General features: G+C 39.1%; 2 protein-coding genes across 2 annotated transcripts; both read right to left on the bottom strand.

Annotated features, from left to right (window-relative positions):
• Positions 1-13,124: 13,124 nt before the first annotated feature.
• On the bottom strand, positions 13,125-57,592 carry TMEM161B (transmembrane protein 161B). Its single transcript, XM_031612398.2, has 12 exons — positions 57,507-57,592; positions 51,026-51,129; positions 47,104-47,184; positions 42,805-42,902; positions 41,245-41,401; positions 36,638-36,789; positions 36,044-36,104; positions 34,162-34,302; positions 30,251-30,364; positions 28,435-28,609; positions 26,278-26,374; positions 13,125-25,433 (listed from the first exon to the last, which is right to left on the bottom strand). The coding sequence occupies exons 1-12, from the start codon at positions 57,507-57,509 to the stop codon at positions 25,156-25,158; spliced, it is 1,461 nt and encodes a 486-aa protein (XP_031468258.1). The 5' UTR covers positions 57,510-57,592; the 3' UTR covers positions 13,125-25,155.
• Positions 57,593-58,205: 613 nt separating this feature from the next.
• Positions 58,206-59,532, bottom strand: LOC116242285 (uncharacterized). The gene is made up of 2 exons (XM_031613014.2): positions 59,444-59,532; positions 58,206-59,277 (listed from the first exon to the last, which is right to left on the bottom strand). The coding sequence occupies exon 2, from the start codon at positions 59,193-59,195 to the stop codon at positions 58,206-58,208; it is 990 nt and encodes a 329-aa protein (XP_031468874.2). The 5' UTR covers positions 59,196-59,277; positions 59,444-59,532.
• Between the last annotated feature and the right edge of the window lie 12,557 nt (positions 59,533-72,089).

Below are 72,089 nucleotides of genomic sequence, written 5' to 3'. Positions count from 1 at the left end.
GTATTTCAGCACTTCCCAAAACAAAACACATATTCTAATGCCTGTCAATCCTTAAAGCCCATTAGATTTTCCTCATATTTGAATTTCATCATATTCTTCAGAAGGTGGTATGAACTTATAATTCCTATCTAATTTACAGCAGACAGAAAGACATGTTTATTCTTCCCTCTCTTCAACTACTTTTTGGTATATATAAAGAAGATTATCAGATTCCTCTTAGTCATCTCTTCATTAATTCTCAGTGAATTCTCATATCTTTTTACTTCTCTTAACACTCGTTTCCTAGAGCTCTTCAAGCCTCACTACTACCCTATGCATTTACACCTCTCCCATCCTCTCTTTCTTTCTCTCATGAATCTTTGCAACTTACTGTTTCCAGCCAGCCTGTAAATACCAACAGAAGGTCCACTTGCTACACAAATGGAATCCAGATGACTTAAGCCAACAGTTATTGTCATTAAAGTGGTTATGTATATGCTTGACAAGTACTTGAAATGCATGGGTAAGAAAGCACTACAAAAGCAAAACTTGCTACACTTTTTCTGCTGTTGCTAATCATCACTCATTATTCTCTATTTCTACAATAATGAAGCAAAATTATCACTATCACTATTTATATAGTGATATATATATATAAAAAATATATATATATATATAAATATATTTATATTTATATATAATTATCACTATCACTTTAGAAGAAAAATGAACATGAGAGTATGTCTTTGTACTTGGCCTTCATTTGGATTATGTTTCCTTGGCACCTTATTTCTCAGCTCACTTGAAGCTGTGTTCTGCAGTATTGGCCATGCATTCATATTAGACAATGCTTTATGCACCTTTTCTCTTGAGAATGTCAGATTCCCATCAGCACTAGTATTGAGGACAAAAAATCTGCTTAGGTAATTAGGGATTGAGTGCAAGACTTGAGAAATCATCTACTGTGCTCACCTTGAAGTGGTGGTGATGCTGATGCAGGGTGCATGCGAAGAGCTGCACACTATGTCTTGGTCTATAAACCACTGTGTGCTCACCACAGAATCACAGAATCACAGAATGGCCAGGGTTGGAAGGGACCTCAAGGATCATGAATCTCCAACCCCCCTCCCACGGGCAGGGACACCAACCTCTCCATTTAATACTAGACCAGGCTGCCCAGGGCCCCATCCAATCTGGTCTTGAACACCTACAGGAACAGTGCATCCACAACCTCTCTGGGCAGCCTGTTCCAGCACCTCACCACTCTCTCTGTAAAGATCTTCCCCCTGACATCCAACCTAAATCTTCCCTCCCTCAATGTAAAACCATTTCCCCTTGTCCTGCTGTTATCTATCCTTTGAAAGAGTTGACTCCCCTCCTGTTTGTAGGCTCCCTTTAGGTACTGAAATGCTGCAAAGAGGTCACCCCACAGCCTTCTTTTCTCCAGGCTGAACAAGCCCAGCTCCCTCAGCCTGTCTTTGTAGGGTAGGTGCTCCAGTCCCCTGATCATCTTTGTGGCCCTCACGGGGGCATGGCAGAAGGAACTTCCCTGTGATAGAGACGAGGATTGTCATGAGGGGTCACAGCAGTGCAAAGCATAGTAAGACAAGTTAGAGTTGCATTACTTTACTGTATCTTCCCCTGTAACAGCAATATTGTTATAAATACCTCCTACTTCATGGAAATATTGACTGTCTAGTCAATTCATATCATGTAATTCTGGGACACTAACCCAAAAGAGACAAACAATAAAAACATCTATTTTTTAATCCCTTGATACAATGTCTTTCTCCAGTACTGTCTTAATCTTTCTATTTATCAGATAAAAGGTAACTTGAAAATATTTTCCAACATACTGAACACCAAATTATAGACTGGAGTTCTATATAGATTTTTAATTTTATAATAATTTTAATTAAAATCCCAAATTATCATGCAAAATTCAATTTTCAGTAAGATTGTAGAAAAAAAAAAACTTCAAGTTTTAACAGAAAATGGGATTTGTATTGCTTGACAGCCTTTTTTTTTAATTATTTAATAGTTTAAACATACCTTTCTACTCTGAGAAGTGTAAAGTGTTTCCATTCAGTGCATATTTTTTAACTCTCAATGATTTCCAAATCCAAATCTGATAACTTCAAAAGCAGAGATTTCTTTGTAACTGCTGCTATACTCCTGTTACGGTCCTTGCCCGCAAAGTGCTTCACTTGTCCTTTGCAAGAAAGACATTGTTCAAGACAGCTGAAATAAAAGCAAAATCTCTCACAGTATGTTTACTGTTCACTCTTCTGTCTTTTATTTGCTCTGAGCAAAGTAGGAAAGCAGAGCCTGGGGGAACACCTGGATGTGTTGGGAAAGCTCCATCTTTCTCTCCTGCTAGGTCCCAGCACTCATTGCCCACCAGCCACCTGCAACATTGAGTAATGTGGTGCTGTGCTTGTTCTACTGCCAGACCCTATCTCTGTCTGGGACAGCAATGGCCAGTCTGGGCTTTCACACATGGAAATCTACAGCAAGGGCCAAAACATCATGAACAAGATGTTTCATCTTCAATCTTTGGCTCCAGACTCGCAAACAGAAAACGTATGGAGGCACATATGAGCCTCCTAATGAGGGGAGTGGAGGGCAGTGCTGAGCTCTGCTCTGTGTGACAGCAGCAGGGACCGAGGGAGCTGCATGGAGCTGTGTCATAGGAGGGGCAGCTGGGAGTCAGGGAAAGGGTCTGCACCAGAGGGTGGTGGGCATGGAATGGGATGCACAGGGCGGTAGGCACAGCCCCAGTGCTGGAGCTGAAGGAGTATTTGCACAATGCTCTCAGACACAGAGTTTGGATTTTGGGTGGTGCTGTGTGGAGTCAGGAGTTTGACTCAAATGATCTCTATGTGTCCCTTCCAGCTCCGGATATTCTATGATTCTATTTTTCCCTTATGGTACTTAACTCCCTACATTCTCCTTGCCAAAACATCTACAAGCTTACCTAGCAACAACAACATGCTGTGAATGCTCAACAAGCAACCAAATTCAGTATTTCTGAGGTAAAGAATTACAACATTTCAACTATTAGAATGTGTCACACACACACACTCAGCATGAGTGCCCTACAGAGGAGAGCTGAAATACTTGCCTGCATACATCTGGCTGCACAAGGTGTCCATTAAGAATTTGCTCTTTCATTTCTGAAAGAGTGTTTCATAATGCTATTCATCTGCTCCTGAAGATTTCTATTTCCTTTGCTTTTTGGAGTGTGCACATTGTTCCTCCATTTAAGAGACATATGTTAGCACCACAACTGTGCCAGCATTGCAGTAATACGAGATCCTGTGAAATAGTTTTAAAAATGGAAACTCAGAAAATGAAGGAAAAAAATATGCATTAAGATACACAGTGCAGATCTCCTGCAGTGAGTTTTTTATTTTTTTTCCAAAAGCAATAGAAGATACAGAGTAATAGGTGGCCCAACAGTCACTAAAAGGCAGTAATTGATGTGAAGGGTTCTGCTCATGTTATTAACAATGAAAATGCTGCTCCAGAGCTAAGGATGAATTCAGCTGCATGGCTCAAATCCAAGGATTAGTTCCCCTCTTGAATTACACTTGATTATGTTTCCCCATTCTATCCCACAGGAAAACAGAAACATGAAAAAAATAAACACAATATCATGATATAAAATAAAACAATAAGAAAAAGATTGTTCTGTTGCCCTCTCCAGCTTTGTTATTTGTGAATCTTATTTATGGTCCACTTATTTGTAAGTGAAGGAAAATACTTCAGTACATCCTGCAGCAAGACAGAGAACGTGATTCATTTCATTGACTTCATGCACCCATAACAGCTGGTAGAAATCAAGTCTCCACATCCTTAAGCATTCTCTGTTTGTGTAGGTACTGTAGTTACCAGGAAGTATGATTTAATGGTGAACAGTGTATTTAAGAGAAGCAGGAAAGGAAAGTGCACTATATCAAAATGGAGAAGTAGCAATGGTTTCTTGCTGATGGGGAAATCTCTCCTCTGCCTGAGGACTTGCAGGGGAAGCTTCCCAGGCCCGGTTATTGTTACAGCCTGGCTTTTGTTCAGGCTTCAACCTTTATAATGCACTTTTTTGAGCTAGCAACCTACTTGGAGAATAAGAGTGGCTAACAAACCTATAAATCAGCATTAACTCTTGATTTCTGAACTCTCCTCGTCCCACAGCTGAGCAAAAGTATGAGCACATGGAGCTACAGCTTCTCAAAAATAATTTGGGCAAATTTTATTCAAACAGCAGAAAACATATATCAACAGTGTGTTGAAACCCTCAACCTACTGTTACAACTTTGTGCCCAGATGAGCACAATTGGAAGGTCATTATATGACACCTATAAAGCATTCTTTAATGTACGGAAAAACAAGGTTTGTAGTTAAAGGTAAAATCTATTCTGTGTCCATGAAGAAAAAAGGAATATTTTGGGATCTGATACAATAAAAAAGAGGCATATTTTCTGTTGGACTTTTTTCAACAGTCAAGTTCGCCAAGACAAAGCACTAAAATGTACAACGGTTGAAACTTGAAAAGTTATGCTAAAAAAAGAATAAGCTTAAGGATCATCAATCCTATATACAGTGGCAAAGTCAGAGTCACATTCCAACAATATGCATTTTGCATCCAACTTGTAAAATGAAATAAAATCTATTATCTATTTAAAAAAAACAGTAATCCTGGTATGGATAAGATAAAAGTAAACAGAAAGAGGGATTAAAAATTTCAAAGTAAGACAATGAAGAAGAAGACGAAGGCCACATTTTTCTGTTTGTCTTGAAAGTCATGAAAACTAAGAAAATTACAGAAGTGATCTCTGCTGTCAGACTGGAGGAGAAGGCAGGAGAAAGACACCTCCAAAGTATGCTAAGTGACGGTGGCCTACATGGACATTTTTTGTAGAAAGGAAATACTTAAAATTCCGGCATAGAGGTATTAGAGGAGCGATCAGGAAGGAAGAAGATGGGATATTGAAACTGAGCAACTGTATCAGTGACCCTGGAAAGAAAACAAAGGTAATGACAATGAAAGAGAAGTGAGAGAGAGTTGATAGACATTCATCATTCTTTTCCTCTCAGTTCACCATTCATTCCATGTAATCCGCTGCAGGGAACCTGCTTTAACAGGAGCTTAGACTTGATCTCCAGATGTCCCTTCCAACTCCTATGATCATGCGATTCTGTGATTTCATGCAAAAAAAAAATCAGAAATCTTAGAGGATTTTTACAGATTGGAAACCTCCGAGCAGATAAGGGAGGAGAGATATGAGGGTCTGGTCAGGGAGAAGTCGGGTCTGAGAAGATAAAATATCCATCTTACAGTGCAACCAAAGTTTGTTCATTCAGAAGATAACACAAAAGGGCATATTTTTAACAACTACTGAAATTGTTTAAATCCTGAAAAGATTAACATGTAGACATTGATATCCATATACTTGAACTGATATTAAAGAGAAGAATTTAATTTTTTTTAAGTTATTCCACTGGGATGCTCGTTCACATTCAACAATGCAAACCAGAGTTCTATTTAAATAAATTACTCAAACATTAAAATTAAAAGCTAGTCTACTTCTTTTCCAAGTACCCTTTTCAAATGGCACAGAGAACTTTACAAAATCTGACAGAGCCTTGACACTTAATTCCTAATGGCAGTGATATTTCCACAGTTCAGCCAGCAGTCTGGTCAGGTACTTCTGAGTCAAACTACTTCTGGGACTTTCTCTGCCTGTTCATGCCCCTCATAAGCCTGGAGATGTCATTATTTTGCTGCTGTGAAATTGCAGAGGAAAAAAAAAAAAAGCTTGCAGGCTTGCTGCAGCTTAGAAGTAAATGCTTAAAAATCCTTGGCATCATTTTTACTTTCTTTAAACCCAAACCTGAAATGCCAGTTCACCCTTTCATGATGTGGTATTATTTATCCCTCACTCAGGTACTCTCACTGTTATTTGAGAACTCAAGGACACTGATTTTCATTAAACTTTGAAATCTATTTATTTTCTATTTCTGCGGAGCCGTCAAGCTTGCCATACAAAGGCTTGCACAGATTTTTAAAAGTCTGAAAGATCTGCTGTGCACATATTTTACAGAGATGTTCTACCATTGCTGTCAGTTGTCTCATGCTCCTCACAGAAGTGATAAGCGTACAGATTTCAGAGGGAAGGTCTCCAAATGGACCTTGTGGCTTTCCAAAAGCTTTACCATGGGAGAATGTTGTTGCCCTCTGGGAATACATGGCAAGGTTGGGAAAAATAAATGAAAAAAACTGTGCAAGAGAAAGGAAATATTTGGCACCCAGTAGATAATGAATACAAACCAAGCATGAAAAAATTTAGAAGAGAAATTTGAAAATAATCGCAGACGTTGTCTTCTCAAAGGGCTGTCCTATGAGAATTGAAGAAAAGTTGACCTGTGGCTTGATGTACTCAAGGAATTACATCACCTTACATGTGATTCAATTCCAGGGCACCGACCTTAGTAATTCAATTGGTATTCTCCATTCCCATCCTGTGTTTCCCTGAGGACAATTGTGCACTGCAGACTTAAAAATATATTGTCCGTTATTAAGTATTGCCAAAGTTCTGACATAAAGAAAAAAGTCCAGACTCAATAGAATTGTAGTAATAATCATACACCAAAAACATTCCCATCGGTCCAAGAAAATCATTTCATGCAGTCATTTCTGTTTGAGAAAAAGGCAGTGTATCCCTAACCCAAATCTATAAAAAATGCATTGATATGTGATATTTTGAGATCTCTAACACAATTCAGCACCTTTTCTTAGCACTGAACCTTTTCTGATAGGTGTTGATAACTTTTTAAAAAAGCCAATGACAGCATCTCCACAATTCCAACAATATCTGCGCGTTATTGGAAGATTACATTATTGATAAAATGACCTGTTATCTCCCTCAACTCATGATATGATCTTTTAAAAACAATAGCTCACTTGGAAATTGAAGATAATTTCTTCTCTCAGATAGTTTCTCATTCAAAATCTTTTTTCCGTTAATTTTTCCAAAGCATAATGTTAATTTTTGCATAAAATTTATGTCTCTCTGAAGAAGTTGCTGGAGAAATGGCAGAATAATCACAGTTTTCAAAAGATCCAAAAGATAGCTCAACTCTCATTCCTCCTTTGAGCTCAAGACTGATTTTTATGCAATGCTCAAAAAAAAACCCTTGTAAGACATGGTCACCTCTGTGTTCATGTAGCCATTGGAAGCGGAGTTCCAACTCAAACAGTCATATTTCACTGCTGTAAAGTAAAATTAATATTTCTAATCTGTAAAATCATCTTCATGAAGACAAAAGCTGGGCAAGGTTGGTGAAACCAAGGTAGAAGAAACGTGGTCACTGTTCTCTGCCTCATGGAGAAAAAAAACGTGCTGATTTCTTTCAAAGAAAATCCTCATCTGACTGCAGAGTGAGTAAGCAGAATCTGTTTGGGCATGACCCTCTACCTCCCTGAAACATGCTCATTTGTTCCCTTTTGACATCATACACTGTCCACATACACTTAAGTGCACTGGAATACAGCAGTGGGGAAGTCAAGCAGGAAGGCAACTCAGCTGTGGTGTATGGAGCAGAGCCCACAGGTTCCGTAGAGCAGGTGCAAGGTGATGCTTCAGTTGTAGGCTCTTTCATTCTTTTCCACGAGGTTTCATTTTCTTTGCTATAGTTCATGTTAAATATCATTACTATTTATTAACATTTTTGAACTTAACAACCATGTGGATGAAAATCTTTTAAAAAGTCAGCTCTGTAAAGAAAAAGACAACAAAAGACAACAAAACTATAGTAATTGTTTTTATTCTTTTTTTATTATTACTTATTCATTGTTCATATTAAACTTGTTTTCTTCTATTATTTAATCAGTTGTGACTTTGAAATTTAGAAATGTATTGATACATCACTTACTTTTGCCATTACAAGATCTTCCTTTACCAACCTCAAAGAAATTCAGAGAAAGCCTGATAAAATGTCTACCCTTCTTCAGTTCTGCACAAATCACACATACCGTTTGGAAATATACGTTCACATAGAGAAAAGAGACTGAGAATATTGCCACAAAGGAAGGCTTCTCCAATAGCGATGCTCCAAAACTCTGCTGCAGCTCTGTAGGATACTGTTGAACCAAAATGACGTGGACAGAGAGAATATCTCCTGCTACAAGTCAAGTAAAACATCGAGATGATTGCTGAGAGTCCTACGGCAATTTGGGATGATTTCAGGAAAATTCCAACAATAAGAATGGGTTCTTCTGGCCCACAGCCCACCTTGCTCACTGTCCCCAGCAGCCCAAGGCGTGTGGCAATGCTGCTTCTCTCATTGCTTGCACTACAAAGTATTTTGCTAGGAAACTGATTTTACTAAAACAAAATGTTCATACAATTATTGAGGGCCAGATCCTTTCTATTTCATTTGCAAATGCTTTGCCATCCTTAATTGTGCCATATGGAACCCTGGAAACCGGGAACATCTCCATAAAATGATTATACGAACACTTACAGAACTTGAGTTATTACTATTTACATCTATTTATAAACAAAATTCTGTGTTTCCCAAATCCACACTTTCCTAAAAAGCCAATAAGTTTTCAGCCCTCCCACAGGCCATTCAGGAAAGGGAAAAAAATACACCATAAAATTTTGTAGGATGCTTTTACTTAATTACTGAATATGTATTACTATATTTTTCTTTTTCTTTGTTCTCAAAGGACTCTTTGGTTTTATGCAGCAGTGTTAACTAATGGTAAACCACTATAAGCTGGCTTATGTACTCTTCTATTTATTTTATTTCTGATGTACTTGCTTTGTTCAGAGCTCACATAGAGCTTAGGGATCTAATTTCTCAAAAAGGGTCCAATAGACTGAAATTATACTATTTAGAATGTTCTCCAGAATTTCTATTGTAGCAAGTCAGACCTTGTGTGAAATGACTTGGCTATAAGTGTTACTATAGGCACAGAAATATAAGGATATTAATTATCTCCTTCTTGAAAAACACTTCAGTCTGATGAAAAGCATCTTCAGTTTAGTAATGGAGCACACTTAATTATGTTTAATTAAAGATATTTCAATTAAGCATAGTTAATTATGCTTAATGTAAAGCACATGAGAAATACCATCACCTTCACCTGTGCATAGGCTGCAGGAGCTTATTGGCATAAAGGTAGCACTGCCACACCTCAGCTAGCTAGTTAGTTGGATAGTTAATTAATTAGTTAGCTAGTTGGATAATTTATTAGCTTACGCACCAGTGTGCAGTCTTTAAAACCAGTCTTGGTAGAGGCCATTTGGTTGAAACCAAAATGGTTTCAAACTAAAAGAGGGGACATTTAGATTGGATTTAAGGAAGAAGTTTTTACAGTGAGGTGGTGAGGCCCTGGAACAAGTTTTCCCAGAGGTGATGGATGCCCCATCCCTGGAGACACTCAAGGTCAGGCTGGAGGGAGCACCTGTTCTAGCTGTAGGTGTTCCTGTTCATTGCAAGGGAGTTTGCTTGTTAGATTATATTATGCTATGAAAAATGACAGTACCCAGGAGACTGCAACACATAAAGCCCATAAGCTTGTGTTTATTAGAGCAACCCAGAAGAGGGGTGGCTCTGGCTTGTTGCAAAGCAGACTCTTGAGTCAGTCTGGAATAGCCAGAGCAGGAGCCTTCACCATTTATCCTCAACAAGTAGACCTCATTGATTTCAAGTCACTTTTTCTCTCTTCTTCTCTGCAGGTTCTGCACCTCCACCAGGGGGTCATGTAAATGCCAAGTGTTGAGGGTGCAGGAAGAAAAAAGGTGAAAAAGAGTACACATCCCCAAAGAGATAAACAGAAAACTCATTTCCATTGGAATTCAGACCAGCATGCTCATCCAGAAGACAAAAAGCAATTTATTCCCAATCATAACCAAGCAGACAATGGATTTCAGAAGTCAGAAGTGTGTGAGAAGGAGTTCACAGGTCATTCCAAGTATGTAGTACCAAAAAAAGATCAAGCTTTTAAAAAAACATAGTGTAAATGTGTACTGAAGTGAAATGTAATATTAATGGAATTTGTGGATATAATGGAATATGTTCATCATTATTTTAAGACAGAACCTCTATATTGTAAAATGACCGCTTTCCTGCATTCCTGCCTGACTGGGATGAGTAATTGCAATTGTTAAGCAAACTGAACTATCTTCATGCTGCTCTGCAAAATAAGAAGGAAGAAAATAATGAGAGAAAGCTGTGACTTATGTTCAAAATAACCAAATCATGCCATCATGTAAGGAGACAGTTTAGAATACTTAGGATCACTTTGAATAACAAACTAATTTCATGTCCATAAGCATTAGTAAGAAAGTGACAACTTAACAGGGAATTATTATTATTTTTTTTCTAAATATGCTAGGATGCTTTTTTTCCGATAGCAAGCCTTTTTTCTGATGTCAGTTTTGCAAACTGTACAGTCTATGAGCATGTGATGATGCAGTACACCCTTTTTACACAGCAAAGTGGCTCCATGAATTCCATACCTGCTCTGTGACAGTGCTCTAAGGATCCCTCGCTGTGCATTCAGGGCTATGCAAGCATCTCCTGATAAGCAGAAGTGTTGGCACAAGCATGGCATCTCACAGGTGGCAGCATCAACACCTGGAGAGGTGGGAACCACCAGGTAAGATCACAGGGAGTTTTATGACCTGTGCAAACTTTCAGTGCAGCTGAAAGCCTCACAGGACTCATGGCAGTGATGCTCAAGTCACTAATAAATTGAAGCACTGTACAAAATTTGTAGATCTGCAGTAATTTTGAAGTGCTATGAAATGCTCCACATGATCAAGTCTTTCTTAACCACTGCACATGAATAAAAGGAGCATCATCAAAATGACAGCAGTCAACTTCCTTGAGCTCGGGAGATTGTTCTGTATTTTTCTGTTGTCCATTGTGTTATTCACTAAGTGCAAAATAAACAAATAAAATAAAAAGATCACGAGGACTCAAGGGTAAATAAAATTATTGTGCATTTCTTTGCAATCAAAATTCAGAAAACTGCTTGGATTGAAATAATTTCAGTTTTCTTTTGCAAGGCTGACTGAGATATTATATTTAACTACCCACTCCCTGAACACAAATAAATCCCAGAAGAGCTCCATAATCTCCAGAGATCTCTCCCATACCATGAAAGTGTTTGCTGGTCAGAAAAGGGAGAAGATGCACACATTGAAGCATGCTGTGTTGAGTAATGAAAGTAACAGAGGAAGTGTGTTACGTTTAGTATTTTTTCCAATAACTCTTACCACACAGCAGAGAGCAGTATTGAATTGTCTAGGTCAGATGTTCATAACCACCAGTTGTGTGAGTAATGGGTGTCGCAATTTAGCTGTTAAACCAAAAGAACATCAGTGCACAGGGGGAAATTTCACTGAGTCAAATATTAGTGTAACTGACAAATATTTTAGTTTCCTCAACAGCGTGCTATTTTGGCTTTTCCTTGGATCTGAACACATTTCCTCTCATGCTGCTCATCGCTGCAGCTAGCAAGTATGTGCACTTCTGCTCCTATTGCAAAAAAAATCCTCTTGCCCTTGTCCATATAAACAGGCCTGCAGAGAGATGGCCCGTTGAAGCTTGTTATAGCATAGCAGCATGGTATGGGATATAAGCACCCTTCCAGTTAAAAGGCACAAAACAACAAAGATGTCTGCAAGGACAAGAACCTAGTTCTAAACAGGACTGGAGCAGTGCTGTGCTCATCAGTGAGGGATGTGCGCACTTGTAGCTTTCCACATGAGCTTAAAGCCAGTATTTCACTCATTTTGGGACTGTATTTTGTGTCAAATGACACAATACAGATATCACTTAATCAAAGATACTTCAATTAAAGTTTCTTTGGTTTTTAAAATTAACCAAAATCCATTTGTTTTGATTCAGGAGGAACTAAAAAAGCACTGGTGCTCACAAACTTCCCACGTGCATAGAGTGTAGAACACTGATATTTATCACAGAAATACACGTAAAAAGGAGGATGGTGCCAGGGCAAGCCATCAGTACTAACTCACACAAAGGGCAAAAAAAGCCATGGGAAGAAGCAGGACCAGAACAGGACTCCTGCAGGGGCTTGCCTAAGGGAAAAACACAGGCACAATTGAGCAAGTATTTGTCAGGGTGTCCCCTTTCAGCTGTAGCAGTCCATGTCCCAGCAGGCATCTGTCAGCATTCAGCTTACACCCTTCCCTCGCATCTGATTTTCCACTGGAAGGACACAGACTTAAAGATACTGTAGGATCTCAGGTAATTTTAACATAGGGTGTAAAGGAGAGTTGGAATGTTTGTGCTGAAGTATTCTATTGCCTATACATTTGTGCTTGCTCTCAAATGACTTCAGGGAACTTCTCCAAAATAGGCTTGCCATGGAACAGAGGGGAGGATTTTGGGGGGAGAAAGTCTATGAACAGCCTGCTTCTGTAGTGCCAGACCAGATACTGTCAACATTCTTAGCAAGGCAAATGCTGGCTCATGTTCAACTTACTGCATCCATCAGCATCCCAAGGCCTTCCATGGAGAGCTGCTTCCAGGCGGGTACCCCAAGGAGCCCTGCCACCTGGGGTTGTTCCTCCCCAGGGTCAAGGCTCCGCACTCGGCCTCCGAGACAAGAGGCTGCCTACAGGCACAGAGTTAAACCAGAGTATCAGTACTTCCAATTTTTCATTTTTTTTCTCAGAGACCACACTTTCTTGGTGCTGCCACATGGCCTTTTTATTTGGATACAGAATGGCAAAACCGTCAGTCAATAAATATGTTTGGTCTCTACGAGTTGCACCGTCTCCTACAGCCAAACATGCTTTGAAACACACAAGCACTGGCAGACAAAATTTCTTTCAGTGTTTTGACAATTTTATTTTTTATTAAGTATACAAAATGTTTTTATGTGAAGGGCTTACTGCAGTCATTTTCTCAGACATAATACTCCTCTCACAGCAAAGAGCTTGCAAAAAAAAAAACATTTTTGTGCAGTTAAATCAAAAGAAGCAGAAAGTGGAAGTAAAAACAGAATTAGAAAGAATAAAATAGAATTAGAAAGAATAAAATTTGAAGAAAGATTATTTTATGTAAGCAGTACATGCCTGGTCAGTTCAAATTTCTTTATTATTATTTTTTTTTTTTTTTTTTTTTTTTTTGAGGGATCTTAACATTACCTGATGTTTTAAAAAGCAGAAGCAATACTAAGTCAGTTAAGCAAATATGCAGCTTTCAGGACAGGTGTTCTGACCTGCGCTATCAGGAAAATATAGAAAACTTTGGGCATATTTGTTCCTGCTCAGCCTTCCACAAAAGGCTGCTTTCTTCTCTGGTACAGGTCTGCAATGGAGAGAATACCTACAGCTCTTTCTGTCTTCAACAAGTTTGGAGCACACAGATTGAAATATTAATCAAAACCTTGTTAAAAAAAAGTATCGCACTAAAGGCAACTATTGGTCCTGCAATACCAATTTTTTTTCGGTATAGCTGTTTTGTGCATATAAAATCAGGAGTGCTAAGGGCTGCAGACTGCAGGGTTTTACAGAAGACAGCTGCATGATGTCATGTGTTTTGTCCAGGGGCAGCTTGGGACGAAAGCAGAGCTAAGGATATCCGAGGGATGAGGGAAGTCAGATGGAGGAATGAAAAGCTGTCTGATGCTTCAATGGGAAATTAAGCAAGCTGCCAGGCTGTGCTATAATCTTTCTGTTTACTAAGGCCTGTGAGGAAATGTGGCATAAATTTTTTTTAAGCAAACCACAATATATGGATTAAGAGTACAAAGCAGGTACACACCAGTCAGAGCATGATGTGAAAGAGCTATGGTGAGCATTTTGATGTTAAGGCAGGAGTATGGAGCAGGATGGTGTCTATATGTAAAAACATATACCTGTATACAAATACTAGTCATATATATATGTATGTTTGTGTGCATGTTCCTATAAGGACAAAATACTTCAGCATTCCCATTACTGTTAGCATATTTGAACAGAAAACACAACCTGTATTTAATGGACCCAAGTTACTGTTACTCTGAATAACAGATTTGGAGAAAGGATCTGAGCAAAGAAGTAACCACTAAATAAATGAGACAAAGTGCCAACTAAACTCACGGACAAAAGAGAAATACATAAATAGAAAACCAGGAAATATTTGTCTTGCAACAGCTCAGGAGAAAAGCATCTCAGAACCATCCTCAGAACTATACCAAATGACATCTGATATTGAGAAGTATTCTTTTGCTGAAAAGCTTGTGTCATAAATGTGGAACCTAGGAACAAAAAGTTCAAGTGAAGGCTTCCAGTGCTGTAAGAGCAATGTTCTGCTCTGCTCTCAGCACCCAGGAAGATTCAGCACCTTTTAGAAAAAGAATCCCCAAGAATGTTTTCTATTCAAAGACATTCATTATCCTACTAGAAAGACAGCATGTAATATACACATGGCAACATGTAGACCAGATTTCAGTTGTGGTAAAGAAATGCATATCCCCATCTCAGCCACGTGGCATCCAGTTATACCAGTGCCAATGCAGAAGTCTCCAAATCCCAGTCTTGAGCAGAAAACCAAGTCATTTGTCCTCTGATCTGTTACCTTTCACTGATATTCCTTGCATGAAGAGCAATTACTTGCTTACCTAAAGCAGCTTATAAAGAGAATGTCTGAAGACAACCCAATGGAGAACTGACCCTTTCAGGTTGTGACGTAATTAGTGACTGCTACAACTACATTGTTTACTGCTCTAATTTACCTAACATGAGGCTCTGGATCGTGTCCTGCTCTAAGATGAAAGAGCCCTCCCCCATGCAGCTTTTATTCTGCCTTCGGGTATTTTAGCCTCTGATTTCTCCTGGCACTGCAGAGTTCTCACCTTTCCCACTGGACATTTTTTTTGCCCTGAAGTCCTCAGCAGCATTTGTACGCTTTTCACAGGCAGACCAAAACGCCCATTTTCTATTGCATCCTTCTGACTGAGTTGATAGCAGGAAGATCGTAAGGGTACAACAGTATGGGCTTAAATGGGGAAGAAATGGATTTCAGGCCCAAAACTTGCAGTTAACTTCTTCTACCAACACAACCCAAATGAATGGGAAGAAACAGGGCACCCGTGCTCATTAAAGAGCAGCTACATCTGTCACCAAACAACAACCCGTTTGCTTTTAATTTATGATAAATGGAGGACTATTCATGCTATACATCCACAAAAACATAAATCACACTAGTTCTGCACTCAGTAAAAAAGCACGCTCAAGTCTGACAGGTGGAAAGAAATGCTAGGCATGAGCCACTTATCTGTCCAGGTCACAGAAAGAAGCCTGTGAGATTCATATTTCAGAAAGAAGGATGTTTTGTTTCCCTGTCAGCTTTCAAGAGCAACAAAATTGACCTGTGGCCCCATATACCATGAACAAAGCAGCCTTGCCCCTAGACCCGTTAAAGCTGCACCATGGGGAAAGCAAAATGCTGACCCTCAGCAAAGTGTTCCACAGATGTCTTTGAGCACTCAGATCTTACAAGCAGCATAAAATATTGCAGAACTCACCCACTTCCAGAGCTGGGATGATGAATTACTTCCTACTAACATAAAATAGCCCCTACGTGAGATCTGGGAGAGGAAAGGGCCCTTTTCATTCCCTAGGAAGGTTGGTTACATCATAGAAATACCATTTTGTCCACCATTCTTCCAAGTGGCTGGAATCTTCAAGCACTGCACTATGCTTGCGCAGAACATTCCTCCACAAAAGCCATCTCCCTGCTTCTGCTGAGTTCCAGTTGCTGTTGGTCAGACAACAGTCTGACAGTAATTGTAACTTCTTTGCAAATTCTTCATAACATGACTCAGAGCAGAAGCATCCTCATTGCGTCCCTAGTCCTACCCAAAGCGAGCAGCACCAGACAGGAACTACATGCTTGTACACCTGTCTAGGGTATGCTTCCACAGAATACTGCTAGAAGTTTTAAGGAGCTGGGCAGTCCTTCAGCTGTTACAGCGAGCAGCAGACAATGCATTGTTTGCAATTTACAGCAGAGGACAGCTCTGCTTGCCTTCCTCACTGAAGTCCTTTTGGATCAGTTATGCTTTGGGCAATGTGACCCTTTTGGGTTCAGAAACAGGCCTTCATTACACTCATGAAAGCACAGGTTCACATCTGCTGCAGAGAGACCTACAGCAGCCTTCTGCTGCAGTGCAGGCAAAGAGCTGGAAGAGCAGAGCACACACAGGTCTTGTCCTCTTGAAGGATAAATGGACAGATCTTCCAGGCAGCTGCTTGGCTGTCTGTGCCCTGCAATACTACAGCATTTATCTGTGGTGCACGCAGTTAAGATGCTCTGGAGTTAACAGACTAAAATACCCATTTGGGCTCCAGCCAAAGGCATTTTGAAGGTTGAACACCACAAACTTCATAAGGCATAGACACCTAGCCTACAGTAAACCTCGGGGATCATCTACACTGCATTGGTGCTCACTGATAACTTCAAGCAGCACATAAGAATCAACACATTATGTGAACTGGAATTATGGATGATAAAAACAATTAAGAGTTTATATATGCCAGACATCTATTCTGCTGCAGTTTCAGGGACTGAAACTGATGCTTCAGGCTGCATGGAGAAACCAAATTGCTAAGAATGCTGTTCTTAGTTTGTACAAATAAAAGCAAACCAAACATACACAAAAATACCACACAACTCATTATGTTCCTCCTAACCTTGATTTTAACTCATCCTGCAATGTGTTGATTCTTTCCAGGAGGAGGTCTCATAGCTCAGATAACTTGTGTATTTTCAAATGCATCCAACCCCATTCCATTTTTTCCAATTACTCTCTTTTCCAAAGTTGCAGTTAATATGGCTTTCGGAAGCTTTCAAGGCCAGTCTGCACAATGCATTTTGAGGTATGCAGAAAAATGTTCTTGCTCAAAAACTGTCCTTGGGACCACGGGGTATTTCTCTGTAGCAATACTTCCTCTTATAATTGAAGCTTTTGTTTTTTTTTTTGTTTTGTTTTGTTTTGTTTTTGTTTTTGTTTTTTTTTTTTTGGTACAACTTTGCTACGAGATCAAAGGAGACTGTTTTCTCAAGAATGTTTTCCTGCTGAAGAACTACCTAAACAGCTTGGAATCATTCAATTCATTTAGTGTGTAGCAATGTGTGCATGAATGGAACAAAAATTCATGTGTAATCAAGTTCAATATTCCAAAAATATTTTCAAAAACCCATAAGGGTTACAAAACACCACTTCAGACCTACTGCTTCTTGGTGCTACTATGATGACACAATTAGAAGAGACCACGGTGGTTTTAGCAAAATCTAAAAAGTGATTCTTCATGGGTAAATAACTACTCACATGATTAAGACAGTTTGCATTTATGCTGGTTGGGGAGGAATGGAGGGAAATTATTCTGCTGCACCCCAAGCAAGGAAGAGGGAAACCATATATAAAAGTATTTCTAAAGACGACAATTTAGGCTAGTACAGAAACAGTTAAGTTTGGTTACCATACTTGGAAAGTCTAGAGATATTGTACATTTAAACAAGTGGAATGTACAAAATAGGAAAAAAACCCACACTGATAGACAATAAACATTTATTGATCTTTGGCTTCAGAAACTGTCCTATTTTGGATATGGGAAATACTATATAAAATAATGTAAGCTTTTTTAAACCTAGAGTAAGTACTGAAAAACAATTCATCCTTCTACAGTGCACAAATGCAAAGACATGCAGAGTACATGTAGGGATACTAAATATTGTATTAGCATAACTGTAGTAGACATTAAATGTCTCACACGGACCAATGCTTTACAAAGACAAGTTGATGGGGCATTCAATACACAGCAGATATCACAGTTTTTCTTATTTGCTGTGATATTACTACTAGTACCTAACAAACACAAATTTAACTTCAGTAATGTGTGCATTATAAAAACAAATATAAATTATAGCATTTCACCAGAATTACTAGCGGAATAATAAAGCATAATCTTGCTTCAATTCACAGCATTTATTGATGTTAAAGGTTTTAGGTTTCTAGACGACAAACCAATTTTCACTATTTTTACATTAAAAAAATGCTGCCTGGTATACACTAACACTTACAAACAAGACAAAACCAGCTTCTTAGTGCTCTGCAATAAAATAACAAGCAACCATCTCTTACACACAGTGTAAGGAAACGTTTAGCGCACTTACTGGAGCAAGTGTTCCCCAACAGTGTACTACATACAGCGTAGGTTACTAAAGCCACTTCTCAGAGCTAAAAGCTCAAAATGGTTTTATAAGGCTTCCTTGGAGGAAGGCTTCCTTTGGTAGATTTAAACCTATTACAACATTTCAGCTTACCAGCACATCACATTTAGAGATAATTTACTCAAAGGCAAGCTTCTCAGCTCGCCCGTCAGACCAGATGATTACCACTGCTCACCATTTTCAGAGGCAAGGAAGTAGCTGACAGCTACAGATGAGTTTGCTACTCGGTTACTCTACAAGCATTCTAAAAACTGGCCAGTATAACTGGAGCCTCTTCCTTGCTCAGTCCCAAACAGTCATGCTACAATTCACCTCTGCTGTAGTCCAATTCCATACAGGTGTGGTGAACTTCAGTGCGGTCTTTCTGATCTCAAGCAGAGCTACTTATCCAAGTCAAAGCTAGCTGCAGATGTAGGGCATAAGCAGAATCCAGGGTGTCACTAGAAAACTTTGCTAAAGTCAATTGTTTCCAAGTTGTGCCAGTTCTTTCCTTGAATCACAAAAAAGGATGAAAACCGAATGTACATATGGCAGTGGGGTGTCACATTATATCCCTAAAGTAATAAAAATGGAAAAAATTCTCCAAAATCTTATTTGCCTCCAGTGTATAATGACCTGTAAATATACAGGCATTCTATATACCAAAAGCCGTATGGAAAGAATGTTTTTATCATATCCCCTTTTTTAGGACTAGCTGTCTGTGCATTTTCTTTCCAAACACTGACTTGTTATTTAGCAAAACAAAGATACATGCAAGAAGTTTAATGCATGTCTTCTACAGACCACCCATGTTAGGCACTTTAATCTACGGTGCACAAAAAGAATACAACATTTCTTTACATTGTTTATTATCTGTAGTAATTGCACCTAAGTATTATCCCCACTGACTTAAAAAAAAAAAAAAATTAAAGTGCCAGCAATCCCCCAAACACAACATCTCCTCAGCCCTTTCAACTTGCCATGCACTCTCCTGTTTCTAAGTCCTGATGAACTCCAAAAGCACACAGTAAATGAGAATTTGTTTTTAACAGCAGGTGATGCAACACTGGTCAGGAGAGGTCTATTTAATGCAACCTCCATTAGATAACACCTTTGCTACGAAGCACGCTAATTGTACTACTTAGCAAAACTCTAACTATAAAATCACTGTTCAGAAGTAATTTAGCAGTAATAGGAAACTAAAATTTACATTAAAAATATAAGAGTTTTTTCCATTTGGCAAATACTGAAATGGCAGATGAGGAGTCCCTCTATTCTCAGATTTGTTCAGTAACATACAGTACTATGTGCTTTTCTCTTAAAAGGACAGGAAAATATCTAAGACAGAACAGCAACACAATTTATGCACAAACCCAGCAACAGAGACATTGAAGTCAAGTATTTACAACTCGGAGGGTGTTTCCTGTGTAATTTGTAACAAGTCTATCTTGTAGGAATTTTTAGGCTTAAATCATTTAGTAGCATGTTTACATTAGTATTTAGTGACATAAATGGAACAGTTGTAACATTAAACAAAGTGCCATAGCATTGCTTATACAGACTTTTTCCCCACGTGGATTTTTCCTAGGAAACCATATGTACTAACAACACATAAGAAAGATAACAATGGGACAAGAGAATTATTAAAGACAACAAAGAACTGTTTGTTGGCACATCATGACACAGGTATGAACTGCAGTTACAAAATAATTTTGTGTGTATTTATTTTTTTTCTGGTTTTTAATCTAAAATGCAATAAATATGAATTCTTGAAAATTAGGGCTATAAGGGAAGCAAAGATCCCTTTGTGAACAGATAAAGTGAAAAGAGAGGAAAAAAGTTAACTTTACGACGATATCTTAAGCCAAGCTTTAAAAAATACTTTGCACATCACTAAAATAAAAACTATTAAGGAGTTTATAAAAAGCTACTTCTAAAATCTACTTTCTTGTTTTTCTGTGCTTTTGTGTCTGCTTGTTTTAACAGCAGAGTCATAAGGGTACAATGCTGCTGAATACTGCAAATCCAAACCTTCTCCTTTAGTCTTGCTTGATGTTTTGACAGCAAGTGAAAAAAGTTTGATATTTACAGGTGGATTACACAAATCAATATAAAACTGCATACTTGCTAGCACTCCAGTCTGGAAATCAAGTTTTAAAAAATGTTGAGTGTAGAAGTATTTGACTTCTAGTTGCAGGCACTGATATTAATAAAAAATTAAAATATGATTGATGGTAACAGGATTAAAAATAATTTCCATTAAAAATGCCACTAAAATCAAAGTTATAAAAATACATGTACACTGGCATGAAGTGGCCAGTGTAGCATTACTCTCCTGGCAACCCACAGTGAGACACTTGAAAAAGTTAAGTGCAGCATATACAGATTTCAGTAAAAGCAGCCTTGGAATAACATCTTGGCCTCATAATTTCTCTCCCACAGAGCAGAAAACCTTTCAGTACTGAGAATGAAGGCTAGACACACCATCAATTCAGGACTTGCACTGCCCGCACTATAAAGCATGGCAGTCCTTTCTAAAGAAAAAGAAATCACTCTGCAGTAGACTACCTGCCCTGCATCAGCGCTCTTAACTAGATCAGGCATTTGGTATGTGTTGCCTAGATACTCTTTAGAACAACTACCAGACTGCTCTTAACTTATCATCTGGGATTTCGGATTTGGAATTCAGATGCTGAAAATAACAGTCTTACTTACTCATTATGGTAAGCATTCACCGCCAGTATACGATTTATGATCCAAGGGACCTGCTACTGACTTCCTCTGTTAGAACTTGCTTAGCCACAGTGCAAAGACTTCTCCAAGAGAACACTCTATTTTGTGTGGCCTTGTTTTCATTCAAGATTGCCCATTTGCACTATGAACTTAATTCTTGTTAGGGACAACATTAACTGTAGGGTGAATTTTTGTGGCACAGATTGTCATATACCAAAACAATCTGTAATATTTCAAAACTACTCAAAGTCTCTTTGGGGAAAAAAAAAAAACCAAAAAAAACAAGACAATAACCAAAACAATCCTTTGAGAATAAAAACACACATGGCATTTTACCTTGTAGAGCCTTCAAAAAGATTTATACATTTTCACATAAGATACTTTTAAATCTTCTATTCAATCCAAGACCTCTATTAGAATTTAGCTGTACTTCAGTACAGCATAATAAAAATAATTTCAATTGCTCCTTTGACGTTAGTTGAAAACTCTGCACTAACTACCTATCTACACATTAAAGTTATGCTACCTACTTGCATAGATGATGTATCTTGATGGCATCTTTTGTAGTGAGTATGACTTTACAATTCAGGTAAGTACGCATTTCTATTTGCTTATCTTCCAGTATTTGTGGGTAGAAGAAGATGAAGAACAATTGCCACAGAAATGAGTTTTCTAAAGCATATCCCCCTGTAAAGGATCTTCTCTTGTACTGATTTAATGCTTATTTCTCATGTTTGCTTCTTGTGCAAGAGAAGACAGGAAGAGAAAAAAACTGCCACAGTTCCTTCAACACCTGGAAAATCCTAGAGCCTGAAATGATCAACAAAGGTCAAGTACTGCCTGAGAATACTGCTTGCAAAGTAGAAAAGCAGGCTTGTTCAAGTCCCACTTCCTTTTCCCATTCAACTTCTTTAGTCCAAATGTTACACTTGGACTATCCTGAATCTTGCTGGAAGACGTGGATTTAGTACTATCTTAACTTTCTATCTAAAAGGACAACTGTAATAGAAAAAGAGTTTTTAACCTACTAGTAATTCTGTTCAAATTCCAGCTGGACTTATTTAAAGAACTAATCCAGCAATGACCAGTTAATTTAAACCCATAACAAAACAATAATCAAAATACAAATACTAACTAATCTAGCCAGGTCAGTTCTTCATAGGTACTGAAAGGAAAAAGTTGTGGACAGAAAAAAAGAAAAAAACATCAGGCCAACAAGTCATGTTACCAGAGTGATAAAGGTAGAACGGAACTTCATCAAAGGCATCTTTCCTTCTGAACTCTTCCAAAAATGAAGTAGGCAGTGCAGAAAAAAGCAAGAATCCTGAATAAAAATTACTAGCAATTCAGTCTTATTTTACCTGTTTTTCCATTTCCGTAAGCTGCTTTTTCCCACAGAGTGCCAATAAGGCTCTCTGGGGATGGTGGTGTAGGGGGAAAGCATTTGCCAGCTGCTGTTTTAAAAGAACTTCCTGAACAAGTGAGCAGATACTACTTAGTTTACATAATATACATGGAGGTCAGAACTATCAAAGCTGCTATTTTATTTTAAAAGTCACTTCTGAGCATATCATATAAGGTAGTTATAAAATGCATTGCTCACAAGTATAGCAACATACTTCCTCCCATTTCACTGTCACCTAAAAGTTCAAAGATGTTTATTGCTATATTATAGTTTTCAGTAAGTCTCATGTAAGGATTAAATAAAACCAAAGAAAACTGCCTCCTACTCAGATCAAACTGCTGATCAGAAGGTCATCCTTCCCATCCCATGGAACAACAAAACAGCAACAACCAGAAGCACTGATCTTAATTCTAGCATCATCCAGTGCATACTTCACTGTGAACAGTATGATATCTGAAACATAAGATAGTGTGATTCCTCATCAAAAGCTGAGCTACACACAATCCTTTGCCAAAGTCAGTATTATATAACCATAGTTCACTTCTACCTATGAGCTTCCAAGAACATGCATTATGCTAAAGGAAACAGTTATTCAGCATTATTTTGAAGTCATCTTATTCCTATCCTTCAACTGCAACAATCTCTTCCAGTGAGCTTTTTGGTCAAGTTCACAATCAGAACCAATTTGTACTTCCTTGTTTTACTAGTTTAATGACTGAAACATTAAAGGTGGATACCCATCTATGACTTAAATGCTTGCATCATTCTTATATTAACGAAATATCTTGAACTAACAGAAGAAACTGGATCCAGTACTGGACCTGTGATAATTTCTCATTCTATTCCTCTGGAATACAAATCCTAGAAATATTTCAAGACCTGAATCTGCGAAGTAAAATACTTTAGTCCATTTTACACAGATGAATCTTTGTCCTTGTTAATCACGGAAAGCTGGTGTAAAAAAAAACAAAGCTTGCAGCACCAGTAGCACTGAAATATTACACTGCAATGAAACCAGTCAAGTCATGCAAGGTGTTCTCAAGATATCCCAAACACATGCAGTAGGTACTAGCTGGTGTACACGGATCTTTTCCTAGTATTAGTAAATGTTTAAATGGCATTTGATATAGCAAGACAGTTTATCACCAGTGTAAACCCTGAATTTTCTGCATTCACTGGAAGTTCGCTTTCCCATATGGTAAGTTTGCAACTTTTTGTTAAACTCTTTCATTTAGAAATGCTGATTATATGTTAGAGTGGTACACAAAGTAAAGAGAAAAAAAGAACATAAAAATAGCCAATATTAGTCAAAGAAGCACTGAACTCTGCACAGTGAAATATTAACTTTTTTTTTTTAAAAAAAAAGCTACTGCATACGAATCATCCTGTTATCCCATTACACAAAATATCCAAAACTTCATCAATCATTGTTTCACAATGCTTGATATGTAGGCTCTATCCCTCCAGTTAAGCAAAACTTGTGAAGTTAAAGCTTGTTCTTCCTTACAACAACTGTTTTACTACAAAGAAAATTTATTTCTGAAGCCAAGAGATACTAGTTGTTACTGCGTGGCCAAGTTAACACAAACTAGACTGGTTAAAGGAAATGATCTGACAGAGCAGAAATTTCAAGACTAAGAGATGAAGCAGATCTCTTCTTTCAGAACAGTGTAAGTTCTTTAGTAGAGCTAAGTACCTGTGAGGCACCAAAAACAAATAGCCCTTTCAACTGAACTTTCAAAAAAATTTAATTTTCATTTCAAATGGGTTCTTGAAATTACTAGATACATATATATCCCTCTCCCATGGCCCTATAATATACATTCAGTAATTTAAAATAAAGATTCCATACTTTATAACTCCATATATATTATATATTTCATATATAATATATATATATATGTACATCACAGATACATACACTCTCAGTCAGCAGGATTAAACTGTATTGTTTTGAAATGTTTAATTGGCATCACTAGTCTAATTCTATTATTTTGTGAATTCAGTGGAATTTTATCTATTATCTAAAAAGAAAAATTTTAAAAGATCCGAATGGAATCTGTGGATCAAAATTAGCACCAATACAAATGGCCATTACTTCAAAATGACTTAGGGACTGAAATTATATATTTTTATTTATTTATTTATTTTTCTATAACTCTCCTTTCACTGTGCAAGCATTCCTGCATAATATTTAGGCAGCAATACCTGCCAGGTCCATACATTTTTCTTATGCTAAATTGAAATTTTATACAACTTTCCTTACTGTAATATACAGCATTGCTTTTGTCCTGTTGGATTATTTCATTTTTCATGGTGAAAAGTGATCAAAAACTATCCAACAGAACTTTTTAAAATCCCCTTTTTCTGTCCATTGTATGGCTCAGTTTCAATATTTTACTCAACAAGTAGCCACCATCAGCATGACCAGTAGCTACTCACACAGTTCAGTTACTGACTGCTGATTCTTTAAGTGTTGAAGGCGACTTCCTCTTTATGGAAACCAAGATACTCTGAAGTTGTAACATTTCAAGATGCGCAGCAATGCTTGCCACATAATAATATCAATCTTACCACTATAATTGAATTAGTTACCTACCATTTGGGTAACAAAACTAACAAACCCAGTTGTGATTTTAAGCATTTTAAGAATATTCACCCTGAGAACACAGAGGAAGAGTTTAAGAAATATGATATGCTTTCTCTTCATAAATATCTTTCTTCTTTTTTTCTTCACCTCCTCTTGGGTACCTGGGTTTGTATCTAGAATTTGACTTCATACTTATCAGTTGATCTGTTCATGCCACAGTCAGGTACTGGTGATAGAAAAGCCCAAAAAGGCTTGTAGAAAAGAGGCAAGCAGCAACCCACCAGGTAAGGAACGACAGGAGTCCCCGAAACAGGAGAGGAGTGAAAATATTCTTTAGGCTTCCCAAAGCCATTGTTATTTGTACTACAGTTACTTTCATCTTTCCATCAACAGGTACAGATTCAGAATAAGCTGAATTGGGAAGCAAACTGTTTTCTACAGGAGCGCTGGAACTCAGTTCTGGGTAGATGCCCCAAGAATAATTACCTGTTGAAATAAAGAATTAACAAATTTTTATGAAATTAAATTTTCTTCATTCTATACACTGTATTTTTTTTTATATTTTTTAAACACACACGCAAATAGTTGTAACTTAGTAAGAGCTACCTATTTTCCTCCTCATGGCTTCCTGGTCACACTAGTAACCCATCACGGTAGGATTCATCCTCCTTTTTGACATACTAACATCTACATGTGAAACGGTTGCCTTGGGACTCATCAGTACCTGGTATGATTAATCTCACTAGATATAGATGTCTGCTTCAGGATGAGATGAATCACAGCCTAATGAAGCCTCTCTCTGTCGGCTGACATTTTGCAAAAAGAATGCCATGATTGCATGGCAGCCTGAGAAAGACATCCCTCATAAGGAAGAAAAAAAAACAGTGATATCAAGTCTCCTATAAGTGAAATGAATCTTCTATTTCCATTTCTTTTCAATAACCCACTGAAAATTGAAGAACTGGGGAAAAAAATCAAATAATAGATAAAAGATTGTATCTTTTATCTAAACATATAACTATATATAAACAGTGCTTTATACAGCTCACTTAAAATATTGAAAAATATGAATATTTAAATAGAAATAAAAAGCTTCATTTGTTGTACTATGCAATTTCTCAGAAATAAAGCAATCAAATTAGCATATCATTGATAGGTGTCAAAAGCAGCAAGAGAAGAAGATAACTTACAAACTATAGATCAGTATGTTTTAAATGACAGGAAACAACATATTTCTGTATTGCATTACTCATAAATTCTAATTCTCTATAGCAACTTGAAAATATAAAAGTCCTGTACAGAACAGATTTGCCCATCAAATTTTGCCTACCTAGTGTTTTCAAAAGCAGAGTTGTGTGAAGAAGCATTACCAGTGGTGCAACATACTGCAGAGCAATTACACAAAGGTAATAGAATACTCGAGCCACCTGAGAAGATAGAAGAAAATCATTTATGAGTTCAGAGCAAACCTACATAAATACGCAATTCATTAAAAACAACACACATGCACAAATGCAATTTTAAGTTTTCTAGCGTATTTCAGCGTATGACCCACCGTTTCAAAATAACTAATGAAAAAAAACCCTAGCTGATCAGCTCATCAAGGCACTTAAATTTCTGAGCGGAAGCCATTAAAGGAAGTAAATAAAAACATCTGTTCAGTTACAAAAATTGAAAAAATTCTGCTTATGAACACTGCATATTATTGTTCGAAGATTCTTATTTCAATACGCTAACAAAAAATTAGTTTTGATTGTAAGTCCCTAGTTATTTACAAAATAAATTCCACTACGCAAACAAGATAGTTAAAATCCCAAGTTTCACCAAAAGTAAACAAAAATTTGGTTAAAAAGAAAAACATCTAGTGTTTCCCAATGTAAAATATCATTTTGACAAGAGGATTTTTCATTAGCAGATAATCAATAACAAACTATTTAAAAGGTCTTTATTTCATATATACATTACTACTTCTTGAAACCTACTCAGATTTATCACTCTCTCCTCCCCATAATCTGTTCCATATTTCTCAAGATTTTTACATTACGTATTTCATATAAGCTTCTGACCTACAAGAATATATCAGATAAAGAGGAGAAAAAGTCATAAAATCAATAGAAAGCAAGCAATGAATTAAAGCTAATCAGATTTTAGTAAAGAACAGAATACAGGGTGGCAAAAAAGATGAAGACAGACATCACGTTTTTGGAAATACCCCTAAAACATCTCAAAGGGCTTTGAGATGAGCAAGCATCAAAAACTAGCATGAGAAAAAAAATACAGTAAGACACTCAGAAAGGAAGCATCAAAAGTACTGTAAGATAAATGATGAAATATGATAAAAAGAACAAATAAGAAAGTAATGGTCAGCTACAAGGCTATCGGAAAGATTTTACGGGCAAGAGTTCCAGACGAAAAGGCTAACGGTAATAAAATAAGACAGAACTGTATTTAGTGGCCATGGGTTTCTTAAAGAGAAGACGTGTATGTACATAATAAACAGACTTAGGAAATAGAAGACATTTTTGTTTCACAGATAAGATGAAAGCCTTCAAAAAAAACTAAGACGCATTCACAACCATCTACTGTCATACAGTTCCATCATAACCAGTCGTCACTACCTGCATTTCCTAACGTTTACTACAAAGCCAAACACTTCATAAACATGTAAAATAACTACAACACAGTCCTCTACTAACAGTAAGATATCCGGTGGCAACAGAGACAGAATTATTAGTGACACTGACAATTCTGAGAGAGGAATCCTCATCCTATGTCATATTTCAATATTCCTTCTGGAATACACCCTAGATCAGCAAGATCATCAGACAACACTATCATGCAACACTAGAAATCTAAATTTAATTTGCAGGTAACATGCGGCACTGTTTTACAGCAAGCTTACAAACTTCTACCTTGTCAGTTTGTTCTTTTTCATTAAAAAAAATCCAATCTTTCCTATCATTTTTGACAGTAACAAGATGGGTACTTTTGTTGCACAGCTGGTGCCTCACAAGAGTGGTCTTACAGAACTAAATATGTCTTATCCCAAAATATAACTAATCTATCTTAAATTCTGTCTCAATTGAGAAATAACAATTTCCATTAGGTAACAGTACATTGCTCTTCTTTCTAAACTCAAATTCTCCCTATTCCTCCCACACTACAACAGTTAATTGCCACAGACCCTATGCACTCCATAGCTTATATCTGTGCAACAGAAACAAGAGAAGCATGCTGTCTGCCACGGTATTTTTAAAAAACACTGCACAAGGAGATATCTGCCAACAATGCATTAACAGTTTAAGATAAAGTATTTGCATAATACAGTTGACATCTCTGCATATTTTGGTTTAGAGAATTTCTCAGCACTATTTCTGTAGAAGAAAGCTTCATCCTGGTGCCACAGAAGACACAACAAACTGGAAAAAAAAGCAGATTAAACAGAGCAAGCATTCCAAATGTATAACCTTAGTCCCACTGTACTTACCATTTTTTGTAAATCCACTGTGCTTATTCTGCCAGCTTCCTTTTTCATCTGATCCACACTTTTCTGTGCTAAATTCAGATAGGCCTGCAAATGACTGCGCATCATAGCCAATCGTAAAGCACACAGCAGGATTATAATCCACAACCTCATGGTGTCAAATGTATCTTCTGACATTCTGTAGATTAAAAAATAAAAAGAAATGCATCTTCTGTAAAGAAATCTTCAGGCATGCGGTCAGAAATACTTAATGAACAACCCACAATTACAAAGTTAATGTGCAAATAAGTATTTATTTCCATCCATTTCTCTTGGTATTATTACTTCTCAGGAGCCCCAGTACAGCATTAAATTTCACTTACTTTAGTACATTAATATGCAAACAATAACAGCTCTTGAATGACTAAATTTGACTAACGTACACAGAACATTACAAACTTTCAGTAACTCCAGGTTTTGAGATACACACAGTTCTAGGTAGCAAGTGGGAACCTCAAATATCTTAGATACCTTGTTACAGCGTGACCATTTTAAGACAAACTCAGAAGTAAAATGGAAGCAAAAAAAAAATCTATATTTCCAATTTTATGTAATAGACTAATGGTTACAAAATTGTCTTTAAAGCATCTTTTAGATCTACAAGGGCTGCTCTGAAATTAATGCCTCCTATTTTATTACGTTGGTGCACAATGTCAGAAGCAGATGTTGATGACAGGGAAGTAGAGGTTGAACCTTCCCACCAATACTCCATTATATGTTGTTGCCAAGAGACAGACAGCAGCAAAAGGGCAGTCTGACAAAAAAGCATCTGATACAGAAATGCATATAAAGCAAAGGTGTGTCACTGAATTTCTCCATGCAAAAAAACCTGACCCACTGACATTAGTTGACACTTGCTACATGTTTATGGAGACAGAACAATGGAGGTAGCACAGTGAGATAGCAGATAGAATGCCCCAGCAGTGGTGAAGTGGTGTGAAAGACTAACCATGTTCCAGACAGTCATGCAGATTTTTACGAGCACAGCATTCCAGCTCGTGTTCATCATTGGTGAAAACGTATAACTGATGGTGGTAACTATGCTGAAAAAGACAGTTTTGTAGCTAAGTATTTATATGCCCTATTAAACAGTATTACTGTGATCTTTTTATTTGTTGTAGTTCCCATGGAAATAAATAGGAGGCATTACTTTCAGAGTGACCTATGTATTAAGCAATAAAACTGACAGCCAAACATATCAGTTATAAGCCTACCAATTACTATTATTCTGATTTTCCTAGACTAAAAGCAATAGTAACAACCATCTATGCTACTGAAAACAGTATTTTATAATATAGCATCACTCATGAAAATCTTCCATTTTTATGCTTTTATGTAATTTATCTATTAATGAAGCAAAATTAATAATGAAGCTAGGCACTCATCTATGCACAGATTTTGAAACACTTCTCATCATACTAAGAGCCTTAGACCAGTCCTCATATCTATTCATCTCATTCGTCTTCAACCACTCATTTCTTAAACCAATATATAAGCTGTGAGGTTTTCAACAGATGGCAGTGGGGTGGTACTCCAGACCTAAAAAAACCAACCCATTAATCTGCCAAAGAGATGCCAGCACATAGTGGCTTTTCTAGAACCATCAACTCAGCACTGTGATTCATTCTCCCTCTGAGACAGATGAGCTCTAAAGGGCATACTTTCGATGACAAAAGCTGTACAGTTTTTAGTCTTTCACACCACTAAACTTTCAGAAGGCACTACTTAGACTGATAGCTTTACACTGAATAATCCCAGAAAGGTTTTAAAGGAATCTTACAAAGGTATGCTCTCTTTGCCCAAAGGTGGGTTCATAATGTAGTCCTTAGTGATTGGTTTTACCCATAGAAGAACCATAAATAACGGTGCCAAGAAGTTTATATGTAGCAGTGTTCTGAAAGAAAAAAGAGAGGGGGAAGGAAGTTGTTAAATGCAAACAATTATCGTACTGTTCAAAATGGCAACACAGACTCAAAAAGGTAAGTCCAAGTTTTAATATAGTTGAGAGAAAGGTAAATAATGAGATTACTTCTCTATTTTTAAGATTATGACTTACATTTTAACAAAATACTGTGTACTGTGAAACCACACTGACAGTGGTTTTAAAAGCGCTCTTTGAAATAATTCTTTTTCCAGACACTTTAACAGTCTAATCAAAGGAACTAACTACATGCACCATATCACACTATAGAAAAGACAGTTGTTAAAAAATTTCCAGTCTATAACATAACACCAAACTGCAGTAGCGTTTACAGTTTTAATCTAGGCAGTCAGCATCGTAGATGGATAACATGTCATTATTTTAAGATTTTTTTGTTTTATGAAAAAGGTACTCAGATTAATTTCCATTATCTATGCAAACCAGGGGAAAATTGCATTCAATTAAAGATACTAACAAAAAAATACATTATTTAAAAAGCACAGTATAAAACTACACTGTCTACATTGTTAATTTAAAAGGAACTCAACGTATAAAACAGTAGATTTAAAAAAAGAAAATATTCTGGAGTTTTCTCTGAAATTAACATATTTCTTTTATTCCTCCTTTGGACCAATCTAAAGCTTATACCCCAGGTTTACAATTCTCAAATAAAATAAGAACAGTTGACACTTCATCCTGTAATCTGGTATTTTTTGCTAGTGCAATGCCTCTAACAGAATTGGCTCATCTATATAGCCATCTCCAAAGACATTTCTTCTAATCTATTAAAAAAAAAATGAGGTAACCAAAAGTTATTCTGAAATACTGTACTGATTTCAAGCAGACAAGCTTGCTAAACTCATTCTCACTAAACTCATACTCACTAAAAAGTTGGAATGCTTCAGAAGCAGTTACTGCATCACTTAAACCATTGGTTTCAGATGAAGAAATAAACACTGTAAGTTTTCAAGTACTGCTAGGAAGCACAACAGCACCAAAAAGCAGTCCAGATTATCTTAGTAACTTGTGAAAACATTTCACATGAGCTTCCAGTTAAAGACATCCTACTAAGTTAATAGACTGGAATGTACCAAATGGTGGCAAGATTCCCTTTCTGTTTATTTAAGCAGAAGGAAACAGGCTGAAGGATTCTTGTAACAGGTTCTGGAAAATGACTGTATGAAAATAGTAAAAATTAAGAAAACTCCAAAATACATACAAAGAAGAATACTGCTCACAATTAAAATCAAACTAGCAAAACTAAAAGTGACATTGTTTTTCTCCTATTTTTCTCTAAAATTTATTCCCTGTATATACATCTGTGGAAGAATAATGTTAATTACTTCAACCACACTATTCAAGTGGTAGCTAGTTCAGCTACTTATGTGGGATGTCAATGTTTTCTATAAGTCTCCCATTTTATAAATACAGCTTGTCCTCTCTGGTTTCTTTTACCAAGTATAATCTTATGTTTGACTGCAAAGAAAGGCATTGTTTTCCCACTTCAAATTTAAAGACCTTTGCATCAGTTACAGTCATCCTCATTTACTACTCCCTTTAGTCATTGCCACAACTGCAAACACTCATATATGATCTGCTCAAAACACATCACAAAGAGCAAACATTGATCTTTTTAGGCCCACTGGAAACTACCAGTGACAACTCTTTGTTTTTAACTTCATTACCTATTTACACTGCTGATTGATCAAGTTTTAATCCATTCTGCAGTATGAGATTTTTGTTTGTTTTATATTTTTTGCCTTAGTCAAAATAGTCAAAATGTTAGTGGACATGAAAAAATTGCTTGGTGCTGCATAATGTTATCTTCAACAATCAGATTTAATATCCTCTAAACATCAAGTTAGACAAGATTTATTTTTCAAAACCCCATACTAGTAATTAACAATTGACCTTTTAGATCTTATTAATCAAGTTCTGTTTCAGAGATTTTATATTCCTGCAGAGAATCTCACATTCACAGATCAGGGAATATGCTGGAAAATTACAATGTAGTAATAGAAAAGGCACAAGAAATTTTAAAGTATTTATGTATATAAAAATGAAAAAACGAGCACGTTATTTGCCTGATAAGAACAGATTAAGAGTTGGTCACAGCCTATAGACAGAAAGTTAACAGCAGATAAAGCAGGAGCCAAGAGCCTGCAGCTCTAACTGCATGCATTCATCTACAAAGATCTCAAATCTAATACAAAATACTTAGTTAAAAATTTACCAAGAGTGAAGGACTCAATTTAAACACAGCTAATTTTTAAGTTGAGCACTTAAACAGATTTTGGTTTATGCCGAAATAATTATTATATCCAAAAATATAATCACAGAATAGTTTGAGTTGGAAGAGACCTTTAAGATCATATGTAGTTCCAACCCCCATGCTACAGGCAGGGATACCTCCCGCTAGACCAGGTTGCTCACAGCCCCATCCAGCCTGGCCTTGAATGCTTCCAGGGAGGGGCATCCACAGCACTGCCAGACAACCTGTTCTAGTGTCTCATGATCCTCACAGTAAAGCATTCCTTCCTGATATCTAGTCTAAATCTAGCCTCTTCCAGTTTAAAACCTTTTCCCTCTTCCAGTCACTACATGCCCTTATAAATAGTCCCTCCCCAGCCTTCTTGTAGCCCTCTTCAGGTACTGACAGGCTGCTATAAGGCCTCCTTGGAGCCTTCTCCTCTTTGGGCTGAAGAGCCCCAACTCCCTCAGCCTGTTCTCATGGAGGAATACTCTAGCCCTCTGATCATCTTTATGGTCCTCCTCTGGACTCACTCCAACAGCTCCATGTCCTCATTGTATTGGGGGCCCCAGAACTGCACACAGACTCTAGGTGGGGTCTCACAAGAGCAGATTAGAGGGGCACAATCGCCTCCCTCAACCTGCTGGTAACATAGCATTTCTCTCAGCAAAGTGGACAGACTAAATCATCACAATGGCCCATGAAGTAACATCTGTGTATTAAATATCAATGGTCAAGACCTACAAAAGGCATGTGGGGCTCTTCAGTCAACAAGCTGAAAAAAAAAACCAGTTAAATCTAAGAAAACATTTTACTGCTCAAGAGCAGCTGCAAAATAAAATGTTCCTATAATAATAAAATATTAGCATCTGACTTTTTAAAATATTCTGAGTCATAATGTAAGAAGTACAAAATATTGGAAAATGAAGTATTATATGCTAATTTCTAAATCTAGTAGCAGAAGTTTTCATTGAGTTTTAGATTCACTTTAAACATTTTTCCAGTTAGCTGCCTTTCTGAGGCTATTTCTTTCTTCCTTTTTTTTTTTTTCTGTTTAGTTTATTTTTTGTGGATTTTTGTTGTTGTTGCTGTTGTTGTATGTGTATGCCTCTGGATCTTCCCCTAAATTTATCACCAACAGCATGATGCTCATCTATTGGACTACTGAGGAAAATAAAAAAGTCTGTGGCTGTATGTCTTCTTCCAGTTAACTGAACTTCCCAAGAAACATGACTGAGGAAAGAAAGTATTATGTAGAAACATTCCTTGTGCTCTAACAGGAGGAAGGGAAAGAAATGTTCCTGTAACTGGGACTCTAATCACAAGGCAAAGAATGAAAGACTGTCAGAGCACAGGTTGACCAGAAAGAAGCAGGTGGCAAGTCTGCTTGAGATACAAAATGCAAGCAGCAGCAGAAGTCTTAGTCACTACCTTCATGTTGGAATAATTCATTTTATTTCCAGACATCAAAGATTTAAGACTGAGTAGCATATACCTATGTGCATATATTTTTTCTTACTGTGTTATTTTTTCTGTTGCTAAATTCAGAGCATCCAGATGCATTTGAGCCAGTCGCAAGCCAGGGAATGTCAAAAAAGCACCAATAAGTGAACACAAAACAGCCAGGAACAATTTGAAGGTTAGTTTAGACACAGGACCCCTAAAAGAAAAGAGAGGAAATAAGCATTTTCTTGAGGAGGAAGTGAATGGGCAGGGTATCAGTGATTACTTTCAACAGTATCTAATATTTAATCAAAAAACAAAAAGTATTGTATAGTTTTACTCTGGAATACCAGCATCATTACAACTCAAGCAGGCACCAAAACAAAAAATAAGTCATCTGTTTATTTAATAAAATGAACAGAAAACTTTCCTATTAAAAAAAACTTCCTAGTGCAAAAAACCTCCTAGAAGATGTTAAATTTGTTAGTATAGTAAAACAAAGAAGAGTAACATTATATTAAAATTAACAACTAATTGTATCATAAAAAAGCCACCAGAATGAAGTCAGTGGTTATTTTTTTTAAGAGAACAGATATATCACAATTTTAAATTTTCATAGTCAAGATTAATGTTTTTTAAATTATATGTTAGCTGCATTTTCCTTTTATCCATTAAGAAGCTTTATCAAACTTATTATTTTTTTCCCACAGATTTATCAAACACATACATGTACCCAATTAGTTACTCTTCCAAGTAGCCGATATTGTTTTATTTTTAATTAACTATGCATTACATCACAATTACTGAAAAAAGTACTAAGGATTAAATGAATTATGGAATTAATAAACACTGAATTACCAACATACACACACACAAAAACATCAAACGACATACAGATTAAAGAAAAACAAAAACAATTCTAGTTATCTATGTAAGCTTCAGACTTGTGAGTCCACAACCTCAAACTACCAGAAGACACCATTGTCAACTCAGTCATTCCTATGAACAGCCAAAGCACTGCACAAGTTTAAAAATAAAGGAACGTTAACAGGAAAATTAACAAAGAAGCTAGCAAAGTCATAATAGCTTAGGTAAAACGGAGTGAAGAAAGGTTAAGACATACATGAGATTCAGTTAAAAGTTTCTCTGATATTCCTACCTAAAAATGATATGTTTTCTAAGTAGGCATATTAGAAAGATCTGTTCCACAGAAATAAAGAATTTCATAGTTCTGGCACAATACTTGAGAACTCCCAAGTCAGAAATTGAAAGCTTAACCCTCACAGTAAGGATACACCCCATAATACATGTGTCAGCACATGTGTAAGGACAGAGTTGTAACTAAAAGTCCATTTTACAATACACAATGCCTATCTACAACAATGTTATGTTACACAAGTAACATAACAAACAATGGCATACTCCTTTCGTAGCCCATAAAAAACTTGAGATATCCTGTAGCAAGCAGATGTATTTGTGAAGGAGGAAAATACTACAGAACTTGAAGCTGTGAACAAAAGTCAAAATTTACTCCTAAAGCCAACTTCATCGCAAGCTCCATCTGAAGTGTCTGAAGCTTTTTTGCACATTCATCTGCTTACATACCATAGAAACATCAGAAAGATATTTTTTTGTGTCAAATGGCTCCTTCAGCATTGCAAAGATTGCTTAAAAACTGCCATGAAAATTGTACTTCTGAATTTATTTTTTTTAAATGCTACAGCCAAACTACCAGGATAGAAACTATATCTAAGTTAAAGAGAAAACAAAGATACTTTGAAGTATTGATCGATTATTCTCATTAATATTTATTATCTCATTAATAATCTCTCACATTTTTGAGCAATTATAAGCATGTATAACAGCACAATATGCTAGACAAATGCTTGCTAAGAAAATCCAAGTGGTTCAGTTATAAATGCAAAGACAATGTAGAACATTGTATTTCCAGGACTTACTGGGATTCCAAACCCTGCTTTTCAAGGAACTGCATAGCACTTTCTGAGAAATTTGAGAATCCTGTGGAGACACACAGATTATATGCATTTTACCACAGCAAAAACAATCCTACCCTCCCTCTCCCCTACACAACAATACATCTTTTGAAAAGTATTCATATGCTAGGATAATTCTTTCACACACTGATTACACCACAGTACAATAAAAATGGGATATTAACAGTTATTGAAAGTACCTATTTGATACTTGAACTTTTCATGAACATTAATGAAATTAACACTGACTCTTACAGACCAAGTACCTATTCTTTTTCTTTTTTTTTTTTTTTTTAAATGAAGGCGCTTCACTTCACAATGCAAGGCAAAACAGATTAAAAATAAAACTGGAAGGCAAATGTAAACAAAAAAACCAAGGCATTTTACGTATCTTGAAACAAAGCAGGGAACATTAGACAGAATATCCTCCAGAAACAGTGTATCACATAACGGAGTTAAAATTAACAGATATATTCTCAAAAATATCTGAAAGACCTGAAATAAATCTTTCTGGTCATGCAATAAGTAAGACTTGCAAAAACTAAAGAAGGGAGTTACCTGATTCCAGTCCAAACTCTAAATAGTTTTCTGTCACAATCAAAATTGCCATTGCTTTCACAAAGAAGAAAAAGCCAAATGTGACACAGACTGATCTTTCACCTCCTTCCTCTACTTTGAAGTAATGAGTGGTCAATGAAAACAGTACCTTACTACACAAGAAAAAGGTCAAGGAAAATTAAATTGGAAAAATAACAATATTTAAGAATTACAAAGCTGTATTTTGATCATCTACGCTAAGACTGTTCTATGATGAGCCAATTCCAGTTTAAAGGACAACATAAAGCAATGATAAAAAAAAAAATACATAGCTAAGAACACACTTCTCTGCAATATCGCTTTAATTTAAGCTTACTTACTGTCAATTGCAGCAATATTCCCTACTGTGGGTTATCTTATTTTAATAATAATATATAAGAATATATTATCTGGCTGGAATTGCCAGAGAGGTGGTAGATGTCCTATCCCTGAAGACATTTGAGGTCTGGGATCTGAGCAACTTGATCTAGCTGTACATGTCCCCACTAATTGCAGGGGAGTTGGACTAGATGACCTTTAAATGTCTCTTCCAATTCTAATGATTCTAGGATTCTATGAAAAGAGCACAATTCTAGTATTTGATAGAGCATATTCTCAGCTACAAAACAGTATTTATCAATAAAGTCACTACCATTAGTTATGTATCTTCACCCACAAAGAAACAGCCTGCATGCTATGGTCAGTACAATCTGCACCAGCAGAAGTGACGATTGTGGCTGTCACCACTGCTAAAACATACTATCCACCCCTCACTATGCTCACATCCACTCTTCCATCTCCATAAACATTCCGCAGTCATCAGTGATCGCCATTTGTTCTGTAGGAAGTAATTCACTGACACATCACTTCTTCATAAGCAATTTCATGTCAGACATCATTTGTCAGACTGCCCCTCTGATGCCCTTTGTCACACAGTAACACGTAAAGGGATACTGGTACTAATGTTCAGTCTCTGCTGTCATACCACCAACATCTGCCTGTGACACTGTGGACCAACATAACAGGAGCACCCCACTTAACTACTGACATCCTTTTGCACCCATGTTCTCATTTGAAATCAACCACATTATTCCAATACTTAAGTCATGATGAATAATTGCTGGCCTGATATACTGAATGACTAAATAGTTTTGTAGATTTTAGAAGAGTTTCAGCAGCACTGAGACTTGATATCATAACAAAAGAACACAGAAGTTTTCTCCAGAAATCACACAGATTGTTTCATCAGTACCACAATTTATCACTCATTGCATAAACACCCTTCAACCCAACTGTATAGCTAGGAATAAATCACATTAATATGTTTATGTAAGTGTCAGCTCTAATATAACAAGCTTAGAATGTGGTGCTCAGTACTGCAGACTTCTGTATCACCACCTAACCTCTCAGACTGGGCAAATGGTCACAATGCTTCATTCCATCAGTGCAGGAACCATACAGTCAAATAAAGCCAAGCTCTGTATAATAATAAGGAGCAGTGATTTTACCAGGATTTCTATGAAATTATCTACTCTGCAGAGAAGCCTCCCTCAAAAGTAAGGTCTGTTTAATATTATGTGAAAAATAACAAACAAGCAAACAAAAACCCCAAAACCCAGCAAATACAAGTTGTACAAAGTGGCACAAGAATAGTCCTAACTAGAACATTTCCTTTGTACAACTAAAGAATGACCTTCTACCAGATGACAAATTACACATTCCTTTGCGTAGGATTCCATATCTCTAAAACTATCCAAAAGATAGAATTTTTTTCTCAAGAAATTAAAACCCTTAAATTTAGGCCTCGCTGTTTGACAACACATTCAAAACAAAAGGGCACTCTTGTATACAAGTTTCTTGTTTCCTGGGATTTGTTTCTGAAGGTTTGGTCCTACATAGAAGGCCATTCTTCCCCTGCTTGTTTTAAGAAGTCTTATGAATCTTAAATTTTAACTTGTCTTTCACTTTTTCTAACTCCTTCAAGCTATTAGAAAACCTTAACAATTATCTCCAAAGTATAATTAGCCTGACTCACGATCACTTCCAACTCTTCCTGCTTGTTGCTCATGCTGCGTGCATTGGTACAGATGCACTTCAGTCAAATCGTCTGCCTCACCCCCAGCTTAAGCATCATTTTCCCCTAGGCTCATCTCTTGTGAGGCCTGTTTTGTCCCCTTCCCCCTTTGCAGCTAAGCTCCTATGATTCTGTGATTCTATGATCTCCAAAGTATACTATTAAAAAAAAACTCAGAAGAATATTGGTTCTTTAGCTAATACATACCCACGCACATGCAAAAATATTAAAACATGAAATTAACCAGTAAGTTACTAGTTAAATAAAGTTAGTAAGTTAGTAAGTTACTAAGCTAAATAAAATTTAGCTTCTAGCTTATGGTTGTTTGCTTTTAAATACTATCCTATCTGATCTTACAATTTCAAAAGTCAAAGTACTTTTACATATCATGTCAATATGTGCACCAAATTAGTTTTCACCTAGTACCAAAGATTCTATCACACAAAAATTATGCGCTTCCAACAATGGACAAGAATCAACTGTCCATCTCCAAAGAAGAACTTATATTTGAAATCTGACATATAATTATGGGATTTGATAATGTATTTGAAGATATTTAGCGTGTGAAATGTGCTTCATGCCAGTGTTTTGAGAAACCACAAATTAACTGCTCTTTCTCTTATCAATTCTACAAGCATACAAAAATTTCCCTTCTGCCATTCTTCTCTTTCTGCCATGTAGGAAGGTTGGTGAGAAAATACAACCAATGTACTTCTAACATGCAGGGAACACTCACTCTGTTATATCCTCCTCCCCAGTATGCAGTGAGACCTCAAATGCTTGAAGCAGAATAGGACAAAGCGAAAAATGGTAGTTTAGGCTCAATTTATATAAAAACAGGAGGTCAGAAAGAAGCAATCAGAAAAAGACCTTAATAATTACTTGTATGTTCATACTACTGAGACAGAAAACTTGCACTGTCATGTAATGATATTTTTAAATTTCTACAATTGGTTTTGCTCTGAATTGATGACTAAATGAAAGCAGTAATTAGGACTGCCTTGAAACACCACTCTAAGAATGGAACATTGCAGTCGTCTTTCCTATGAAATCTATGCCAATATATAATTCACAATCACAGTAAAATTATTTAAGCTGGTTATGCCCAAGGTCTAAAAAGAGGAAGCAAATAGGGCACTGCCACCAATAAACTGAACAGTGTATGAAGTTGGTTTTTTTTCTCATAAATTCATTAATCTTATTCTCCTTCTCATTATGGGAGTCAAAAGAGTTGGTTTCATCAATTATTTCTTAATAATTTCTTATTCTCTCTGCCAAGATTCCTGACTTTGCCTAACCAAATAATAATATAAAAAAAGGGTGCCTAGCTACATAGCTATAACATCATTAAAAGGTGCACAGGAGCTAGATGCTGATTTTCCTGTCTGTGCAGCAGATCAGAAAACACCTTTTTAGTCCATGGATCTGACAAATACAAGTCAATAAAAAAAAAATCCTGGTCTGGAAGCAAGTTACTGCCATCCATTTCTTTCCTTAACTTCATCAGCTCTGTCACTTAACAAGTTAATACTCATGACCAGGAAAATTATGCATTTCACTTACACTTCAGGCTAGTCAGAAAAGCAATTTGTCCTTACCATAAAGGCACAAAGGAGTAAGTTTCAAATATGTGTGTGTTATATCTAAATAAGCACTTGATCTGTTTGTCAGTTGTTGCGGTACCAAAGGAATTGCACAGTTTTATTTTCCAGTTCCTCTCTCCATAATCTACACTCCTTGAAGACCTTATTCGATTATTTTGCTTCATCACACCTCCTATCTATAAAAACCAACTTTCCTCTCCAAACTCTACGACTGGTATGTGGAAATTAATTATTAATTATAGTGAAACCATTCACTGTCTTCTCTCCAAATGCAAACAGAACAGCTGCTTCTTCTTATGGTTCAGTATTGCTTGTTTCCTAAAATATTGTTTCTTTTATTTCCAGAAGAGAATGTTGCTTTTCACAGACCACTGAAAACACAGTACCATTTTAGCTCCTAGAACTGTCTATACATTTTATTTTGCCTGAATCTAAGAGAAATAATAATGTTTTGAATTCTGAAGTTATGAATTCATGCATGCAACTTTGCAACAATGATGATTTACATTATTGTATTACTTAGTTCAGGAAGTATGAGGCTAAACATAACAGAAAAGCCAGGCAGTAAATTGCACGCTTCTTCAAAAATTACAATCTGTATGGACAGCAATGTTTGACTGTCAGGTTGGGCAAATATTAGCTCAGAACAGCTACACACTACATTAATTCTATATTCACAGAGCTGTATTTTTTCTATAAATGGTTTGGTATAAATGTTTATATGGTATTTATATCAGCACATACAAAGAAGCATGCTACAGCATATACATTACCTGAAAATGATGCTAGCTACAATTCTTTTTCCAAATGGTAAATATTTATGTATTCTCTAAAACAGCAATAGAGAGTTTTTTTATGAAACACAGGATGATGGAATTGGTAGAATGATATAAGAAAACAGAAAAGGATACACTGCAAAAGCCAAGACAAGTAGACACCACACTACGCTGATATTCATTTCTTGCGAGGGCTTCACAATGCTGTAATACACTTCGGTCACCACATACACAACTGTAGCTGCAACAGTGAAATCCACCAACCACTGATATTCAGGAAAGTAATGTAATGCTGAAAAACACGAGTTTGCAAACGTTACAGCTATGATATATACATATCATATCCAGAACACAGTAACAATTAAAAGTTGTTTTCAAGTAACTGATCTAGACATAACCAGATAATTGAAGTTAAGAGCATCAACAACAAAAATGGCACACTTTTTTCTATTCAACAGCCTCTCCTTTTAATCTGTACTTCTCTCTTCACCTCTGTGAATATTCTGGGGTGGTACTAAGCAACCTTATAAGGCTACCAGATTTTATTTAGCATCTCAGCTTTTACACATTGATCTAATTAACTCAAAAATCATAACTAGTTTATATATCAATATCACAATAGAAAATGGCTCTTTCCTTTAGTCACTGTTCTAAGTAAGAGTTCAAGATTAAAAGGTTACTGGCTATCACTTTATATAAATAATATATATTTATATATTCTCCTAAAAAAAAAATCTAAGCTATTCGGAGTTTGCTCAACATCATTAACGTCTTTTGCACAGCAATAAACCATTGACTCCACCTAAAAATTCTGGGATCCATACTGGCAGGCTGGGTTATTTACAAAGAGGGAGCTCTTGGGAAATGTGAAAAACAATTCATGATAATAAAGCCCAGCCTGTTCCTCCTAAACACCTTACCCAGATCATGAGAGTTAAAAGGCCACAAAACACTATGCAGCTGACTATGAGATAGCTGACGACAAACACAGGATATTGGTTAAATTCATATTAAATTCATATTTCCAAGTCCTATACTTATTTTGAAATAATAATTTTGTTAGATTTTGTTAAATAATTTTGTTAGACATGCTTATATGCATAGTTCTTCAAAACCAGTTCAGTTTTCGGCCACATTCATATCTATAAACACTCAGGAAGACACTTATGCTTCTGTATACAGCACCTGCATATGAAAATGTAAACAAGGAAATATACAGCATACGTGATAGAAAAGTCTTAAGGTTACATACATAAAGGAAATTGGTTAGCATTAGGGAATAAAAAATTATTATTTTAAAAAACAAGCAACTTTCAAAACATTTAACACTGCTTATTTCTGCACTGTCATTTTTGGCACCTAAGTCAGTTTCGTCTATGTAGGTCTAGGTTTCAATGCAATAGTATATTTCATATTTTAGGCCAGCAGAAAGCATATGTTTCAACATCAGTCAGTTACCATTTTCTCATACAAAACTATGATCTCTGTTTAAATAGACTGTGATGTGATCCTTTCCGTGTTGTCTCATACTGCTTTGGATGCCTGGCTGCATCAATTTTTGCAATCTCATTTAACACTCTTTATATCAGTTGTTGATAAAAAATATGTTCCAGCATTTACTGCAAATAAATACTTGATAGAAAATACCAGGATATACTTGATATACTACATCACTGTCAGCATCCTTCTTCTTACCAATAGTGTCCCTTTCAGTCACAGACTTCGTTTCCAGATGAAGATCAATATCTTTTGGAATGGTTAAAGGTTTGTTTTCAATGTGACCATTATATTTTCTGTAACAAAAAATACATACGCAGATTAATAAAATAAACACAGATTCCACAAAATCAACTTTTTCTTTGCATGTATAACACCATTTCAAATTTAAGAATAGTTCAGACTGCTTTTCCCTTAAATGCAAACACTTCTATCTAGTTTGCTAAAAGCAATAATTCAACTTTATAAAGAGTTAAGAAACAACAAAGCATACCAATAACTACTGGGTTTATCTTGTAACATTCTAATACACTGTGATGGTTATGCACATTGGTCTAAGTAGCTTCTATGCTGTATCCTAATCATACATTAAGACAGGAGCTGGTGGGTCCTGTTTACTCCATCCCACTGTTAGACAGACAGGAATCTGTAATGATATAATAAGTAACCCCAGCCCCAACAGTTCAGTTATGAGTACCACTATAGAGAAGAATATATCTGTCCTGCCAAACAAATATCCTGAAGACAATTGAAGCTGAAGTGACGCTTTCCAATTGAAGTCTAGGCAAGGTTCCAAACCCACTCCCCCAAAAAATCAGATTTCCCAAAATAGCATTAGGCTTTTAAGTTTGTTGCCTAAGCTAGATTAACCTAGATCCTTGAAAGATGTATCCTATCAGCCATCAATAAAAGAACTGTAAGGCAGTTCTCTAATTTAAAAGGATGGCTGCAAAAATGGCTTTGACCTATTTCAATTCATATTCTGCTTGTGAAAAAAGTAAAAACAATTATCACTGTATTAATAGCAATCCTAGAGATACAGTAGACCTTGAAAAGAAATAATAAATACATCATGCTCTTTTGGAGGAAATAGACAAAACTATGCATAGTCTGATGTTGAGACAGGGTTCAAAAACCAGGTTTCTGGTTTTAGCCATTCCTGCAGAGCACAACAGATACACAGAGGCTTTAAGAAGACCTGCAGAAAGATTAATGTGCTCCTATCATGTGTGCACAGGCGGAAAGTTTCTTATATGAAGGGAAAGACTAAGACAAACAAAGACTGATTGTCACATTGCTAGATCCTTTTTGGCTTCTAGAATTAAGCAATCTGGGGATAATCTAAGCCAGGTATTACATCTTCTGAAATATCTTTTTTTTTTTTTTACATGAATTTATTCAATCCCTTTCTGAAACACTCTGAAATTTGTTGACCTGCGCAGTGTCTTAGGGCAACTAATTTCACAATGTTTGTCCACATTAAAAAACCCTGATAACTGCCCTACTAACTTCATTCAGCATCTCCTTGTACAACATACTTTACTCCCTACCCACACTGTGCCCACTGCATACATACCTTTATCTCTGCACAGAAGCCTTACTTTTAGCCATCATCATTCCCCCTTTCTAGTTCCACTGAATTATCTTCCAAATACAGTATAAACAAAAATGTAATATATAATTTGAAGCTTTTTTATGCTTCTCAAATTTCTGGTTACAAATAACAGTTTTGAATAATGTGTTGTTTTGTTTTTTTTTTTCCACAGCAAAGAGATAAAGATCAAGAAAACTAGCTAGAGCAACAAGAGCTGTTTTTTTTTTTTTTTTCCTGGAGCTCTGAAACTATATTAACACCATCATCTTCAAAATCTCTTCCTGGGGTGCATTAAAAGGAGTGTGGCCAGCAGGTCAAGGGAGGTGATCCTCCCCTTCTACTCTGCCCTGATCAGGCGTCATCTGGAGTACTGTATCCAGTTCTGGGCCCCCCTGTAGAAAAATGACAAGGATCTCCTGGAGAGAGTGCAGTGGAGGGCCACAAAGATGATAAAGGGCCTGGAGCATCTCCCCTATGAGGAAAGGCTGAGCAAACTGGATCTGTTCAGGCTTGAGAAAAGAAGACTCAGAGGAGATCTGATTAATGTTTATAAATATCTTAAGCATGGGAGTCAGAGATATGGCCAACCGTTTTTCAGTGCTCTGTGGGGACAGGACAAGAGGAAAGGACCAAAAACTGGAGCACAGGAAGTTCTGCACCAATATGCGTAGGACCTTCACAGTGAGGCTGACAGAACACTGGAACAGGCTGCCCACAGAAGTTGTGGACTCTCCTTCTCAGAAGATGTTCAAGCCCACCTTGGTATGCACCCAACCTGTGCAGCCTGCTACCGGTTGTCTGCTTTGAGGGTGGGGTTGAACTTGATCTGTGGAGGTCCCTTCCAGCCCCTACAATTCTGTGATTCTGTGAAAATAAGCTGTACTACAAGCTCAAAACCCCTTAGAGGACTACAATAAAACAGTGTACTTTGCCAGATTTCAAAACAGCACCTCTGAAATCAGAGAAGAAGTGGATTTTCCAAAGAAATAAGACCTACTGGGACATGAGCATTAAAAAGAAGTTTATTCTACTATGAACATGTTTTTAAAGAGTAAGGTCCTCTTAGTTAAGATGTAAGCTGAGAATACAACCAGAAAGAGTCAATAAGTATTATTTTTTCATGTGATACTGGTTCTTACTATCACTCAAAGCACAAGAATTTTAATGGGCAAATTGAAAAATGAGGACAAAAATCTAAAGCACCTCTCTCAAAAATGTGTCCATGTCTAAATGAGGACTTGCTAATAATACCTTACTACAAACAACTGCCTACAGCTATTATAACTCTATTTTCTTTGTTACGTATTAATGTATTATATCAATCTGATAATAATTCAGTGACACCAACAAAATTTGCATAGACACAAAAACATTGCATCACATTTGAAGCCTTAAATGTAGCACTTTAATAGTTGAAAAGTGATTTGTATTTATGTGCCTTGAGATACAGCTTCCTGCTACTTTTCACAGTACATTTTCCAAAGATTGCAAAGTTAAAGCTTAGTTATCAGTACAAATTAACATGCCACGTTTCTACTCATCAGTGAATATGCAATTGCTCTGATGAAAGTGAACACGTGCTTTGGAAAGCAGAAGATTGGCAACACTAAGAAAAGACATTAGCAAAGTAAAATTATTTTGTATAAGGCTCCTATTTATGGACTTAAACATTTAGTTCTGTCATACCAGTTATTTTACGAACAGATAATACTGATTAGATGAACACATAAAATGTAATGCTATTCACAGTTCTTTTAATAAGTTGAAGGAAAACAAGAATGTTGTTAGATAATCAATGTCTGATTTTAAGAATATTGTGACAAATATGTATATTGAAAGATACTTATGTTAAGGGAATAACTGAAATCTTTATCCAAAACACAACAAATATGTTTCTTGAGTAACTTAAAAACTCAAAAAAAAAAAAAAAAAAGCATGAAGAATAGACTATACGTAGATTAAAACAGATGTTAGGAATTGTATGACAGTATTTCATATCAGAGTTAAACAAAAAGGACTAGAGGAAATCAAAAAGAAAGAGTGCATTTTGCTGTTTATTTTAAGCCCAGCCAATTCCGATCTTTTTAAATTTATCTTTTAATTACCACAGCAAGCTCCACCACCTCATCATCAGTCTTGGCTCTTGGTGCAGTTCTACTTCTGGTAAGACTGCTGGAGACCTTCATGATTGAATGTGAGAATCTTGTTTCCAGATGAAGTTGATGGACTGCTATCTCATCATTCCCTGTTTTCTTTCTGCTAGGTTAAACAAGTCAATCTGTTCCAGATGGCTCTTGTAAGACATGCTGTTTCCTGTATGATCCTAGTAGCCCTTCTGTTCACCTATTCAAGTCTGACCTTATTTTCCTTGAACATGAGTGAACTGAACTTTTCACAATAATCACAATAAAGTTCTACACCAGTGCTTCGTGCAAGGGGAGTAATACTTCCACTGGAAGTAAATTACTTAATAAATTCTAGGAGCATATCTACTTTTATCACAGCTGTGTAAGAGAGTAATGGTTCAGATCAACAATCCTACACTAAAGTACATTCAAATCTTGCCTAAAAATGAGGAGCTTCAACCTACAGAAGATTTGCTTTCCTCAGACTCCATGACATGAGTAGATTGATTAAAAAAATCCCTGTAACCAAATTAGCAATTTCACAAACAACATTTAAGAACTGGGAATCATTCACTGCTGCACAATTTGGAAATGTTCAATCTCTAGTAAAACAAAAGAACACAGTTCAGTACAGACCTGTGATAACACAAGTATTGCAGTCATACGCAACAAGCAGTTTTAGAATCACAGAAGACAGAAGTTGGCCAAAGCTGTTATACAGATCATACAAAAAAAAAAAAAAGAGGTGGGAGAAAGAAGCTTAAAACAAGTACTTACCTATCTTTCTTGCTTTTCCCTCTTTGTTTCCCTGCAAGAATCCGTAGTTCTTCTTCAGTAGGATGTTGATACCATCGTAAACTAAAGGAAAAGAAAATTGCAAGTAACACATCATCAGCACTAGCAATATAGAATGATTAAAAAAAAAAAAACAACAAACAAAACTTAAGTATATATCAACACAGATCTATATGTATACTAAAATAGCAGTCATTTGCAACATCTAAACAAAATACCCTGCTTGGACTGAAAAACAACATCTGACCTTCACTTCTCTTCAGCACAAGTTACTTACCAGATACCATTAGAAAGTTTTACAGCTACCCCTTCACAACATGCCCTTCACTTCTCAAAGCAAGCAACTATTACCCAACTTTTTTCTTAAACAGCCAAGATCATAATATCTGTATTTCTGCCCTAAGCAACATCATCCCAGTGATATCTCAACACTTACTAGGAAAAGGACAGCAGCTTACAAAAGGACAGACAGGTAAACATTAAAATATGAAGCTGCTGCCTACAAAAATATTTGCATATTCTACTATCTCAGTTATGGATTCGCACAAGAGTTATTTAAAAAACCAAAATTCACTAATTTACATGTAAACTGTACAATTTTCCACTTTCACACACAAATGCACCATCCATTTATTCATTTGCTTAAAAGGCAAGTGGTGGCAAGGAAACTCTGAAGTGGGAAAAAAAGATGGCTTAGGCTCAGTAATTTTATTCAAATTTCTAAGCAAAAACCTTAGTAGCTCAAGCACAGTCTTGTGTACAGTAAAAGTAAGGTGCCCTTCAGATTTTGGATGGCTGTCACTCTGATTCTTCTGCTAAAATGTTAAGGCAGAGAAGTCTACTATGCATAGAAACATACCTGGAAGATTTATCAGTTTTAACGTACGAGTATTTTTCTTGAGAAGGCTACTGATTTATGATATAGTTTAATACAAGGAAATTAGCAAGAGAGAGCAATGGTATCCATAACTATTATTATTACTCAAGTTGGAAAAATCTCATTAAGTAGAATCCAAATGTACATCAGCTGATGCTACAGACAAAATTCTGGTTTTGTTTAGTATGCTAACACAAAACAAGAATACTTAAACCACAACTTGGTGTTCATTACACTGCAAAAAGCATTGCAAGTGATTCAAAATTACAAGTAGAAGTAACAGTATACAAAAAGGTGTTGCTTTGGTGTTTGCTTTGTTTTTTTTTTTTAATTTAAAAAAGCTTACAGGTCTTCAATTTAAAATCTCAGAAACAAACAAAAAAAAGTGAACACATTTTCATTAAGTTAGAAGTTGGGGAAAAAAAAGTTTGCATTTGCTTAAAACTGAGATTCCACAACTGATTACTCTGTAGCTTTGATAGAGTTTACCAGTACAAACATGCCCCAGTTAATTTGAATGATTGCCTTTAATGACTGTAGAACAGAACATCACTTTTCTCCAGAACTGGCTTGGAAACAGGACAAGAGAGGCTGAGAAAAGCAACATTTTGGTAGAGACAGACTTACTAGTTAAAAATGCAAAGGCCTGGGTAGATACTTTGGCTGCCAATTCACTGACTTCAATAAATACGAATGTTCATATTCTGATCAAGTCCTGAAAAGGTTTGTATTCCTTTTCAAATAAGTATCACAGAATCACAGAATCGTAGGGGTTGGAAGGGACCTCCAGAGATCATCGAGTCCAACCCCCCAAATTGTGTTTCGGCAGTTAAAGATAACCATCTACTCTACAAATGAAAAAAACAACTTCTGTCTGTCTATTCTAACAACTGTTTTAAATTTTGAAATGTCTATATTCCATTTTAATGTACTTTGAATGTACACATATGGACATCTTGAAACCAGCTGGTCATTTGAAGGTTCTGAATTTTCCTCATAAAATGTTTACCTCCTCTCCCCTTTAGCAAGGACTACCCCCTAAAGATATTTCAGATTACTTCTTTAGAAAAGTCTCCCAACTCTTCCAAAGAAAAACATTTAGGTCAAATAACTTAAACCAGCTTTGGTGATCACAATCTAGTTGAAAATAATATATTGACAGGAAAGGACAAAGATCTAGTAACTTTTCCTAGGAAAGCTGGACTTGACTGTGTGTATAGAACACACTCCACCATTCTGCTTACAGAAATCCATCTAAGAAAACACTTTGCAAATGGACAACTTAGGAAAGTAGGTTTATATATGCTAATCAGATAAACTATGAAAAAAATGTTTTCTTTCTGACATAAAATTCAGATTCTTGTTTTAGTAAAGCTCCTGACTTGCTTTTATTTCTGAAACAGCGAAGTGTTCACAGCTCTTTACAAAGTTATAGTATTCAGTATTATTCATAACGACTGAAATTACAACACACTAGAATAGTTACCTTATAAATAGCATGCTGAAAAGCAACAATGAGATTTTCAAGGTTACTAACATGAAAGGCAATGAGACACCCACTGACCTCAGTGGGAGCAGAATTCCAAAGCGCTAGCGCAGAAATTCTGCTTTATGTACTTATCTGTACAAAGATTAAAACCTGTGCAAAGATTAAAAACAAGAAAGGGTGGCCAAAAACATATTTGAACAGCAAATCTTTCACTAGCACAACATTTGCCTTAGAATACGAATACAGAGACTGAAAATGCCATACAAATGAAGGACACAGGCATAATATTGTGCAATCCTTAAAAAAAAAAAAAAAAAAAAAGTTCTAAAACAGACATTAAAACAAATGTTTAAATACAATATAAAAAGCAGACTATGTCATTTGAAATGTAACTGATACAACACTACGAGAGTAACACACTATAAACAATGAAGATATAAAGTTTCATATTCACTGAAAATTTTCTAGAGCTCATCTACGGTATAATATTGTTTTTAGGGAAAAAAAAAGAGGTTGTCAATACCCTGTAAGTTTGGTCAACAATGAAACTTCTCAAAACAGCTAGGAGTATGATTCCCATTTGCATCATCTGCACATTGATTACTCTGTCTTCCACCTCACCACCATTATTGTGATACTTAACACACATTTATTTGTGTTTTAAATATCACATTAGTGACATTTTTCATTGGCAATCATTTAGAAATTGAAAAGGAAAAACTAAGAAGGAAAAAAAAAAAAAAAAGGGCATTCCAAGATATTGAGGAGAAAAAAAGCAGTGGAAAACTATACAAGATTAGTTAAGACTACTTTGGAATATACTATCATTTAAGGAAACTCTTTCAGAAATCAAGGAGCAGTTGCAGTGTTCTCCAAATTTTAACAGTTCCAAAAGACATCATACTACCTCCTAATCATTCAAAGTGTTTTTCTTCCCAGTAGAAAAAACAAAGCATCTCTGTTTCTTCTAATATATAAGATACTTAATCACATTCAAACCAGCTGCTGTTTTTATTTATAATGGATACTGTCACACAGGGAATGCTCCTCTTGCAACACTTTATATCTGTTTAAGCTATCATTATGAAGCACTATATTTATAAATTATTAAATTTATAGTAATCGTGTTCTACAAAGTTCTCAAAAAACACATTTTTTAATAAATACCTAAGCGCTTTGTTTATGCAAGGATAATCAGTACAACTGTCATAAATACTGAGAAAGAAGTCCTTTGATTCTCAACAGAATTTACTTTAGCTTTTCAATATTAAATTACAGCTTGTACGTTTAGTAAGGTAAGAGCTGGAAAACAGCTAGCTTTAACACAATTAACAGCAACAAGTCTATTCTTTTACACCTAAATACCTTGAACCTGCAAGTCAGGTCTCACTAGTAAAGTTCAGTAAAGCTGAGTAAAGTTCAAGAATAGCAAGTAGATTAATTACTTTTCAAGACAAATCAAATTAGTAATGTTCTACTGCAGTGCGTAGTTGCTTTACCACATTCACACACCGTGTATCAACAGTTTCTTATCTTACCTGCCACTACAGAGAAGCCAACGAGCAAGAGAATAGTGAGGTATGATCTTCTGTATGACACTAGCCATTACCATGGTAACCACCAACTGTACGCCTATCACACCCTGTAGAGGAATAAGTTAACAAGTCAGTATGTGCTTTAAAATCTGCTGAAGTAACTTTCTGTTTGTTCCCATATTTTAAAAACACCTTCATGTAGCTGGGATAACATTTTTTTATTTTTTAATCTAGAAGGTAAAAACCTCATGTGGTATCAGTGTTCAGGAAATTCCCTGGAACCTGCAATAACCCACTGCATCCTTTACCAAAGAAAAAGGCATCACAAGGTCAGCAGCATCAGCACCCTGCCAGCTTCTAACAGTGCCTTAACTCAATAGGTTGGGATGCCACATGCTAATATGGCACTCCACAAGATACTCCACTGTACAATTAAATCACTCATCACAATCTTGCTGTTTGTGGTCTCTTTCTCTTCAACGTGATTTAATACCTGACACCCTCCAAATCCACCAGACTTCACCATTTACAACATCTATCTCTTGAAATTTAAGCCTCCTGTTAATACAGAGCATTTGCTCCTTACTGCACCAATGGCATAGATGGTGAAGGGAAGGTGCACAATAATACAATATATAAGATACACTGATTATCTTTTCTCCCTTCCAACAACTTTTTTTTTTAAATATATTAGAAATTGTGCTGTCAATTCTGCTTTCACAAAAAATTGCAGTCCAATCAAATGTAATGGCTGATGCCCAGTACCATCTTTAATGGAACATGATTTAAAAATATAAAGATAGCATAAACTACCATTTTCCATTTGTAATCACTGAAAATGAATGTTACCAGACTTCTCATAATGAGGTTTCAATTATCAACTGAAATACTTGTTACATTTATCAATTAAGTACTTGTTACATCTTTACAACTTGAAATAACATATTTGGGTTTTCTTCAGCTGTTTTGGCCTGGAACTTATAAATAGAAGGAAGAACAAATTTGTACTTTATCTAATAGCACAAGGATAAGGGAGGCTGATTTTAAACTAAAAGAGGGGAGATTTACACTAAATATTAAGGGAATTTTTCTTCAGAGGGCAGTGAGGACCTGGCACAGCTGCCTACAGAAGCTGTGGGTAACCCACCCCTGGATGTGCTCAGGGCCAGGATGGATGGGGCCCTGAGCAGCCTGAGCTGGGAGGGAGCAGCCCTGCCCACAGCAGGAGATTAGAACTGGGTAGACTTTAAGGTCCCTTCCAACCAAAACCATTCTGTGATCAAAGTCTCTCCAGTGCTCCTTAAATTGCTGCCATCAATTCTTTGATACAACTCAAAAGAACTGACTGAACTTCCCTTCAGCAAAACCAGGGATTACTGCAATAACTTTTTTTGCAAGGAGCAAGTAATAGCACAGATTGTGATATTTCCTCTAATAACATACTATGTGGAAAACACAACATTTTGCTAACACTTACCTGTATACATTTATGCACTACTTATATGAATACACTCTGGAAGAAATATATACCATCCCAAGCTATCTTTAATTACAGAACTGCTTTTCCCCACAGAAAACCACAAAACAGAGGGATTATTCCAATTCAGGTTCTACCTAAATCAAAGCTCCCACACACTTTTAAGTCTTCCCATTACCACTAATATTAGTTTAGATACTCATTTCAAGAACACAAAGGCAGATTAGGTACTGGTTCCAACCAATATCTTCTGTTTTACTTGACAAACTCTAAATTAGCAGACATGATTCAGAATTTAAAAATCTATCCCTACTTAACAGAATATAACTTGTTTAAAGGGGAAGACATCAAAGGACGAAGCTCTTTTACAAGACAAAATCTTCTGCAAGAAACAATGAGCTCAAACTGGAACGCAGGATGTTCTGCGGGAAGATGCTTCTGTGCTGGGCAAGTGACAGACTAAACAAACATTAGAGACAGAAGTCAGAACCTTACAGATCAGAGAGACACTGCTGTCAATTTGTGAACAACTGAAAATCCCTCAGCCCCAAGGTAAGAAGACTGTAAAAGACAGTTAAATCACTTTCTCTTCAAAACAGGGGCTGGCTAGTAACCCCATGGTCAATGCCTCAAGCAAGACAGAACAACCACAGTGACTATAATGCCTAATAAGTTGCAGACTTGTGTTTTCATTACAGAGGAAGATCTTTGGTCAGAGGTCTTTCAATATCTTGATTGCTCAGTTCCAGGACCTTGAAGTACTTATGGCATCATTACTTCTGTTTGTGCTACAGAGAACATATTTTATAAGAGAGCTTTCAATAAAACATAATAAAGAATTCCTAAGCAGTCTACAATGGAACTGTTTGCAGTTACATTAAAGGATAAGACAGACACACTGTTAAAAATCTTTAAAAATGACAGGCCCAAAAGGCACTATGGTAAGTTTGAACAAAGTGCAACCTACATTTCAGCCTTCACAGTCTATAGCTCTAGCACTACATAATTAGAGACACTGCTACTGATAAACAAGAGAACAAAAAGTAAAAATAAGTATGATAAAGCTTCCATACTCTTATCTACAAATGATGTGTGCTCATAACACAAACATAGCTACCTCATAATATTAACAGAAAATATGAACACTGTTAAAAGTACTTCTTCCTAGAGTATATTTTTATATTTACAGAACATGCAAAGCAAGAATAATCAAGGTTAATTGTTTTATCAAAGACAACTCTTCAGGCCCCACATTTTGACCTTGCCCAAGGTTATTCTCCTGCTGACTGTTTTTTTCCTTGCTCTATCACATACATATATGCTACTAATACTCAATACCTAGATTTACTCAAGGCTTCAAAACTACTTAGTCTGTAACAATATCTATAACAACCACAAACTACCCTCCTACTCTTCCCCTCTCCCCCCAGTTGCAGGATGAAGGCCATGATTTGAAGCCAGCAGTTGCATACACTGGGATTAGTTGGAATAGCACACCAGCCAAACAACGACATGCTTGAGAGAACAGACAGAAGAACACAGCTTCATGTTCAGAAATATAATGACAGTTACTTATTTCTGAAGTGACAATTCTTGTAAAAACAAGTTTGTTTTACAGAACAAATGATGCATCAAGTGGCATGAAGAATACACAAGGAATTCAGGACCACCAACTGCTCACCTCCATGTACCTCTTCTGTCTTGGCCAGTGCTTTCCCCATGTTCAAAGGAGGGTCATAGACTGGTGGACAGGAGTCAGAAGCTGCATGACTCCCTTTGAATCAAGGTACGTCATTTAAAAATCAAACTACAGTCTTGTCAGCCAACATCATTTTATTCTCCATGAAACAAGAAACAAGAATGCTCCCTAAACATCACAATTACAAATTAAGGATCATTAGGAATATCAAACTATTGTTGTAGAAGTCTCATGACTGGAACCAAACCATTTTTGAAGTCACAGAATTATCATTACTACTGAAGTAATCAATAGAGAACGCGCCTTGGGCAGAAAATCAGTACATATTCAATGCAGTATTAAATTACAGGCAAAACCAGTTCAGAGAACTGATCTACAACGGAGAAAAAGAAGGTACAAGATTATGTTAAAAGATTTTTAAGATCTACCATAACTATATTCACCTAATTGACACATAAACTGTGGAAGCTCTCATCCTAATTTTATAGAAGGCTTTGCCATTGCAAGAATCATTCCAGGAACAAGAAGTGGAAAACATCTAGTGCCTCTGCAGTACAGCCCAAACACTATGGCAGAATTAAAATGCTTGCACAGAATTGTGAACATAATGAACATTACAGGTAGAAAGATCAGCCCTGATAGCCACAGCTAAGGGTTGTACAGCCAGTCAGTTGTTGTGACAACAGTTTGTGAGCCTATTGATACAAAAGAAACCGTTGTACACTTCATTTTGCCACTGAAGCAGAACTGGAGAATGCAACTTCCACACAGTCTACAGATAGACTATCAAAGACTATATTTTCAAGTGACGTAGCATCCTTACTTATGATTCCATAACATTTGTCGATACAACCAGCAACTATTAAGGGAAAGTGGAAATGATTTCTCAAGCTTATAGGAAGCATTTAATGGACTGCACCGTAGAGTGCTGAGGGAGCTGGTGGACGTGGTTGCCAAGCCACTCTCCATCATCCTTTGACAGTCCTGGCTAACCGGGATTTCCCAGCAGACTGGAGACTGGCAAATGACGCCCATCTTCAAAAAGGGCTGGAAAGATAATCCTGGTAGCTACAGACCTATCAGTCTCACATCAGTGCCAGGAAAGATTATGAAGCAGATAATCTAAAGAGCCATCATCCATCTATTAAAGGTCAACCAGGGATCAGGCCCAATAAATATGGGTTTATGAATGGTAAGATCCTGCTTGACAAACAGGATTTCATTCTTTGACAAGGTGACCAGCTTAGTAGATGAAGGTAAGGCAGTTAATGTGGTCTACCTGGACTTCAGTAAAGCCTTTGACACTGTCCCCCACAACATCCTGGAGAGGCTGGCTGCCCACCATTTGGATGGGTGTACACTCCACTGGGTGAAACACTGGCTGGATGGCAGGGCCCAAAGAGTTGTGGTCAATGGAGTGAAATCCAGTTTGTGGCTGGTCACAAGTGGTGTCCCCCAGGGCTTGGTACTGGGGCTGCTTCTATTTAACATCTTTAGTAACAATCCTGATGAGGGGATTGCACCCTTAGTAAGTCCGCAGATGACACCAAGTTGGGAGGGAGTGCTGATCTGCCTGAGGGGAGAAAGGCACTACAGAGGGACCTGGATGGACTGGATTGATGGACCAAAGTTAACTGTATGAGTTTCAATAGGGCCAAGTGTCGGGTCCTGTGTTTCAGTCACAACAACCCCAGGCAACCCTACAGACTTGGGGAGGAGTGACTGGAAAGCTGCCTGATGGACCTTGGTGGACTGATGGACAGTCAGCTGAATATGAACCAGCAGTGTACCCAGTTGGCCAAGAAAGCCAATGGCATCCTGGCTTGTATCAGGAATGGTGTGGTCTAGGGAAGTCATCCTGCTCCTGTACTCGGCACTGGTGAGGCCTCACCTTGAGTACTGTGTTCAGTTTTGGGCACCTCAGTAACGGTCACTGAGGTGCTGGAGCAGGCCCAAAGAAGGGGACAAGGGCTTGGAGAACATGCCCTTGGAGAGACCGAAGGAACTGGGGCTTTTTAGTCTAGGGAAGAGGAGGCTGAAGGAAAACCTTACTGCTCTCTTCAAACACCTGAAAGGTGATTGCAGCGAAAGCAGGATTTGTCTCTTCTCACTGGTGACAGGATGAGGGAAATGCCTCAAGTTGTGCCAGGAGGGGTCAGGAAAACCCTCTTTACGGAAAGGTTTGGTAAGCACTGGAATAGGCTCTCCAGGGAGAGTCACCATTCCCAAATGTGTTTAAAAACCATTTGGATGTGGTGCTCAGGGACATGATTTAGTGGAGGGTTGTTAGAGTTACGGTAGTTTCGTTTGGTTGTGACTGGACTTGATGATCTTTAAGGTCTTTTGCAACCTGAGCAATTCTGTGATTCTAATGGTATTCAAATAAGGGCCACGTTGAAAGGAAAACCAAATAATTCTTTACAACTTCCCAAACTAGCTTGAAATGGAATGGTGGGACAACAGAATAAGAGGAATATTACAAGAATTTTAGAGTCAATATTCTACCCTCAAAGGAAAAGTGGGGGGGAAAAAAAATGAAAAAAAGAAAAGGAGGAAGTGGGAAAGAAAACAGCACAGCTCCTTTCAGGTTGCAAGATGTACATAATCAAGGAACAGATAATTAGAACCAGTTTGTTAAATATTTCAGTATTAGATGAGTTAAGTATCTGATTTCGCCCAAAGCACAACTTCAAAGTGGAGACACTAAGCAAGATCTGCGGCACTTGGACAAATGCTGTCCATAGCTAAAATGATGTACTGACATTTATAACAATATGCACCAACAGAACATACAGAATATATGTTTATACCAAAAACCATATATCATTGTGGTGCCCAACCATATGCAGAATAGGTATCTTGAAAGGAGACCCCTCAACTCAGATAACTCAGGTATTTCGTACTGTAATTAAGGCCAAGTGCAGGGCCCACCCCAGCTTTATAGATGCACTCACCCAACACTCACACCTCTGCAATTCAATCCACTGACACCCAGGCTGCCTGTAGCACTACACTAACTACGCCAACCAGGCTTTGCTCTCCTGCTGTCCATCGAAGCTCATTTCCCGTCTATTATCCCACGTGCAACGCCTGCACTAATAGTTAGAAAACGCAGCCCGGTTTTTCAATCAGCCTAGCATTCCAGCGTGCCGCCCCGCACACACAGCACAGCCCCGTCCAACCCCGGGGCACTGAAAAAGAAGGAGCATTACAACCGACGGAAGCGTTCGGTAGAAGTCTGCAGGCAAACCCCAGCTAACACGAAGTCCCGCCCTGCCCCCTGCGCCGCGACCCGCCGCCCCGCTCACCATGCTGCTCCAGCCGGCGCCGCCCGCCGCTCCAGCCGCCCGCCCCGACCCCTCTCGCAGCGCATAAATCCGCCGCCCGGCCCCGCTCCGCCCGGCCCGGCCCCGCTCCGCTCCGCCGCGGCGGCCCAGCGCCCCGCCAGGCCCCGCGCCGGCTGCAGACGGCCGAGGTCACGCAACGGCCCCGCCGGCGCCAGGCCCCGCCGGGCTGCCCGAAGAAACGCCTGAGCGAAAGTGCTAACGGAGACTAGAGGCCGAGCCGCAGACACGGCCCCGCGCTTCGCGTCCGGCTCCCGCCGAACGCAGAGACGGAGAAGGCGGGATGAGGCGCCCGGCGAGCCGCGGTGCCGCCCAGCCGCCGGCTCCCAGACCGGCAGGCGCGGCGAGGGCTCCCAGCGCGGCGCAGAGCACCGCCACAGCGGCACGGGCACCGGCACGGACGGCCCGGGGGGTGCGCGTGTGCCGCTTTCGCGCATGCGCCGTAGCGCCGCTCTGCGTGAGGCGGGACGTCTGCGGCCATACGACGCACGCGCGCGAGGCGACGCGGCGCTGAATTGGACGAGCGAGACGCGACGACGCTCCGCCCCGTCAGGGCAGCGGTTTGCGGGGTGTGTGTGAAGGGGGAACGGTCTGGAAAGAACAGACACTGCGAACAACTCGTGCTTGTGCGTTCTAATCTTTTATTGGAAATGCGTGACCCCGCTAGAGGGGCCGGGGGCGCCGCCTCTTGCAGGGCGGAGGATCGCGCTGGGCGCTGCCGGCCCTCCTCTTGGTGGGGCGCCGGCGCCCCCCAGCCGAGCGCTTCCTGCCCCGGCCGCGAGCGGAGGGGCCGCGGCTGCGGCGCTGGGCAGAGGGACCGGCTGCCTCGGGAGCCGGCTCCTGGCCGGGACCTGTGCCGAGGGCCCCGCTGGACGTGCCGGGGAGCTCCTCTGCGTCGGGACCCGCGGAGCTGCCGGAGGGCACGGCGCTGGGCTCGACGGTCCCCTGCGGAGCGGTGCCGGGACCGGACGGGGCCGCGGGGCCGTCCTCGTGCTCCTGGGCAGCGCCGGGGTCTTCGAGGCCCAGCAGCCTCCGGGCCTCCTGGCCGCACCGGCTCTCGATGGTTGTGATGAGGGCGTCGATGAGCGGTGCGGTGATGGGTCCCAGGGCGTGCTCTGTGCAGTCCACCAGGACGTCCCTGTCCGGCCCCACCTGGCAGAGGAATGCCAGGATCATGCTCTTGACCCAGTCGATCTTCCACCATCGCAGCTCCCCGTTGCGGCGCAGTTCCTGCTCCAGCCAGGGCAGCACCGGGTTGAGGACGTTTCGTCGGACCCTGAAAAGTGCCGCCCACTCCTCCAGCAGGAGGCCGCCCACTCTCTCCGGCTCCGCCGCCATGGGCTCAGGGGACAGTGGTGGAAGGGGGGGAAGAAGGTCCTCGTCGCTGTCGGGACCGGTGGCAGTGGTGGTGCCGAAGCCGACGGGCACCGGCACTGCGGGCGGGGAGACGACGCAATCCACGTACTGGTTGTCTCCCCGCACGGAGACCCGGATGGTCTCCATGGCCGTCCTGCACAGCGGGCAGCTGTCCCTCAGCCTCGCCCACCGCTGGATGCAGCCAAGGCAGAAACTGTGATTGCATGGAATAGCTTGGGCCACGTCCTGCCGCACCTCGCGGCAGACGGGACACATCCATGCCTCTTCTGCAGCCATGATCTTCTCGCTGCAGGCACTGGGAGAACCGAGGATGACGAGTTGTTCTCCTTCAAAGCAGCTGCGGCGGTGGTGTCTCGCCCTGCAAGAGGAAGGGAGGTCACAGTCACTCGCTGTCCCAGGGTGTGCGAGTCCTCTGCAGAAAGCCCCCCCAAGCCCGTTGTTGGGCCGTCTTGTGCTCCCCGCTGGCACGGGGCCAGGCTCCCCACGGCTGCCCTGAGGGACCCAGGTGTCCCCGCACCACTCACCTCCGCTGCTGCGGGTGCACTCAGTAGGGTCCCAGCTGCCTGCACTAGGCAGGGCCGGGGAAACAGGAGCGATACTGCGGGGTCAGGCACTGAGATGCTGCAAACAGCCCCAGGCACGACCCAGCACAGCACAGCGAAAACCTTGCTCGACCTCCAAGCCTCGCAGAGCTGCTCAGCACGGTCCAGGAACGAGCCAGACTGAGCCAGGCTCTGCCGGCACCCCACTATGAGCAGTGAGGGCACAGCTGTCACAATCGTCACCCGGTGATGTCACAGCCTGTTGCTCAGGGACATCACCATGGTCTGTCCGCCCCCACAGCACCCACTCGTGTTTCAGATATTACCTTCTTTTCCTGTTCGTGATTTGCTGTACCTTCCCCTTCATTCTTGTCCATCTTTTATGCTTGACATTTGACATTAATGCACAGGCCTTTCTTTTTGTCTGATTAAACCAACTCTAATTGTTCATATATTGTCATTTTCAAACAAGCCCTTTCAGTTCTCTTACATTAAAAGGGAATAATCAAATTGAACTGAATGAAAAATATTCGCAAAAATAAATTACATTCTTTCTGGTATGCCTGTATCACATCTGAAATAATTTTTCTAACATCCTGAAGTTTTATGGAGCACAGGGAAACTCGGGTGTATTGGAAGCTATGCGTTTCTCTTTCTTAAATGCTCAAGCTGGTTATCCTACAGAATTGAACTACTGATGATTGCTCTATACACGTGAGCAAGTGGCTGACAATGTCTCACTGTCATTTAACCTCCATACTGTACAGCTTCTTGGCCAGCTTCCAACCAAACCAATTTGAAAGATGAAGTTTTTACAGTATCCATGAAAGTATGAAGCCAGTGTAAAGATGAGACCCTCAGTACTGCCACCAAGAGTAGCACTTCAGTGTGAACTTACCCTAATAAAATCCATGTGGAGAAGCACACTAAAGACAAGTGAAACGTCAACTGGCCCTCCTGTCTTATTCATACATGAACAAATCCATGTTCAAGACACAAATACAGAAGAAAGCAGGCTTCATTAACTCTGTTGCTAATGTGGTAAATTTGGTAATTGGGTAAATTTGAGTCTGTCATTTAATGACATCCTGGAAAATAACATTAGCCAGTTAAAAATATTTTGTTAGGATTTATGCAGCCTCTTATGCAATAACCTTTTAACTGTTCTTCACAGGTGTTAAAAGCAACTCTGCGCCTGTCCTTGCAGATATTCACAAACAGTTTGTTTGCTAGATAACTAGCTAGATGAGTAGATATAGGAAAACATCTAATACATACACATATGTATATATACACAAAATGTGTTTGTGTATGTAAATGTAAAAATGTATGTGCATGTAGTATATGTGAATATGCGTATATGAATACTGTATTTGTTTGTGTTTACATAAATCTAGGCAAAATGCTTTTGCTGCTTTCTTAGTTAAGATTTTGATATTGAGCATCTAAATACAAGAACATCTTACTTAGACTGCAGCAAATGCTGTTGTATTGGATCTTTGAAAATAAGACCACTTAGATGATAAAAAATGGATTTATCAAATGAGTTTATGTTGCAGCTCTTATGCAAATACTGCTCTTCAGACAAAAGGCCCACATAAGCAGGTGCCTCTTTTTCCTCCTCCACCTCCTCAGTTCCAAGCAGCTGAGGAATGAACCTGTGCATAAGCTGCCTTTGACATAAGAGCACTTGCAGAATAAAGTATTTTCTCAGCTACAGTCCAAAGGCTGTGACCATTTGTATCAAATGAGAAATAAGATTAATCAGTGAGACTTCAAACTCTGCTGGAGGCAGAAGCCTCTCAGAAATAAGAGTTTTCTTCTTGTGTCTGCAGGAAATATTGTAGAAGGCATGAGGAATGTGTATTCTGCCTGCAGAAGCACACCAGTGACATTCAGAGTTACGTCCATATTAAACTGGGAGGGAAGAGTGACTGAGCGCTTCCTCCCCACTGTTAATCTCCCCTGAAATCACTCAGAGCAGTACTTTAAGCCCTGTAGACCCATTTTCCATGTAAGATTCCCATGGGTAGCATCTCTCAGAATGTGAGTGTGAGAATGTGCAGAGATGCTCACACTGAGGCCTCTTGTATTTTGGAAACAAAGCATAGCTTAGAAACGTAAACATCACTGGCTCTCTTGGTGTGTAGAAGCATATCTAGAAACTGTATAGTAGTACACAGAAAGAAATTGGGACTTTTTGCCTTTGGTGTGCTTGGAAATGTGTAGCTGAGACATTCCTTCATGTCGCTTCTGTTTTCTTCTGCCCATCTTCTGAGTGGTTTTTGATCTTTGCTGTATCTGTGTAATTTATGTAAGCTGCTATTACACTTATTAGTTGTGCATCATTAGGAAAAAACGGTGTGGGTTTTTTTTAATAGCAGCACTTTCCTGATGCTTATATTGTACTAAAAAAAGTTGCAAAAAGCTTCAGACCTCTATTTTCTAACTTTCACTGTAATGTCTTGGAAGAAGACCTAAGTATATAAGAAGTTATTACTGTAAGAGTCCCAATAGTTGTGGTGATATCATTTCTGGTAGACAGACAGGTCTTCAAGCTTTCTCCCCCTCTCACTTCTTCTGTCATATTCAGTCATCATTTCAGTTTAATTTTTTAAAAAATTTAATCTTTCTGCAAGAAAATGAATACAAACAGAGCAAAGAGAGTAGGAATATAACAAATTGAACCATCTGTTGAGTCTTAGCCATTAGGCAAGCAGCTCTCAGGTTATGTAGGAGAGAGCCATGTATTAGCTCAGATGGATTTAGGAGGTTGCTTCAGCTCCAGCAGCCCACTGTTAATTACTCAGATTTTACAGCTCACCATATATATATATATATTTAGTTTTCCAAATTACTGTGTCATTTTGGAAACATATATTCCTCCCCAGCTCTTCACAGATTATTATTTGCAGGCAAATGAAATGCTTTTAAAAGCAAGAAGAATGATAACAGAGCAGAGCATAATAGGACAGGTGGAAAACTCAGAGTAATTATTCTTTTAATATGTGGGTTTGTTTTTTGTTTGTTTTACTGTAATTTTGAGCAATCTGATTAATTTAAAATAAGTTTACTGAAAAATCAAAAATCCTTTTGTTCAAATCTGATGTCTTCACCTGGAAAGAACAGTATGAAACACAAAACTACAGAAATAGGAGTTTTCAACAGTAACTCTGCCTACAGTATTGTATACTTAATACTATCATAGTATACTAATATCATTGTGCTATTATATAGCACAAGCTATAATATAGCTGCTGTACTATATTATAGTTCATAGTATGGTATAGAGTAGCATAGTGAAGTATAGAATGAAAACCACAGAAATGTCACTTTCTATGGAAGCTGTGGCTATGGTATAGTTACTATACTGTTTTATTGGTATGGGTGAATAGATGTGTAGTTTTTGGAAGTTAAAGACTACAGGCTCGTCTTTCTTTCCTCACATCCTAATGTAAAATCAGTGTTCACTTTAACCTGGGTAACTTTTTTGCTTGAGGTAAAAGACTTTGTACTGGTATCTGTGTAAGAAATTTGTCTCTAGGACTTCTTTGGTGCTTGAAGGAGACTGCTCACAAAGAAGGGTGCCAAAAGAAAAGCCTCCTACTGAAAAAAAAATATGTAAGTAAACTAAGATAAATAAAATGAAATGGGAGAGGAGAGGCGTAGAGCTGCTCCAGACCCCCCATCGTGGGCTCCAAGGTGGTGTATGGGAAAGGGGAGGAAGGGAGGGCTGTAAGTGTTCTGCTGGGGTGAGCCTCAAACCTTCACCACGGATGTGGTCTGAGAACGGTGTGATGTCAGCAGCCACAGAAGATGGGCATTTTCTGAGCACATGGACTGTCACACACGCTTTCGGAAATTCTCGTTTACTTTTGGAAAGATGTCTCATGGTGCTGCTGGGGAGGGGAGGGGAGAGGAGGTGCGGAGCTGCAGAAACACGGGCCCTGTAGCATCGGTGTGGCCAGACCCAAATCCTGCGAGTGGGGAAGGGATGCTGCAGGGACAGAGGGGGTGGGAAGGAAAGAGAAGGGAAAGGGGAGGGAAAAAAAAAATTGGAGGGAGGGAAGATAAAGGAAAGGGGGAGGAGGAAAAAAGAGAAAAAGGGAAGAAAGAAAGAAATATATATATATAATATATATATTTAAGAGGGGGAAAAAGAGAAGAAAGGAATAGAAAAGGGAAAATAAAACAGGGAAGAGGGAATAAAGAGGAAAAAGGAGATATAGGGAAAAGGGGGAAAAGGGGGAAAATGGGAAAGGGAAAAAAAAGAAAGGGAAAGGGAGAAAAGGAAAAAAAATGAAAGAGAAATAAAAAAAAAGGGAAAATGAAAAAAAAAAAAGAGGGAAAAAGAGGGGAAGGGGGAAAAGGTTAAAAAAAAAGGAAAATGAAAAGAAGGTGAAAAAGTAGGAGGAGAGAAAACGATTTTTAAAAAAGTCAGAAAAGAGGAAAGGGAAAAAAGAAGGGGAAAATGGGTGGTTGGAGAAAAGAAGGGGAATGGAAAAAGGGGAGAAAATCAAGGAAAAAGGAAAGGGAGAGTGGGAGTGGAAGAAAGGAGGGGAAGGGAAGGGAAGGGAAGGGAAGGGAAGGGAAGGGAAGGGAAGGGAAGGGAAGGGAAGGGAAGGGAAGGGAAGGGAAGGGAAGGGAAGGGAAGGGAAGGGAAGGGAAGGGAAGGGAAGGGAAGACGGAGGGGGAAAGGGGAAAGGGGAAGGGGAGAGGGGAAGAGAGAGGGGAAGGGAAAAGGAAAGGGGAAGTGGAAGGAAAAGGGGAAGGGAAAAGGGGAAGGGGAGAGGGAAAGGGAAAAGGAAAGGGAAAGGTAAAGGGAAAGGGAAAGGGAAAGGGAAAGGGAAAGGGAAAGGGAAAGGGAAAGGGAAAGGGAAAAGGAAAGGGAAAGGGAAAGGGAAAAGGAAAGGGAAAGGGAAAGGGAAAGGGAAAGGAAGGGAAGGGAAGAGGGAAGGGAAGAGGGAAGGGGAGAGGGGAAGAGAGAGGGGAAGGGAAAAGGAAAGGGGAAGGAAAAGGGAAAGGGGAAGGGGAAAGGGGCAGGGGCAGGGGAAGGGAAAAGGAAAGGGAAAGGGGAAGGGAAAGGGAAAGGGAAAGAGAAAGGGAAAGGGAAAGGGAAAGGGAAAGGGAAAGGGAAAGGGAAAGGGAAAGGGAAAGGGAAAGGGAAAGGGAAAGGGAAAGGGAAAGGGAAAGGGAAAGGGAAAGGGAAAGGGAAAGGGAAAGAAAGGAGACATTTCTGTCTGTGGACATTTGATTGCCTCCATTCCCTGCCCATGGGATAGCTCTGCCCAAGAGGAGCAGGTTCCTACTCCCTAGGGATTTGACAGCTTTGCCCCAGCCCCAGGTGCCTCAAAGGTACGTTTAGGTTAGATATGAGGAAAAAATCTTCTACAGTGAGGGTGCTGAGACACTGGAACTTGTTTCCCAGTGATGTAGTTGATGCCCTATCCCTGGAGACTTTCAGGGTGAGGCTGGATCAAGCCCTGGCAACCTGATGTAGCTGTGGGTGTCCCGGTTCACTGCGAGGGAGTTGGACTAGCTGGCTCTCAAAGGTCCCTTCCAACTCTAAAGGTTCTATTATTCTATTCTATAACTCTAAATTCTTCCAAGAGAAGAAGTTGCCGCAAAATCGCCACCTGCTGCCCGCCGCCGGGACGGACGGATGGACGGATGGACGTACAGACCCTCCTGGGAAACGTCTTTGGAAAAGGGAGAAACGTGCAGTCACGGACTTTTATATGTTTAACGGCTATATAAAATTACAAAATATATAATTCATATTGCATATCTGAGTCTACCTCTTAAGTCTTCCTTGTAACATCCACGCATCACGTTACCTATCGCTGTTAGGCTTCTATCCGAGTTCAGAGGACACGTACATATTTGGGTTTACCCTCTCACCACGGAAGACGTCCAGCTCCCCCACCCTTTTGCCCCCGCCGGCCAACATCCCCGTGTTTTCTTTTCGTTTTGCTGCCCGTTCATTGCGCTTGGCAAAAGGCTGGTTATAGTAGCGGTTGGGGGGAAGAAACGGCGTCGCAGCTGTCGGTGACTGCGGTTTGCCCCGCCGCAATCCTTCTCGCACTCGCGGGGCCGTGATTGCGGGAGCCTCCGCCTCATTTGCGTTGATGAGGCCGTGCTAGCGGCCGGGGAGCAGCGCTGTCCCGACGCAATCACTGCGCTCGGTATGAGCGCATGGAGCCGGGAATCCGCCGCGCGGCGCCGCAGTCCAGTCCGCCTTACGGCCGCTCCTGCGAAATGGGGCCGAATTAGCAACTCCGTGTTAATTGAGGGGCCGGCATTTCCTTGCGTTTTACTTATTGAACGTAACGATGATGCGCTCTTCAGTGCTGCAGGATCCCCCTCAAACTATCCTACGTGGAGTCTGATATTTTTAGGACGTGCAAGATTTGTGTTCCATAACTCCAAAGGTTGTTTTTTTCCACCCCCTTCCCCCCCCCCCCCATCCCTTTGTTCATTGTTTACATGGATGAAGAGAAGGGGCCTCGGTTATTTGTTTTTCTTCCCCCCCCCCACCCCAACTCCCCCTTTCATTTTTTTCTTTCCTCTTTTTTCCCGATATGTGATCGCTTTGCAAACAGGACAAGATGTTTCAGTGTTATAAATGCCGAAATTGTTCAAAGCATTCGCACCTTCAAACCACACACTGTGCCACTCCCAGAGAATGCTTTTTCCACTGAAATAAGAAGTGTCTGAGAATAGAACACAGTCGTTTCTTTCTGTACCCCTCGGACCTAAAATGTTCTAAGTTTCTCATAGCGATTAATCAGATCTATTTTCCCACCACTTTTCTGGATGCAGGTATTGAAATTATCACCTACGCTTTGAAAAAGAAAATAAAAAACAAACAAACAAAAATTTTTAAATAAAGAAAAAAAAGAAAAGAAAAGAAAAGAAAACAAATGGAAGAAGTGATAACTCGGAAATAAAGCATGCAATTCAAAGGCTGAAGCTCCCATTGGAGAACAGAAAATTTAATGAGCTTTTAATGGAATGCAATGCTCGGAGTAGTAAATTATTTGTTAGTTGACGATGCAATCAGCATGCTGATTAAGGTCGCTTGGTTTTTTACCAAACATTAACTGAATGAAAGCAGTAAGCCCGCGTTGTTCTGCTTGGGGGGCTCCAGTGAAGCAAATGGACTTTCAGAACAGCGACTGTCAATAAAGGTGAGTGCACTCCACGTGTCATTTGAATATGGCAATAAAATGCTTCTGATAAATATTTAAAAGCATTTTAAATTCACAATGTTCGCCTGGTGTATTGTGAGCTCCGTTTAAGAGTGGGCCTGGAAAGGCTTTCTCTCAGCCCTTGTTTCTCTGTAAGATGCCAGACATTACATTTTGTTCGATTTTTTTTTTTTTTTTTTTTTTAAACTTGACCTATAAGATGTTCTTTTGTACAAAGATATGGGCTTGTTAAGGAATTTGGAGACTGAATTTGCAAGAGGAAATCAAAATATCTGGTGGAGAAAACATGATTTGCTGTCTGGGTTAAAAGTGTAATTAGACCTCTTCTGAATCTACTCAATAGATCTTCAATATTTATGCACGTTAATTGGGTATCTGTCAGAAACTGTGAGCTTCCTTCCTTCCTTCCTTCCTTCCTTCCTTCCTTCCTTCCTTCCTTCCTTCCTTCCTTCCTTCCTTCCTTCCTTCCTTCCCTCCTTCCCTCCTTCCCTCCTTCCCTCCTTCCCTCCTTCCCTCCTTCCCTCCTTCCCTCCTTCCCTCCTTCCTTCCTTCCTTCCTTCCTTCCTTCCTTCCTTCCTTCCTTCCTTCCCTCCTTCCCTCCTTCCCTCCTTCCCTCCTTCCCTCCTTCCCTCCTTCCCTCCTTCCCTCCTTCCTTCCTTTTTTTTCCTTCCTTCCTTTTTTTTCCTTCCTTCCTTTTTTTTTCCTTCCTTCCTTTTTTTCCTTCCTTTTTTTCCTTTTTTTCCTTTTTTTCCTCCTTTCCTTTTAAACAGAAATCCCTAATTATTTCTATCCTGGAGCGAAGGTTCTTTTTCCTTTCATAGACTCGAAGAGAACCAACGCAACAAACCCTGGTGGCATTAGCGCACAACGGGGAGGATCTGGCTGCGGTTCTGTGCGTGCTGACTGTACATAATCCACCCGCCGAATCCTCCAGTCGATTCGTGCATCAGCTGCGTGTGCGCTGCTCTAAGTTCTTCGGTTCTGTCGGCGGTTCGCTTTGCTCTGCGAATTTACGGGGAGGGCAGAAATGAGAGTTTAAATGAGTAAATAAATAAATAACGACGAGGCTGAAAGCTTTGCATCTTGTGTTAACGACCGCACAGTCCCTCTCCTATAAATCCCCATTAGCTCCGTCATCGCGTTGCTCGCCGGCGGTGATGAGCTACCTTTAAACCCCGATAAATAACTCTCGGTGTGTTTTAACTGTTCCTGTTTATGACCCAAGAGGTTAAATGCCTTTGACTGGCGTTTGACTTCTGACCTCATATAAATGTTATCTTATCAGTTCCCGCTTGTTAACTTGTATTGAGTGCTTGTCCCTGATGGCTTTGAGATAAAGGGGTTTTTATTATATTTCCTATTGAAACTGAACCCTTTGCTTTGTTCTTCGCCTATAGTCTCAGCCCACACAGTAACCCTGTCACCTAACAGTTCTGCTGAACAGGCAAAAACCCCAAACTGGTTACAGCTTACATGGAGCCTGATTTCCTTCTGGGCTGGATGGATCGAGTCGGATGCTTTGTAACATCGTTTGCTTATGGCTGAGCTGAATACTGTCTTTATTTTATAGAAACGATTTTTAATAATCGTAGAATTCAAACAAGAAAAGGAAATTTAGTGAAATCTTGCTAAGGTTTTATTCTTTGCCTGAATCTGAGAAACCTCCCTAAAATACACACTAAAAAGTCAGATGTATTTTTCCCATCTGCTAAAACAGCACCCGTTGTGCAGATGTACACCTACTCTCATTCTGCCTTTCAAACTGAAGTGATTTTTCCTTTTTCTCGCTTATGCTCCTGTGTCATCCTGCCCTTCTCACCTACACAACCTGGCAGATGCAATCTGGTGGCTGAAGGCAGTGGGCTCTTCTATTTGTGTAATCGAAGTGTTTTCAATACAAGATCTTTGCACACGTGTTAGTAGAACGCAACTGTAGTTTTGCTGTTCGATTTGCTGAAGGACGTTTTCCATTTATCTTTCCTATAGAAAGTGGACTATAATCACAGAGGAGTGTGGAGGTGAGCAGCCATCTTGAGGGTGTCACACTGCACTTTTTCTCCTCAGCTCTTTGCCCTCTTGCTCTCGTCTTGCTCTTTCATCGCCTTTCACTTTAATTACCTTCGGAGTAGCACTCGATGTGTAGAAATGTATTTCCACCGTTACACACCCTGCAGAAAGTTGTCCCTGCTCGGGCAATTCCGGCTTTCTCTGCCGGGTGGTGATCAGCAAACTGCATCATCTCCACATTTACCCATACACATGAATGGAAGATGTTTTGTTGTTGTTGTTCTTATTTGTTGTTGTTTAATAATTATCGAATGGCTCTGCTGGAATCTACTTGCAAAGGACAAATAAGTAAAAAAAAAAAAAAAAAAAAAAAAGTTCTTCGTGCGAACAAGATTAGCTTTCTGCAAACTAAAATTCAGGTGCACCATTCAGGAATGACGAAATGGGAAACCTCCGGGACGGATCCTTCTTGGCACAAAATTCGCTCTTTTTAATCCTGTTGGTATTTACTGAAAAAACTGTTTACTGCCTAAATCGTTCGTGTTGTCTCTATGTAAGAATTAAGAGCTTTGGTTGCTCATTGAGTTGATTTTATCTCGATGTCGATCAGAAATATGCAAACTAATCCTTAACTTCGTGCTTTGAGTATCGCATACTTTAAAGATATCATTTTAAAAAAGAAAAATTATCTGAAAATCTACTTACTGTAACTTAAAAAGTGCAGCATCTATCATTACACAATTTCTGTAATAATGCATATCTTTTTAAAGGAGGAAACTTAAATTCCAGTGCTCAGAACGCCACCAGTAACACCACAAGGATGGGGTGTGAAGTTATTTGTCACTTAAATAAGAGCCGACGGCAGCGCCGTCATTCATTGCAGGCTGTGTGGGTCAGGGCTGGTACCTACAGAACTTATTGGTTGCGGCATAGTTTGCTATTTGCTATCAAACTTTCAATAGGAGATGAATATACTGGCTTTTATTTGCTTGAAAACTTTCAGGAAAACGGGAAACTCTTTATAAGCTTGGAAAAGAAATTCCGATAAAGAGCATTAAGATGGGAACGCTGATCAGTGCCCGTTTCTTCAGCTCTCTGTAAGAGCAAAGCGCGAAGGAAACTCGCAGTGCTGTTACTAACGCTGAGGACAATTCGTTTCTCGCGTGCTCCAGGGTAATAAGCCGTACGTTCCATAGCTAACACCGAAAAATAAAATAAAAACGGGGGCGAACGATCCATTCCCCGTGTCTTGCTGAAGACAGGATTAACCAAGCTTTTATTTCTCCTGTTTTAGGAGAAAAACGGCTTTTCAGGCACAGCGCAGTGGTCGCTCCCCGCCTCCCGGTGCTGCGGTTCCCCGGTGCGATGCGGAACTCGGCGTGGAGCTCCCTGCGGGGCGGGCCTGGCCGTGGTTCAGCCCCTCTTTCCCTCCCTTCTCCTCCCATCCATCCGCCCACGGAGGCCCCGAATCGTGCGTGTGCCGCGGGTCGCGGGCTGCCTGCGAGCGGGCACAGAACTGATTCCCACCGCAACTTGTTTCGTTTTGAAAATGGCGCGGTTACGCGGAGGCACAAAGCTGCGCACCCAGCCCGGCTGTGTGCGTGTGGGAGGGGGTTCTTCCTCCTCGCCCTTCCGTACAGACCGCATCCTCCCACAGACTGCTTTCCTCGCGTATAAAAATAATTAACTCATTCTTCTCCTCTTAATGGCATTAGCGGCGGTGTCCTGTAGGAGGAGATGAATATTCCCCTTTGTGCTCGGACCTGGACGGCTGCAGTCCACCCTCCCGGGAGCATGGCAAGGCAGCTGCGGAGGAGGGGTGCAGGTAGCTCTCCTATCACCCTCAGCTCTGGAATCTGCTCCAAGACGGCGAGTTTGGGCCCCCCGTGATGCCAGCCCCAAACTGATGATAGCCCCTAACTGATATCAATACCGAAAGAGGGGGAGAAGCGCTCTCAGTGACCCCAAACAACACTGGCACGGGAAAAGCCAGATCCGCAGAAATCTCCGTTTTCATCCCATAACGTAAACAAACAAAAATTCAGGGCGTATTTGGGTTATTACTGACGGGCAGCTTCGTTTGAAATATCGTGTGAAGTACTCGGGCACTCACTTGGGCCGCGGGATGGTGCCGAAAAGAGCCCTGATAGAAATTGTCAGCCTGCCCAGGTATGTGCACAACACGAGTGACAACTTACTGGAAGTTCTCAAGGAATCATTTATATTTCACACTCCAGCGGGCAGCTGATTTGAGGCCGTTTGTTAGCATAACAAAGGCTCCGAGTCTGTGAACTTCAGAAACCTTTCGACCCCGTAGCTTCTGGCATGAATAGCCCCAAGCTCTGCCTATAGAGATCTCCCAAAGCTCCCCTGTTCGTGGCTAAATTGTTAATCAGGGTAATTTAATATAGTTTTCAGTATGCCCCATCTCTTATTGGACGAAGTATTCACACATCGCACCCCTTCCCCGAAGGAAACTTCTCCTTTATTCAGCTGTGTGCAGGCAGCTGCACCCCAAACCGAAGCCCCTCTATTGCGCTCCTCCCTCCCTCCTTCCAACATTCACTGTGGGAGGGTTTTTATTTTTACTGGGGGGTCATATTTGTATATTTCCATGCCTCTTTTATTTCCCAATCAGCAGCACCTCGTACCTTGTTTTTATTTTTGTTTCCATTTTGTTCCACCCCCCTCCTCCCCAAGCCCCCCCCCCGGGCCTCAGCTTTACTCAGCCCTTCAGAGCAAGATTGGACTCCTTGATCCTTATGGGTCCCTTCCAAGTTGGGATATTCTGTGATTCTGTGATTTCTGGGCTGGGAAGGAGGTCTCCTCTTGCCGTTACCCCGAAGGAGCTGCAGGAACCAAAGTTCCTGCAAGGAAAACTTTAAGGAAGTGAGGCATCGGGGAAGCAGATCTGTTTGTGCGATTCCGGGGCTGCACGGCTCGGTAAGATGGGGAGAAGTGTCCCTTATTTTTGCATCCTGCCCCAGACTGCAGCAGCACTCCCCACAACACAGATACCGGTCATGAGTTCTGAGGGATGCCTAAAGCCATGTCACCTCCCCAGTATGTCATGAAATAACACACTCTTGCAATAGAAGGGAAGTGCAGCAAAGAAATGATAACAAATAACTGAGAATGTGTTCAAATTACAAACACACTTCTGCAGGTTGCCTTCCTAAACTCGGGGTTTGGCTTCTCTGCGTTTTGTTTGCATGTTTGGGCTGCTGTGTTGGGGATAGTGACAAATTTTGGTTTTTATTTTGCTTTATTTTATTTGGTAAAATGACAGGTTTTCCTTTCCTTGCCTTTTCCTCATTAATTCTTTCTTTTCCTTTGACCCCTTTCCCTTCATTATAGCCAGTGATCCATAGGTATTACCATATTTTCATTTATCTGAGTTTCTCTTAAAT

Source organism: Phasianus colchicus, chromosome Z, assembly GCF_987193195.1.
Source record: "Phasianus colchicus chromosome Z, bPhaCol1.hap1.1, whole genome shotgun sequence".
Lineage (NCBI taxonomy): Eukaryota > Metazoa > Chordata > Aves > Galliformes > Phasianidae > Phasianus > Phasianus colchicus.
The sequence above is the reverse complement of the archived record's forward strand: the minus strand, read 5'-3'. Positions and strand labels throughout refer to the sequence as shown.

Excerpts from the sequence above, each read along its gene's own strand:
- LOC116242285 (XM_031613014.2), bottom strand. The coding sequence starts at position 59,195 with ATGGCTGCAGAAGAGGCATGGATGTGTCCCGTCTGCCGCGAGGTGCGG.
- TMEM161B (XM_031612398.2), bottom strand. Across the intron at positions 41,402-42,804 it reads GACTGAAAGGGACACTATTG|CATTACATTACTTTCCTGAA; the intron begins GTAAGAAGAAGG and ends CGTGTTTTTCAG. Across the intron at positions 28,610-30,250 it reads GGCAAAGAGAGCATACCTTT|AATGTCAGAAGATACATTTG; the intron begins GTAAGATTCCTT and ends TTTAATCTACAG.